We start from the raw sequence: 72,089 nt of genomic DNA on the forward strand, positions 1-72,089 counted from the left end.
ACTTTTTTACTATTAGCTGTAATGTTTTTTGTTTTTTGTTTTTTTGTTTTTTGGGTTTTTTTTTTTTTTTTGGTCACAGAACATGTTTACACCCTATTTGTTGATGTTATCAGCAATGATTGGTATTAGTTGTACAATTACATTTATTGTAGTCATCGTTTTACAATTGAAATGCTGAAACTTGCCCTGAATTCGTGGTGTTGGGCTTCTCCATTTTAAATTCTTAGGAATAGATCTGGTGATCAGTGTTCTCTGTGCTCTTGCAAATTTATAACAGTATGATTGAAAATCAATTTGACTTAATTTAAAATCCTGAGCTCACACTTCTCCCTTAAGTATTTATATCTCAATTGTCTTATGTTATGAAATGTTTCTGTTGATGCCTACTTCCAATGCAATTATCTACCTGATTTCGTCTTTTGCCTTAGATGCTCAAGAATTCTTTCTTTAATTTTAAACCCAATAGTTTTACTTGAAGTTGTTGGAATGTTGGCCATTCTTCAGTAATTTCTTCCAACTGTATGAGTACCTTTGCAAATACTGCCTTTTATTTTCCAGGATTATATGAATTATATTATTTATGATGATTCTTTTCCTTGGGATCATGTATTATATCTATGTTATACTTGTTTTCTATGTCTATCTAACCATCCATATATACATACATAAACATTATTGGTCAGTTTTACTCCTTTTTATCTTTTGCTTTCCTTCCTTTAACTTCCTGTAAGGTATCCCTTCATTCAAGTTTATTCTACATGAGCTTTCCATACTGACAACATGGTTTTGTTTTTTGTTGTGCTTTGTTGTTTTGTTTTTTTGTGTGTGTTTTTTTTTTTATTATTTGGTACTTCTAAAATTCTATTTGCAAAAGCTCCTCTTGTTTTTTAATCTTATTTTTAAGAATTTTCTATTTATGATTTATATATTTCATGAAGCACTTTAGAGTTTTCTTGATTAACATTTTTTCCCCCTCTGTTTACATGCTGTGGTACTGTTTAATTCTGATTTGTAGGCAGGCTTTTTAGTGGACTTCCGTTTTTATATTTACCTTAAATTTCCTTTTCTTTTTTTTCTTTTAATAAATGGTTTTCTTGTATTTTTAAAGGAATGCTTTTGTGATAAGTGGATCAGACTGGCTTCACTTCTTGATAGCCCTCTTCCATTTTAACTGTAATGTATTAAAAATAGGATTTCCTTGTGGAATCATGTCCACAATTCTAAGCAGCACCTCCTTAGGATCTCCCTCCATATATTACCTAGAATCTGAAACTTCTTTTTCCTTTATTCCTTGGGTTTTTGCCTTACTCAGCTTGCCTTCTATACACCGAATTTTTAAAAATCCTCTTGAGTCTCTGTCCTTCTGTCCTTCCATAGAAGAGTTTTTGTTCTGGGGAGCTTGGGTGACTCAGTCTGTTAAGTGTTTGACTTCAGCTCAGGTCATGATCTCAGGGTTCTTGGTTTTGAGCCCCATGTTGGGCTCTGTGCTGACAGCTCAGAGCCTGGAGACTGCTTCGGATTCTGTCTCCATTTCTGGCCCTCCCCTTCTTGTGCTGTCTCTCTCTGTCTCTCAAAAATGAATAAACATTAAATTTTTTCTTTTAAGAAAGAGTTTTTGTTCAATAACTCAAAACCCTTCTTTGGTGGACTTGACTAATGTCCTTGCCTAGTTCCTTATGTTGGAACTCACTCTCAAATGGGAGCCAGTGTAGTCTTTTTCAACTTTCACTATTCTTAGATCTGCATGGCTGAGAATTCCAGAAAGAGACTACTCTCTTCTTGCATGTAAGTTTTTTTTGGGGGGAAAAGGTGGGACTACTTACTGTTTCTGAGCTCTTAGTACCACTGGAGCTACCCTTTCTCTGTCTTAAACTACTTTTGTCCTATACAGGTCATGCTACTTGTGGTTTGACACCACCAGCCTATATTCTAAGAAATTGATAGCAATATTTTGTCAGTAGATTTTTCCCAAATGTCCATGGTTTTTTTTTTTATTTCCTTTTCACTGTCCTGGTTGTTTGACTTTATGAAAAGATTGGGAAGATTTGAAGAGTACATTTATAAAGCCCTTTATTACATACTATCTATGCTGTCTCGATGTTCTATCCTCTCCATTTTCATAATTTGCTTTGAATACTAACACAGTACTAACTGAGTATTCATTTGGCTTTTAAAATAAGTGGAGAAGTAGACATATACTTTTGTTGTCATTATAAAGAAGAACAAATTTTTCAGTATAAATTTTAAACAGAAAAGATAGTATTCTCATGAGAACCATGCTGTTTTTTGACATCAATATTTTATAAAGTGCTTGTCAATCAAACATGTGAAAACAGTAGATGTAAATATTTAAATGACTCTTTGGAGATACCGTTTAAGTGGGGTCAACATATTAGCATTAATTTCTTTTTTTGGAGTTAAAAACATTGTTTGTGATTAAAAAATAAACTTAGTGGAGTCTGTACTAAAGGCTAAAGGTGGGCAGTGTGGGTAAATTGGGCTAGTGATCTTTGAAAAGGAATTGTTAACCAAAGTATAATCATACAGTGTGGACACACCCTAAATTGACTCCCAGTGTGTCATATCTTTGGATTAGATTAGATTATATTGCAAAGGTGATGGGATGTTGCTCTTATGATTAAGTTAATGTTGTATATGACTCTGTAGTGCAGAATGGAGTCAGAGATTCTTCTGCCGACCTTGAATAAGCAAACACCCTGTTTATGGAGAGGGCCACCTGGCAGGGAGCTCTGGGCTGCCTTTAGCACATGAGGGTGTCTTCCAACAGCCACAAGTAAGTGCATTCTTTTGACAACCTGATGCAGATTCTTACCTAGTTGAGCCCTCAGATTAGCACCTGTGAGAGCCTGAGCAGAAAACATATCTAAGCTGTTATGCCTGGACTCCTGACCCGCAGAAACAGTGAGATAAATAGATGTGTGTTGTTTTAAGGCGCTATGTTTTTGGTAATTTGTTGGGCATCTATAGACAACATATGCCCAGAACATTACACAAAGAAAAAGTGAAGCGTGAGGAGAAGGGAAAGGGAAGCAAAGGAAGGATCACAAGGAGGTAAATGCTTGACTATGTGATCTCTATAAGTGCTGGAAACTCTTAAATCCAGAGGCTTTTCTCCAAATACATCGGGAAATGATAATAGGCGTTCTAAATGAACATTAATGGGTGGATATTTTTCCTTCATTGTTAGCAAATCTTGTGTGTAATGTCATTTGCTTCCAGATTAGTTTTAAACGAACTTGAGGGGACTTAAAATTGGGTGTGTATGTATAGATAAAAGCATATATTTATATCTCCATAACATATATATTATATATTTTGTACATAAATATTTTAAATATATATTAATGTTTATAAATAATATATATTATTATATAAAAATGTATTATATATTATATACATTATAAATTATTATATGTACATTATATAATATTTACTGTCATAATTGTCATATATTACTTGTCATATAATATTGTCAAATATATACTATTATGTATTACATACATTATATACTATTATCTCTAATGTATATTTTATGCATACCTAAGTGTGTACATACACAAATGTACATACACATGCATACATATGTGCCTCTCTATATATGCACACAGATTATTTAATCTGAAGTTATTTCACATTTAATTTTCTGTGACTTATAATGAAAATTTCCCTCTATAAGGTTTGTTAATTATGTTAGGCAAAAATAAAAGATAAATTCCAAATAAAGATTGGTAAGTAAAAAATGCAAAGGGAGACACCTGCAACTTCATGTACCATACTGATGCTTTTTAATGTAGTTGTATTTCTGCCTTCTTTATGTCTCTTAATTATATGATATCAAAGGTAATAAAAGTCTTTACTAATAAAATCTCTTTTGCTGTTTTATTTAAATGTTTGTTTATTTTGAGAGAGAGTGTTTGAGCAGAGGAGGGGCAAAGAGAGAGAGGGAGAGAGAAAATCGAAAGCAGGCTCCACACTGCGAACACAGAGCCCAATGTGGAGCTTGAACTCACAAACCATGAGATCACGACCTAAGCTGAAATCAAGAGTCAGACGCTTAACCGACTGAGCCACCCGGGATTAATGATATTTTTGAACTCATGTGGTTAGGGGTAAGGCTAAGTTAAGTTCTAGTGTGGCCAAAGCTTGCTCTTTATAGTTAAAAAAATGGAAAAAAAAATAAAGCAAAGATGAATGAATATACATTGACTGATAAATAGGGCAAGGCCAGAATGAGCAAATAGTGGAGAGGTGGCTATAGAGGTAATGTGATCTACAAAGGAGACTTAATAATAGCAGATGAATGAGAAACAGCAGTCCACAAACTGCTCTAACATATTCCTCCATTTATCTCATACTCTTCTTTCTTGCCTCTTCTTTTGCTTTTCTCAGTCTTTCCTTTTAGTTCCATCTCAGTGTCCTAATGCATGCTCAAATGGGACAGGATTTGGTAAACATTGCCAGGGATGGGGAATTCTAGGCCAGTTCTTATCTTGTTGCATCTCGAGCCTGATTGAGGAAAAAATAAATGTATTTTGCTCTGATTTCTGCTGCCTTCTCACTGGAGTTTTCAGAGGAACTGGCTTGTACTGGTTGGGAGTCAGAGATGTGAAGAAACCACTGGATTTGGAATGCACCCCAGAAAACAGCATTTTGAGATTCTAGAGAGGCAGATGCATAACGCATGCCAGAATGTGGCTCCTAAGGGTGTCTTTCCAGGTGAGGTGAGGCGGTTGGAAAAGAAGTCTGAAATCTAGTATTTGTGGTAGTTCAGGCAAGGCTATGCAGGTTGGTGAAGAGTGAGTGCCACGTGAATGTCTTGGCTTGTAGGCAGAGCATGATTTTGGAAAAGCTTGGAAATAGGCATAGGTCACTGTCCAAGGACATGCTGGCTATCAGCACCAAGCAAATCCAGTGAGAATCTCACAGAAGGCAGGTCATGAGAAAAATGAGAAGCAGCACAGTGGGACTTCCATTCAGGAAGTATTGAAATGTGAAGCAAGGCACCATCAGGATATTCCTGGACAGATCACTCAAAACAGAAACCAAGTAATGGGAACCAGGTTACTAGGCAAAATTGCTTAACAAAGAAGAGACAAGAGCTAGTTATAAAAATAGGTTATATATCCAAAAAGCTGGTGATAAATAATGCTAGCCTAGGGAAATATCAAGAACAGTAGGATTTAACATTATCAAACTACTGAATTCCTGGATAGAATTCTTTAAAAGTATTCCTAGTTATTTGACCCCAGGATCTGTGACTAGGCTGAGCATGTAAGGTCATGGAGTTTAATTAGCATTAGGTTTGGGTATCTGAGGAATGCAGGACAGAGGAATACTTTAGCTTCCTCATGCTTCCATTAAATTGTTTCCTCTTATTTTGACCAGGTGATTTCTGTTATTTCTTCTGTTTACATCTCTAACTCTACTGAAGGAGATTCTCAAATGGTAGATTGAGCCTGAAACTCTAATTTTGGATTCTGTCTCATAGAGGGAAAGTTTGTTTAACTTTAAACTTCACATGTTAAGCATAGATTGACTTGTATCATGAGGCCAAAATATCATTAGTTCTTTGAATCTGCTATTTTGTGTATTAAAATTTAAATATTTTATCAAGGTTTCTATTAACATCAGAATCTGAAACTGTTACTTGGATACATGGCCATCAAGTAGTACTAGATTCCTAGACTATCAAAGAATGTTTTTTTAAAAAATTCACTCATCTCCATAGCGGTGAATTTTTATGCTTTGTTGAATAAAAGTACAGTTTTTTTAAATACTCAGTTTTGAGATGACATTATTCTGATTGTATTGTGATACACATGCCTGAAGGTGCATCTATTACAAATGTACAGCTCAATACATTTCCAAAAAGGTGAACGTACCCATGAAACCAGAGCTCAAGTGGGGGAGAGGGGAAAAATACTAAACAATACTAGCCCCTAGCCAGTATGTAGTTCCTCCAACGGGATCACCAATTGACCTTGTAGCCTCACAGATTAATTAGGTTAAGGATGAGTTTTTTTTTTTTTTAATTGTTGTTGCTGTTCTGAGATAAATCTCACAATTTCACAATCTAATACAGTAATATATAATATAGTCACGATTAACTACTAAGAATGAATGTTATTAATACATATATAATCATTCTTTATGTTTATTGTATATTAATAGAATAAATATTCCTTATTAGCATATTCCTTGAGTCTAAATTTTTCTTTCAACATGTCTTGCAATTCATCTGTAATATTGAAAGAAGTTTATAGCTCATTTATTCTCATTGTTGTATTTCATTTGGTGAATATGCCGCAATTCATTTATCCTGATGAACATTTGGGTAATTTCTGACTTAGGGCTGTTGTGAGTAGTAGTGCTGTAAACATTTTAGTACATGTCTTTTGGAAAATATATGTATGTTATTCCTGTTGGGTGGAGGGGAATTCTAGTCCATAGGTTATACTTACGTTCAATTTTAGTGGAAGCTGCCAAATAAGTAGTACTTGAGGTTTTGACTTTTTTCTATATCTTTGTCAACACTTATTTTTGGTTTTTCTCATTTTAGCCACTCTGAAGTCTGTGTGCTGATGTTTCTTTGGGTTTTAGCTTTCATTTCTCTGATAACTGAAGAAGTACCCAGCTTTTTGTATGTTTGAATAGTTGCATATACACTTTTCAAAATTGTTCAAGCCTTTTGTGCATCTTTTCATTTGATTGCCTTTTTTAGTTGATTTTGAGTTTTCTAATGTAATTTTACATGAATCCTTTGTTGGATATATAGCATAAATGTCTTCTTCCACTCATTGGGCTTGCCTTTTTATTCTTTTTTATAATTTTATTTATTTTGAGAGAGTGCATGTGTGTGACAGCAGGTGGGAAGGGCACAGAGAGGGGGAGAGGGAATCCCAAGCAGGCTCCATGCTGTCAGCACAGAGCCCAATGCAGAGGCTCTATCTCATGAACTGTGAGATCACGACCTGAGCTGAAATCAAGAGTTGAACGCTTAACAGACTGAGCCACCCAGCTGCTTTGGGTGGCTTGCTTTTTTGTTCTTAATGGTCTCTTTTGATAAGCAGAGTAATTAATTTTAACATAGTGAAAATTATCAATTTTTTTGGTGATTGCTGGTGTTTTTAACGTGCTGTTTAAGAAACCTTTATTTGCTTTCCACATTACATCTGAAAATCATTTAGAATGGACTTTTTGTGTGTTTGGTATGAGGTAGAAGGCCCAAGATACTTCTGCACCCCTCATATGTGTATTAGTTACCCCAGAACTACTTACTAAAGACACCATCTTTGATGTATTTTGACATGGAATTATTCGAGGAATTTTCACAAGAAAAGAATATTCATGGCATGTGCCATTACCTTTCTTATGATACTTAACCTTTTCTTTGATTTATCCTAAATTTTAGATTACAATGAAAAAAAAAAAAAAACACCTCTTAGCAAGGTCTTAAAATTTCAAAGCTACAGTGTCGAAGCATTGCTGGATTGCTTATCATTTACAAGCCAAACATGCTTTCTTTGGCAGACACATTTCCTTAACACTGCTCTTCCAGTAAATTAAAGGAATACCTGTGGTTTTCTTTTCTTTCTTTCTTTCTTTTATTTTTTTAAAGTTATTTATTTTTGAAAAAGGGAGACAGAGAGTGAGCAGGAGAGGGGCAGAGAGAGAGGGAGACACAGAATCCAAAGGAGGCTCCAGGTTCTGAGCTGTTAGCACAGAGCCTGATGCGGGTCTCAAACCTAAGAACTGTGAGCTCATGACCTGAGCCCATGTCAGACACTTAACCAACTGAGCTACCCAGGTGCCCCCTTGATTTGCTCTTCTAACTCACAGAATAGCTTCTTCCTTTACCTGAAGCAGAAAAAGAAATTAGTATATAGTATTTCTCAAAAAGAGAAAGACTTGCTTTTCTTTTTTTTTTTTTGTTTTTTTTTGTATTTTTGTAAGTACCTTCTCCCTGAGTTGTCTTTATTGGGTACTACAGCCTAAGAGTGTATGTGTGCATAGTAAACACACACACACACACACACACACACACACACACAAGATACTCTTAATTTTGTAACAGTCTTAGACAAAATTGGATCGATGGCTCTATGCTACTCACTATTGTTCAGACACATTTCTTTTGTAAAAGACTGCATTGTTGGACAAAATACTGTGGAAAAAAATTCAAAATGTTTTAAAGATGAATATAAAGTCTTTTGTTTCCATGTCTGAAAATTTTACTTAATTATTTTCAACAAATGTATGTTGTCTAAAATTTATACTCTAAACATGACAATCCATCTCTGTATACATATTTATAATTGTACATATACATATATATCCAAAAGCACATATAAAAGACCTTTTTATTCAAGGAGCTTGTAATCAAAATGTTTATTTGTATATACATTTCTGTATAATTTTATACACACATTATTTTGTAATTGATGTATCCTTAGAATCATTTTAAACATTTTAAACTCTAAATTCTTAAAGAAATATAACTTTAAAATAGTTCTCTTTGCACATTTACCATCAGTTTTAACATAGTCCAATATATGGCACCAATATATGTGATGATTTTTTATGTCACTTCTTGAGTTTAAGCGTCAAGGGTAAATCTGTAACTGAGTCAATAAAACAGTTTTTCTTTCATGCTGGATTGTAATAATTTAATCTTGAGGAAAATAGCATATATAAAACTAATTTTAATCTTAAGTCTTATTCCAGTATAAGATCTAAAATCTAAATTCATAAGCTGTAATATCAACTCGAAGACAACGTATTTGGTACAGAGTCATTGTAATAGCCTCCTAGGACAGTTGATATCATTAGATCATAGGGAAGTCAAATTACCCTAGTAAAAGATAATGTGCCATTTGTTAAGTCAAACCTCCTCTCTGTGCTGAAAATTCACAAAACTGTATGAAGAAGCCTGATTGGCAGTGACCTTGACTGTCAGTGGAAATAAAGACCTTAAGATTCTGAAGGCACAAATCCAATAGCTTTAGCTGTTTAAATCTAGAAAGAGCACAAAATGAGAAAGTTGACTGTGATTTTGTCTCAGAGAATGAGAACCATTTCACCTCTGGGATAGTAGAGATCCAGGGACTCTAGGTCAGTTGAGCAGAATGAATGTTGTGTGACTTTAGGAATGGTCAGTAAGCAATATTTTATGGCATTATTCTCACAAAACTAAGACTGCTCAAGTGTGTGAAACACATTGGTGTTACTCCTGGAATTGTTAACAGTCCTTTGCAATTTACAATGGATTTATACAGGAGAATATAAAAAAGACATAAATGCTATGAGCACTTACATAATTCAGCTTTCATTGCTAACATGACAATTAAATCAGACAATGAATAAAAGTCTTTTCGTCTTGGGCTAGTTTTCTGTCTAATATATTCTGGTCGATCTCAAGTAGCAACCTTAAACTTACAAAGGGTCTATTATCTCCTAGGTTCTCCTAGGAATATTGTTTAATATTTAAATGTTTTATTTTTGACAGAGGGAGAGAATGAGTGGGGGGAGGGGCAGAGAGAGAGAGAGAGAGGTGGACAAGGAAATTAAACAGGCTCTGTACAGACAGCAACAAGCCCGATGCAGGGCTTGAACTCATGAACCAGGAGATCATGACCTGAGCTGAGGTCAGATACTCAACTGACGGAGCCACCCACGTGCCCTAGCATATTAGTTTTTATTGAGTAGGGAGCAGGGAAACTCCAGCTTTCCCAGAGTATAACCTCCTAGCCTGGGAAAACCTAAAATCCCTCTTGTCAGGTGATACAGATTTTTGTGCTACTCTCCGGTTTAGGAATTAAGATTGATCCTAGGTGTTGTCAATCCCAGATTTACTGGAAGATCTTACCAAGGCATCAGAGGGGCTTTGCCCAAGAGTCATGGGGCTAAAAGAAAAAGAAAAAAAAAAAAGGAAGATATTTAGTATAGTATCCCAAAGTTTTATTTGCTTGCAAAGTTTTATGGCTTTCTATTTATGTTTAAGGTGATTATAAAATGTGTTGTTAAGCCATCAATAGAAGTGAGTTCAATCAGAGAAAGTCATTGGTCTTCAGAGAAACCTTTTGGGAAAGGAATATGCTATTGTTCTATTTGTAATGGTATTTTGAATCATTTAAAAATTTTTAATTTATAAAGTCACCTACATGATAAAAATGATATGTAAGCATAATACAAAGATAATTGATAATAATTTAAGACCAGGAGTAGAATTGCATGAATGTTTCCCTGTTCATTCCTTATGGACTTTTACATAATCCATTGGCTTGAGTATGGTGAATTATAATCTGCTTTCTTCTTTGTGACTTCATGAGATAGAGAAAGCGTGCCATCAAGAGCACCCAGGAAAAGCACCCATGAGTTTCAATTTAGCTCAGACACTCAAATTTAATTTTTAGTATTTCTTATCTCCTCAGGGAAATGGTGTCATAGTCACATAAGACACAGAATGGGAGGGAAAATGAATCATATATGTGGACCCTATAGTTTTCTGCAAAGTAAGGCATCTTTCATACACTTGAGTCCTTTGTACATTATTTCATTCTATAGAAAATTTCATGGATACAACAATTTCTAGATCAGCTAATTTGAACAGATGCTTTCCAACAGCACAAAAATCCATTTGACCAAAAAAAAAAAAAAAAAAAAAAAAAAAAGTGCTGACAGAGATAGACCACACCATCATGTTTCCAGCTGTCTTTAGAGAACTGATAGAATAATCAGTAGGCCCACCTGGAACTCAGTTTTAGCTGAGGAACTCCAGTACATCTGCTTATACAGCAGGTGAGAGAACCAAGAAAAGCATTATGGGAAGTAAGTTTTTTGCCAGAAAAATCTACACCTAAGTGAACAACTGATGTGAGGGGACATAAGAAATTGTGGTTTTATAAAAACAATACAGGCATGTCTGGGTGGCTCAGTTGGTTAAGTGTCCTGATTCTTGACTTATGTTCAGGCCATGATCTCATGGTTTGTGAGTTCAAGCCCCACATTGGGCTCTGTGCTGACAGTGAGGAGTCTGTGTGGGATTCTCTCTCCCTACCTCCCTCTCTCTGCCCCTCCCCACTCCCTCTCTTTCTCTCTCTCAAAGTAAATAAATAAATAAACTTAAAAAAAAGACTGTACAGACAAGAAGGGAATGAAATTTATTTGTTTCCATTTTATTGAGATATAATTGACATAATTTCCTGTTGACAATATTGTCAATGTATTGGTGTATATCTCCTATATCACACTGATTGATTTGCAGATGTTAAACTAATCTTGCATCCCTTGAATAAATCCCAGTTGGTCACGGTATGTGATGTGCTGTTGAATTCAGTTTTTGTTGAGGATTTTGCATTTATGTTTATCAGGGATATTGACCTGCAATTTCTTTTCTTGTAGCATCCTTATGTTGGTATCAGGGTAATGCTGGTTTCATAACATGGATTTGGAAACATTCCCTCCTCTTCTGCTTTTTGGAAGAGTTTGAGAAGAGTTGGAATCCATTCTTTTTAAAATGTTTGGTAGAAGCCATCTGGTCCTGGACTTTTCTTTGTGAAAGGTTTTAATTACTGATTCTGTTTCCTTGCTAGTAATTGGTCTTTTTGGATTTTGCATTATAACTTCGTAATTCAGTGTTGGTGGGCTTTATATTCCCAGGAATTTATCCATTTCTTCTAGGTTGTCTAATTTCTTGGTACATAATTGTCATACTAGTGTCTTATGATTCTTTGTATTTTTATGGTATCAGATGTAATGTCTCCTTTTCCATTTTTAATTTTGTTTTAGTGTTCTGTCTCTCTTCGGTGAGACTAGCTAAAGGTTTGTCTATCTTTTAAATTTTTTTTTTTCAACGTTTATTTATTTTTTTTTGGGACAGAGAGAGACAGAGCATGAACGGGGGAGGGGCAGAGAGAGAGGGAGACACAGAATAGGAAACAGGCTCCAGGCTCTGAGCCATCAGCCCAGAGCCTGACGCGGGGCTCGAACTCAACGGACCGCGAGATCGTGACCTGGCTGAAGTCGGACGCTTAACCGACTGCGCCACCCAGGCGCCCCTAAAGGTTTGTCTATCTTAAAAAAAACACAAGCCACCTGTTTCATTAATCTTTTCTATTGTCTTTTCAGTCTCTATTTCATTTATTTTTGCTCTGATCTTTGTTATTGTCTCATACTAGGTTTGGGTTTTTTAAAATTATTTTTCTAGTCCTTGAGGAGAAAAGTTAGGTTCTTTGACGTCTTTTCTTTCTTTCTTTCTTTCTTTCTTTCTTTCTTTCTTTCTTTCTTTCTTTCTTTCTTTCTCTCTCTCTCTCTCTCTCTCTCTCTCTCTCTCTCTCTCTTTCTTTCTTTCTTTCGCAATGTAGGCATTTATTATTGTAAACTTTCCTCTTAGAACTTTATGGTGAATCCTATAATTTTTGGTGTGTTGTGTTTCCACTTTCAGTTGTATAAATACTTTTTTAAATTTCTCTTTTGATTTCCTTTTTGACATATTGATTTTTCAGTAGCATGTTATTTAGTCCCATGTATTTGTGAATTTTCCAGTTATCTTCTTGTAATTGGTTTTTAGTTTCATACTATTGTGGTTGTTGCAAGATGCTTGACATGAATGCAATCCTTTCAAATTTTTTAAGACTGTTTTGTGGCCTAATGTATGATCTATCATGGAGATTGTTCCAAATGTTTTTTTTTCTTTTTTTTTTAATTTTTTTTTTCAACATTTATTTATTTTTGGGACAGAGAGAGACAGAGCATGAACGGGGGAGGGGCAGAGAGAGAGGGAGACACAGAATCGGAAACAGGCTCCAGGCTCTGAGCCATCAGCCCAGAGCCTGACGCGGGGCTCGAACTCACGGACCGCGAGATCGTGACCTGGCTGAAGTCGGACGCTTAACCGACTACGCCACCCAGGCGCCCCTGTTCCAAATGTTTTTGAGAAAAAAGTGTATATTGTTGTTGTTGGATGGAATGTTTTATAACTGTGTGTTAAGTCCATCTGTTCTAACATGTAGTTTATGTCTGACACCTTCTTATTGTTTCCTTCTGGATTTTCTATCCATCATTGAAAGTGGGGTTTTGAACTTCCCTACTATTATTGTATTACTGTCTATCTCTCCCTTTAGGTCTGTTAGTATTTGCTTTATATATTTAGGTACTCCTATATTGGGTGCATAAATCTTTATAAATGTTATATGCTCTGGTTGGATTGATCTCTTTAATATTATACAATGACTTTTTTTTTGGGTCTCCTATTAGTCTGTGGTTTAAACTCTATTTTGTTGGATAGAAGTATAGCTACACCTGATTTCTTTTGGTTTCCATATGGAGGAATGTATTTTTCTAAATCCTTTCTAAATCGCAAATTTCAGTCTGGGTGTATCCTTAGAGTGAAGTGACTCACTTGTAGGTAATATGCAGTTGGATATTTTTTAAATCCATTTGACAAATCTGTGTCTTTTGATTGGAAAATACAGTTCATTTACATTTAAAGTAAGTATTGATAAAGTAAGTATTGATAGGTATGTACTTATTGCCATTTTGTTCATTATTTTCTGGATGGTTTTTTTCCCCCCCTTTGTTCCTTCCTTTTTCTCTTGTTCTCTTCCTTTGTGATTTGAGGATTTTCTGTAGTGGTATGCCTAGATTGATTTTTTCTCTTATGTGTCTCTACTATAGGTTTTTGCTTTGTGGTTACTATGTGGCTTATAGTAAACATATTTATAAATGTCTGTTTTAAGCTGCTAACAATTTTGAACACATACACAAGGTCTACATCTTTACTCTCCCCCTGCACATTTCATGATTTTTATTTGTTTAATGAAGTGTTTGTTTTCACCTCAATTACAAAACGCCACTCTAATAGCAGAGTGCCAAATATCAACAAGCCAAGACATTGATATTGAATCTCAGATTTTACACCAATAAATAAATCAGGAACTTGACTCTCTACATTAGTCCAAAACATCGAAGTTGAGAACTTATAAGGATCTGATAAGCTAGCAGATTTCTTCTCAATTTTGGCTTAATTCTTTAAAAAATTTTTTTTAATTTTATTTTTTATTTTTTTAAAATTTACATCCAAATGAGTTAGCATATAGTGCAACAATGATTTCAGGAGTAGATTCCTTAGTACCTCTTAACCATTTAGCCCATCCCCCCTCCCACAACCCCTCCAGTAACCCTCAGTTTGTTCTCCATATTTATGAGTCTCTTCTGTTTTGTCCCCTCCCTGTTTTTATATTATTTTTGTTTCCCTTCCCTTATGTTTATCTGTTTTGTCTCTTAAAGTCCTCATATGAGTGAAGTCATATGATTTTTGTCTTTCTCTGACTAATTTATCTTATCATAATACCCTGCAGTTCCATCCACATAGTTGCGAATGGCAAGGTTTCATTCTTGTTGATTGCTGAGTAATACTCCATTGTATATGTATACCACATCTTCTTTATCCATTCATCCATCGATGGACATTGGGCTCTTTCCATACTTTGGCTATTGTTGATAGTGCTGCTATAAACATGGGGACGCATGTGTCCCTTCGAAACAGCACGCCTGTATCCCTTGGATAAATGCCCAATAGTGCAATTGCTGGGCCGTAGGGTAGTTCTATTTTTAGTTTTTTGAGGGACCTCCATACTGTTTTCCAGAGTGGTTGCACCAGCTTGCATTCCCATAAAAATTTTTTTTAATGTTTATTATTTTTGAGAGAGAGAGAGAGAGACAGAGAGACAGAGAACAAGCAGGGGATGGGTAGAGAGAGAGGGAGACACAGAATCTGAAGCAGACTACAGGCTCTGACCTGTCAGCACAGAGCCCAACTAGAGGCTCAAACTCACAAACTGTGATATTATGACCTGAGTTGAAGTCAGCCGCTTAACTGACTCAGCCACCCAGGCGCCCCTTGGCTTAATTCTTAAACACATTTCTTGTTTTAATGTCACAATTTACATCTTTTTAGCTTGTGAATCCATTAACAAGTTATTGTAGGTATAGTTATTTGTAATACTTTATCTTTTAACCTTTTACTAGATTTATAATTGATTTAGCCACCACCATTACAACATTAGAGTTATTTTAAGTCAACTACAAATTTACCTGTACCCAAGATTTATACTTTTATATATCTTCCTGTTACTACTTACCCTCCTTTTGTTTCAGCTTAAAGAAGTTCCTTTAGCCTTTCTCATAAAGCTGGTCCAGTGGTGATGAACTCCTTCACCTTTTGCTTGTCCTGACAACCTTTTATTTCTCTTTCAATTCTGTAGGACAGTTTTGCTGGGTAGAATCTTCTTGGTTGCCAGATTTTTTCTTTCTTCTTTTTGAATATATCGTGCTGTTCACTTTTCACCTGCAAAAATCTGCCAATTATCATGTATATGAACAAATTGCTTTTCCTTTTCTCTTGCTGCTTTTAAGATTCTCTCCTCTTTAACGTTTGTCAATTGTAATGTCTTTGGTGTGGTTCTTTTTGGATTCTTCTTGTTTGGAATTTTGGATTCCTGTCTCTGAATGTCTGTTTCTCCAGGTTAGGGAAGTTTTCAGCCATTATATCTTTGAAAAAGCTACCTGCCCCTTTCTCTCTTCTCCTTCTGTGACCCCAATGATGCAAATATTGGTCCACTTGATGTTGTACCATATGTCTTGTAAGATAACACTTCCCCCCCCCTCCCCTTTTCTGGATAAATTCCACTGCCCTGTTTGCATCCACTAATCCTTTATTTCTACTTGGTCTAGTCTATAGTTGAACTCCTCTATTGAATCTTTCAATTCAGTTGTTTTCTTCAGCTATGTTGTTTTTGTTTGCTACATTCTTATATTTTCTATCAGCTGAAATGCTCTTTTTTTCATGCATTGTTTTTCTGACTTCAGTGAGCATATTTTATGACCATTATTTGGAACTCTTTATCAAGTAAATTACTTATACATTTAATTAAGGTATGTTTCTGGAACTTTAACTTGTTCTTTTGTTTGGAACATATACCTCTGTTTCTTCATCTTATTTGATTCTATGTGACGGTTTCTGCACATTAGAAAAAAAATAGTCACCTCTCCCAGTGTTGACAGGGTGTTTTTTTTTAATGTTTATTATTTATTTTGGAGAGTAAGAGACAGATCATGAGTGGGCAACGGGCAGAGAGAGGGAGACACAGAATCTGAAGCAGTCTCCAGGCTCTGGGCTGTCAGCACAAAGCCTGACGTGAGGCTCAAACTCACAAACTGTGAGATCATGACCTGAGCCAAAGTCGGATGTTAACTAACTGAGCCACCTGGGTGCCCCTTGACAGTGGTTTTGTGTAGGAGATGAAACTTCTACCCTGGTTCAAGCTCTTGGTTGTCTCTCAAACCTTTGTGATTGTCTGAGCTGCCTTTGTTCTTAATAGCTCTCAGTAGTTGGGGTGTGTCAAGAACTTGTTCATGTACCAGTGGGCAGTATCTTGGTGAGCACCTAGATGTAGACTAACTGGAAGCTGGACCCTCAGGCAGCATCTTTTAAACTACGCAAATAGGTATGTTTCAGGGAAAGACTGGAAGATGGGCCTTCCTGTCTGCCCTCTGTGTACTGAGCCCTGGGAAAATGGATTGTTAAGAACTCTCATTTGCTACAATTGTGTGGGACCTGTGAATGCAAGCCCTGCTGGTTACCAGAACCAGGCAATCAAGGGTGTGTTCCCTTGTGGCAGCTGCAAAGACTGGTGTGTCAGATGTGTGCAGAAGCTCTCTCTAGGGAGACACTAGTATCCTGTTGTGGGCCAGAGAGACAACATGGAAGTGACACCCTCTGGGCTTCCCAGTTCCTAGAGAGGATCACAGTCTCTCGAAAAGGTTAGAGTCTCTAGATGTGTGCTAAATGAGATGCCTGAACTTTAGGCAGCAACTTTTAAAGTTTGCAAATAGGGCTTTTTCAGAGAAAGATAGGGAGATGGATGTTTCTATCTGTTCTGTCTATGCTATACCCTGGGTGATAGACTGACTGAGCTCTTGTGAACTCACCAAGAATTGTGTCTTTGTTTGCTATGCTCTTGTGGGTCTCATTGATGCATGCCCAGCTGGCTTTCAGAGCTTAGTGTTTTGGGAACCCATCCTTCAGGTAGAAATTTTAAAAGTTGGGGCCCCAGATGTTGTGTCCAAACTCTTTATTCCTCTGGGAGAGGTTGGAGAGTTTCTTCCTGATTGCATGTTGCTGTGTGAGGATGGGGTTTATGGTGAGAATTTGTTTCAGCCTCTTTTTCCCTTTTCCATGTGGGTTCATCCAACATGTATAAATCTCTTAGCCAGTTTCTGGATTTTTTTCAGAGGGAATGGTTCCATGTGTAGATTTGGTGTGTCCATGGGCTAAGTTCAGGACCTTCTAATGGCACCATCTGGGACTAGAACTCTGAAAATTTATGAAAATCAAAGTAGTTTTGCTGGATCTATAAAAAAAATAAAAATGGAAATATAACCTTTCAATAAAAATCCTTTTAAAATTAAATCCATTGTATAGACTTTTTGTGGCAAATGATTAAAAAGGAACAACTATGGGCACAAAATTGTTATTAATAGAAGGACCAACAGTAAAATGTACATTGTAGTAGTGATATTGGTTACAGCAATATGATATACTCCAGTCAGTAAATCGTTGTGTGTAAAGGAATTGTTTTATCTTTTTTTTCTCTATAAGTATTAGATATTGGTGTTCATATTTAAAATTCCTATCCATCCTCCAAGGCAATCTCCAAATGAAACTTCCTCTCTTGCCTTCATTTATCTAATGCATATCCTTCTCCCTTAAAGATCTTTACACATTCTTTATTATAGTGTTTGACTTTCTGTGTTGTAGATCATTGTTCATATGTCTTTGTCTTTGTATCTTATGTCACGTTTATGACCTGTTATGAGATGTCCTTATGCTTTGTTGGGATCTTCAATATTTGGACATTGTATAGGACATTGAATTGCCCAATAAATGTTGATTGTATTACTAAATATTTTGAGAAAGTACTCTTTTCTAGAGTGGCACTTGATTTTTAAAATAATTCTTGTTTTGAGCCAGTCATTTAACCAATGAATAAATACAAAGTACCTAGAATTTTGAGGCAGTCTTCTACTCTAGTGTGTTTACCATCAGTAACTTTGATTTTTTTCTCATTTCTTTCATTTATTTATTTTTTCTCCATTCTTTTATTGGTAAATGCTGAATTGTTAATGTTAACCTTGTCTTTTTTCATATTCTTTCTACAAGTGTGCATAAAATAGGTATCTCCAAAAGGATAATAAAAGTTGATATTTCTATTCAAAAATAAAAGTACCTAAAACTTTCTTATTATCTTCTGTGTGTGTGTGTGTGTATGGGTATGTGATTGGTTATTTTATCCTGCACTATTCATTAGGACTGAAACTGTAATAATTAGATGTAAGATTCTGGATGTTCTTTTGATAAGAGAGAAGCCTGGTGTGTAAGAATAAGAAAAGATAAATAGCCATTAATTCATTTATTAATTCATTGACTTAACAAAGATATGTTGATGCCTTGCTGATTTGTGAGAGATGGTAAGCCTACAAAAGACCTGGGTTGTGCCCTCAGAAATTACTTTGATTTCCTACCTCTCCCCCGCCCCACCCATTTTTTTTTTTTTTTTTGCCATAGTGGAATAAAGAATAATTATTGTTACTTTTATTTCTTTTCTCTCTCCTTTGGCCTTGATCTCTTCATAAACAGTAAATATTTAGATTTTATTGTTTCTAAAAGTGAGTTGTGGAAGGAATTTTTAGTCTTCTTTTCCGCTGTCACTTACAAGGCAAGGCTGCCAATTTCTGTAAGAAGACAGAAGTTTATATTCTATGTACCTTTTAGTATTTGTAGTCTATTTGGAGTGAACAGCTAGAACATCTGGGAAAGTAGTCAAAGTTTCCTGGGTATTTGCCAAAATATTTTCAATTTCTTTGCTTGCTTATCATGCAATACAGAATCAGCCATTTTTCAGTTTAGTCAAGAGAATATTTGTAGTTCCTAAGCCATTAATTGCATTCAATTTTCACTTGGCTTGATTAATGTTCTACATTGATGACCATCTCCGGAGTAAATACTGATTTGCCTAGTCTGGCATATAGTGGTTTCTAAGGGACTTTATTTATCCACGTAAATAATTATGCTGTTATATATGTTATTGGCTTCTGAATTATTTGAGTACCTGAGCAGAGTGTTTATAAATTAGTCTACTAGAATTGATTATAAATTAGTAATAGTAAAACTCTGGTTATATAGACATTCAGTAACTTCAGGTACCAAAAACCATTTAAAGTTTTTGGCCAAAAGAAATATATTTATCCAATTTACAAGAAATAAAAATCTTTCTTTAAGAACTAAAATTCTATTACAATATTCTTAGGGATCACTTTTTACCATTTAGTTACTTTAAAATTTATAAGAATATGGTTACATCAATAGAAATGGTATCTTTGATAACAGGATCTATAATTCACTATCTATAATTCACTCACTGTTCATTAATGAGTCAGATTAGCTCTACATATTCTTGAAATAATGAATAAACAGATGGGAAAAATAAACATCCATTTTCGAAGTACTAAGATTTTTGAGTATATAAGATGCTTTTAGCTTTTTAGATGCTATGTTTTAACTTTACTGGGTATAAATTTTAAGTGCAGAGTACCCTTAGAGTACCCTTATTGAATAAGGGTACAAAAGGGTACAAAATAAATATTGTATTTTTAAGATTATTCATTTCTTCCACCTTTCAGTTATTTGACACACACTATATGCCAGGCATAGTACTAGGTACTGGAGACAAAATGGGTAAAACAAACATGGTTTCTATGTTCATGTTGCTTAAAGTCTGATAAGCAGAAGAGGCATTGATTAAATAATCACAATTATAAATGTAAAATTTCAGCTGTGAAGCCTCTTATAAAGGAAGTGTACATGAGTGTCCATGGGGGAGAGAGGTAACTTAGTACGGAGGTTGCCATGGTCTGAATATTTGTGTCCCCCCAAAATTCATATGTTGAAAAGTAATCCCCAGTATAATTTTGACGTGGGGCCTTTAGGAGGTGATTAGGCCATGAGTTTGTAGCCCTCATAAATAGGATTAGTGCCCTTACAAAAGAAGCCCCAAAGAGCTCCCCTGCCCTTTTGCTTTGTGAGGACACAGGGAGAAGGTAGGTGTTACCGAGGCAGCAGGCTCTCACAGGTGCTGAATGTTCTGGTTCCATGAAGTTGGACTTCCCAGCCTCCAGAACTGTGAGAAAGAAATGTTGGCTATGTATGAGCCACCTAGTTTACGGTAGTTTGTTTATAGCAGCCTGAATGGATTAAGAGGTCAAGGAAGACTTCTAAAAGGAAGCGTCACTTACACTGAGATCCCAATAAGCAATTGGTCTTACATGATGGAAGAAGGGAGAAGGGGAGCTGCTGACTGAGGGGCAGATGCAGTGGAGTGTGTGAGCAGATTCATGGAAATAAAATTATCGTTGTTTATGCATGAAGCACATGAAATTACCGGGATTTGACCGTTTGTGACATATAACATGGCAATTTCGTATTTCACCTAATGTTAATGTAACAAATGTGGAAGAATTAACAATACAAAATATCAAATTTAGGAAAACAGTTGCTCTGTTGTTCTTAGGCCTCTTGATTATTTTCTCTGTATAAGGTAGAAAAAAACAAGGCAAGGTGGTTAAGTAATCAGTATAACTGCACAGGTGTTATTATAACAAGGTAAATGGCCAGTTTTAGATTTGCTCTTTGAATTCTAGAACCACCCAGCCAAAAGTTGCCTAAACTACTCAAGGTAGACATAGTTCAGCTATAAGCAAAAGTGCCTTTAAGAACCTTGCAAAGTTTTAACTACAAAATACATAGAAGTTGTAAACTAAAAGTAGAAAGATAAATGTTTCTTTTTCTTTTTTAATTTTTTTTTAAGTTTATTTATTTTTGAGACAGAGAGAGACAGAGCACGAATGGGGGGAGGGTCAGAGAGAGGGAGACACAGAATCCGAAGCAGGCTCCAGGCTCCGAGCTGTCAGCACAGAGCCCCACGCGAGGCTCGAACCCACGGACCGCAAGATCATGACCCCAGCCGAAGTCGGCTGCTTAACCGACTGAGCCACCCAGGCGCACTGAAAGATAAATGTTTCAATTAGATTAAAAGAAGTCACTTAGAGGGCACCGGGTGTCTCAGTCGGTTAAGCCCTCTGACTTTGGCTCAGGCCATGATCTCGTGGTTGGTGAGTTCCAGCCCTGCAATGGGCTGTTTGCCATCAGAACAGAGCCTGCTTTGGATCCTGTCTCCCCCTCTCTCTGCCTCTCCTCCACTGGTGCTCTCGCTCACTCTGTCTCAAAAATAAACAAAACAACAACAAAAAACCTCAAGATGCTGGGGAAATGGATCCTATGAGCACGTGATTAGGTAATCCTTTCTGCCTATTGTGTCAACAGTGTCCTTTTCTCAAAATCTTTCATGACCCTGTTGTTTTTGTTTAGGTTCTTTGCCAGGTGTTTCCTGTCTCAACAAAATGTTTATTTGCCATCCTCGTGAACAATTTCTGCCTGGTGGAGTGAAATGGGGAATAAGTGTGAGGGTAGAGGAGATGGTGGCAGGGTGGTGGAGAAGACACGAGAGGGCTTATACCCTTTTTCCCTAACAGCACGGATTCCTAGAAAAATTGTTTCCATGATTTAATATGCAATGTTCCCCACTCAATGTTACACTAGAATGTAACATAAAATACAATCACTGGGTTTGATAAGTCACTGACCCATTCTCTCCTGCAGTAAGAACTCTCCCAGGAGCTAGTGGCCTTTCCATTTCTCTAAAATCACATACAGAGTAATGTTCTACAAGCCCATGAACGCTGAAGTTTCGTGAAATGGGGTTAGTTTTAGCTAAATAACTCTCCACAAAATAATCTGACCCATATTGACAATACATATCATAGATATTCTGTACTTGGTAATTACCTGTCCATGGTAGGCAATTTACATCAATGAGGGTAACTAATAATCCATACAGCCAGACCAGATTTCTAGTTTACCTTTACTTTGCTGATTATTTGAAATCTAAAAGTCAAATGAATGTGGCAAACGTTTTCCTTGATGTTTACATATTTCAGTTTTCTTGCACTCTCCCTTGGTTTCTCACATACAGTTTACTAGATATTAATTCCAATTACAGTGCCCATGACAATCAGAATTTTGCCCACAGCACTCTACTAAAACTGTTGTAATAAAGGTTACCAATGACTAAAGGCACACGATGAAGGTTTAATTTTTTTATTAAAAATACTAGAACTTACTGTCTGACTTACAATATGTGCTCTGGGTGATCATACCTTGCTTTGGGAAACATCTTCTTCTGCTTCCGCAACACTGATTTCTCCTGGATTTCTTCCTACCTCTGACTGTTTTCGAATCTCCTCACGTAAATTATTTCTTTTCTATTTCCTTTTTAAGTGATCACATTACACAAAAATCTATCAGTTATCTATGTTTAGTTTTGGTGATCCTCTCTTTTCCAATAAGTTCAACTACTCCATGTATGGTAATAACTCTAATACCTTTCTTTACCTTCTGAATCTGATCTTTCTGCTGAACTACAGATCTATATTTCCTATTGAAAGTATCAACAGAGTGCTCTAGGTAAAAACGTTTGTTCAAAACATATTTTTTCCCTAAACCTTCCTCCTGACCATTTTGCTAAGTATAAATTTTAAACACAGCAGAATTTTTTTTTTTTTGAAGTACAATTGACACACAGTATTACATCAGTTTCAGGTGTACAACATAGTGATTCCACAAGTCTATACATTACCCTATGCTGATCACAAATGTAGCTACCATCTGTCACCATACAGTGCTTTTAAGTACTATTAACTATATTCCCCACCCTACACCTTTTATCCCCATAATCTATTCGTTCTATAACTGAAGCCTCTGTCTCCCACTTTCTTTTACCCATTTTGCCCCTCCTCATACCTCTCTCCTCTGGCAACCATTAGTGCTGTGTATTTATGGAGTTTTTCCTGCTGTTTGTTTATTCATTTGTTTTTTAGATTCCACATATAAGTGAAATCATACAGCATTGGTCTGTCTCTGACTTCTTTCATTTAGCATAATATGCTTGAGGTCCATCTACATTGTCACTGTGGCTATTGTAAACAATGCTGCAATGAACATTGTTGGGGGGCATGTATTTTTTTAAATTAATGTTTTTATTTTCTTTGGGTAAATACTCAGTAGTGGAATTACTGGATCATATGGTTTTTATTTTTAATTTTTTGAAGAACCTCCATACTGGCTGCACCAGTTTGCATTCCCACCAACAGTGCACAAGTGTTCCCTTTTCTCCACATTGTCACCAACACTTATTATTTCTTGTCTTGTTGATTCTAGCTGTTCTGACAGGCGTAAGGTAATTTCTCATCAGAGTTTTGATTGCCATTTCCTGATGATTAGTGATGTTGAGCATCTTTTCATGCAAACACAATAGTTTCATAAGCTAGAAGCAATAGGGAATCTGTGATTAACCCTTTTACTAATTACCCCTTTCGCCCTCATCCAGCTTAGAACAAATTTATTCCCAAACATGCAAAACCTCACATTTATAGCACCCATGAGTACTTGGGGTAACTACTTGATTACAATCAAGAAGCAAATCAAAATCAGAGTGTAGAATGATAAAGCTATAAGAAAGAATACTAAAATACTATCTAAGAGTAAATAATAACATAAATAAATTTCAGATCCATAAGAAATATAAAATGACATAAGTCTAGATAAAATATCAAATGCTAGTTCGTATGACATACTGGGGGATGGAGAGAGTATGAGAAAGTCAAGAAAATATAAATGCATATTTTTATTTATATATATTTACATTAAAATTTTTCTTTATGTTTTTATTTTATTTTTAAGAGAGAGAGAGAGAGCACAAGTGGAGAAGGGACACACAGAGAGAGAGACACAGAATCCGAAGCAAGATCCAGGTTCTGAGCTGTCAGAACAGAGCCTCACACGGGGCTCGAACTCCTGAATGGTGAGATCATGGCCTGAGCCAAAGTAGGATGCTTAACCGACCGAGGCACCCAGGTGCCCCAGTATAGTTTTATGTTTAAAGAATTTTTTAGAGTTGATGAATTAAGAAATGTTTAATTATATAATTTGAGGTGTTAATAGTACTTACTAGAAAATTAAGCATAGTCTGTAAATCTTCTGGGTACTTTGATAGGAAAAAAAAAAAAAAAACACTCACTCAAAAGGGATAATATAGACCAGGTACCAAATATTAGGAAAAACAAGATTAAAAACATAAAACATAAAATTATTAAACTCGACCATTTTTATGGCATTAAATGTAAATAAGAGAAATCATCTTAAGAAAAAGGCTCTCAGATTGTGTAACAAAACAAATCCAATTATATGTTACAGAAAATAATAATTCATCAGAAATATTATTCCAGAATGACTGAGCAAGATGCTTTGAAAATTTGATAAACCTGAATAGCTATTCATGATATTTTAAAAAGCTATTTAAAAACTCTTAGTAAAGTAAAAATACAGGGAACTTTCTTTACAGTGGTTTTGTTTAAATCCAGGTAAGATATCTAGAAGGATTTTCGTTGACATTAGCAATAAAACAGGAGACCTATATTGCCACTGTATTTTCACCTTGTTCTAGATGTGGCCAATAGAATTAGACACGCAAATAAAATAAGTAGTATAAAAATAGGTTGCAAATGGTATTTGAATTCATGTATGAGAAACCTAAAAAGTAACTTAAAATCAATTAAAAATAATATGGGGGTGCCTGGGTGGCTCAGTTGGTTGAATATCTGACTCTTGATTTCAGCTCAGGTCATGATTTCAAGGTTGTGAGATCAAACCCCATGTCAGGCTCTGTGCTAAACATTGAACCTGCTTAAGATTCTCCCCCCACTCTCTCCCCCTTTCCCTTCCTCCCTATGCCCCTCTCCTCCCCTAGTGTGTGCACGCTCTCTCTCTAAAAAGAAAAAAAAAAAAAAAGAAAGAAAATTCAACATAATGGGTTCTTAAAATTTTAATTTATAAAATAAATGATATATAAATAATGTACAAAAATGGTCTTCTTGTATGAACAAGTGAGCAAATAACAAGATAGGAAAAAGGGAAAATTTTCTGTTTACACTAGCCATGAAAACACAAATACTTAGTGTTCCAGTTATTCACTGCTTCCTACTAAAGCACCTCAAACTTAGTGGACTAAGACAACATATTTTTTATCTTTCACGATTTTACTTCTGACGAGGCTCAGCCAGGTAGTTCTCATTTATTTGCTTCTAAATGACTTCTTAAGTAGCACTTTCAGTAGCTCTTAGGAAGTCAGTCTTCTGTGGTCTTAGTATTTAACATTGAGATAGGAGTCAATAAGACTTTATTAGCAATTTTAAGAAATCGCAGTTGATGTTGGAAATGTGCCAGGCACTGTGTTAAGCCTCTCACATTTAAAATCTTACTGAGTCGTTTTGTATCAGGAAAGTGCTATCTTCTCCATTGTACTAATTGACCCAAGGGTACACTTCTAGTTAATAGTAGAGCTGGGATTTGCACCTAAAGCCAGACCTCTTCACTACTGCTCTCTGAGGCCTCATGACTGTTTTACCATATGCATTATCACATTTTGAGAAGTGAAAGATCAAGATGTGAAACCCCTCAGGAGATGCCCGAATATAATTAGGGGAGGCTCTGAGGGTGGCTGGACGCTGTAGTACGAAGGTTGGATTTTCATTATTACGACTCTGCTCTTTTTAGTTCCTAAACTGGTATGACTAAGAAAGGATAATTTATACATGTCTCCCGATTTTATTCTCATTTCACAAAATCACTTGTAAACAGGTTCTTGAATGGATCACTTTGTCCTGCTTCTCAGAGCTGTCACTAAAGCATCGCAGCTGTAGCAACAACTTTGGATGATATCCGCGGCTACAGGGCTGATGGACACGTCTTAATGAGGTGGCACAGCTGAACTTCTGTAAACACTCACCCACTCCCACCTCCACATCACTACCATCCCAACGCCTTCAGGCACAGAGGACTAGATAAATTCTGTCCCAGCCATGAGGAAACATGTTTCTCCTTCTCTGGTGTGAACAAGAGAAGCCAGAATCAAAGAGAGGGGGCAAAGTGAGGTGTTTTATGCATTTGTTTAGTTTATGCTATAAACGCACAGCCTGTGTTTCTCTTTCCCACTTTCTTCTTGTCTCTTTCTGATAGACTGTGGAGTGGAACATTTTTCTGTTTCACACTATCTAAAAGTAACACTTTATAATGAAATATAAAACACAATTTGATTTTCTTCCAAAGTCCCACTGAAACATATAAATATATCAATCAGGACTTCTGCTGCAAGTATGAGAAAATCTATCTCAAATGGGCGTAAACTAGAAGGAAGGGTTTGGTTTGTGTAACTATTATGGGCGTGGTGCTAGTTGCAGTATGATGTGATCTCTGCGTTCCCGCAATGTTTCCACCCCCTGGTTCTGCACTTCGTGTGTGCTTCCTCCTCGAGCTCTACGGGCACCTAGGAGCTCCAGCTTTTCATTCTTCCAATCTCACACTCCCCAGTAAGGGAGACTTTCCTGACTGGAGTTTAAATCCGAGAGATTTAAATTCTGCCTTAATACACTCACTGTTTCAAGACAATGGATGCATCACACACGAACAATTCACTTTTTTTCCTCGGCATTTTGCATGTTAATAGTGAGGTGCTGTCTCTGGGATAATTGAGAATGCAGTCATGAAACCATTTGCCGTGTTGTGATCCAGGTGAGGAACCCCAGCTGAGAAAGGCTGAGGGAATTCTAAAAAAAATATCTGGATCTCACTCTTAATGGTTTGAGTTATGCCACATAATCCCCCATGATTCAGTTAGTATGGTCAGAAGGATGAAATACACAGATGGGCCAGGCCTAACTCATAAATACACACGAAGGTCATAGACCGAGTGGCTTAAAGTACAGAAATTTATTTCCTCACATTTCTGGAGGCTTAAAGCCTGACATCTGGGTACCAGCATGGTTGGGTTCTGGTGGGAGCTCAGACACCCAGGGTACAGACAGCCCCCCTTTCTCTGTGTCATTACATGGTAGAGAGAGATTTTTTTTCCTCTCCTCCCTCCTCTTGTAAGGGCAAAATCCCACATGGAAGACCCCTCCTGGGGTGCCCAGGTAGCTCAGTTGGTTGAACATCTGCCTCCTGATTTCACCTCAGGTCACAATCCCAGGATCATGGGATTGAGCACTGTGTCAGGCTCCATGCTCAGTGTGTATTCTCTCTCACTTCTCTCTCTTCCCCTTTGCCCCTCTCCTCCACTCATGCTCTCTCTCTTCAAACTAAAAAAAAAAAAAAAAAAAAAGAAATTAAAAAGATCCCACCCTCATGACCTCATCTAAGCCTAATTATGTCCCAGATGCTTGTCTTCCAAATAGCATTTTAATAGGGTTTAGGTCTTTAGGTCTTTAACATGTGAATGTTGGGAGCACAAACCTACAGACTATAAGAGTCATGAAAGGAGTCAAATCACATACAGATTGTGAAAGGGGAAATCATGGTACTGGGAAAGAAATAGAAGGCATTGTTAACCAAAGAAGAAGAGGCTAAACAGAACAGTAAGTCTCAACCACACCATGTTTAGACACACTTACTATCTTTAAGTTTACTTCTTTTGTAAGCTTTTTTGTTCTTCCAATTTATAGTGCAGTATTGGTTAGAAATTTATTTCTAAATCGAGAGCTATGTTAAGTGCCTTAGCCACTGATGAGTTTTCCTGCCATGATTTTAATATTACATGTTCCTGAAGCAGTTTATAGCAGTAATGATGGGAAAATATTGTCTTTAGTGATGTGAGACTATACAATGTAATAAACCTAAACTCTATTAAGTAAACTATAAGAAATAACTTGCAAAGGATGCTGACACTTTTAATTGTTAAAAAACATGATATATATTTTTTTCCTTGAGGAGAGGAGTATAAAGAATGACATTTTTCTTCCTGTGACAGATTTCACTGTTTTTCTTTTCTGGTTTCAACATTCCCACATATTTCCTTTCACTTCGTGTCAGATGCAATTTCTCAAGCTGAACAGGAGTAAACTCTTTTCATTTCCACATTGTCACTCCTGTTCAGTTTGGTTATAGATGAAATGAAAGTGTGTTGTACAATAGACCTTATGTGTGTTATAATGCTAGAAAATGATTTCAGCGCACGCACAGAAGCAAATGTTGTGTGTATTTAGGCCTCATATAATGTTTTAATCTCATATGGGCGCACAAAAGATGCACCTCTTGGGAAAAATGAAAAAAAAAAGGGCTCCACCAAATGGAAGATGGAGTGCAAATTGAAAGAGAATATACACCAAATAATATTAAATATGTAGGCAAGGAAGAGTGCTAGAAAGCTGCATTATTCCTATGTAATCAAAAGGGACTTAACCATGGTGAATCATTTGATTCATTCAGCCATGTGTAATAGGTCAATTAAAATGCGTACATTGGCAAATTCTCAGAAGAGCAAATGTTTAGTCTGATGTGGATCTGTATCCAGCTGATCTGTTGCTATTGCATAAATAAAACAAAAATAAAGAAAGGCAAAGAGCAAACCATGAGGATTTATAGATCAGCAAATTTCCATTAACTATGGATCTGGCTTAGCAAACAGAACAGTAGATATGAGGAGTTCACACAGGTCATGTTTTATGCTTTTTATGCAAAGATACAACATTAGTTTCTTTGGCAAACACATTATGCATTTTCTATATTATAAATACTGGTCTAGGTACTCAAGATGTAGTGAACAGAAGCCTGAAACCCCTGCTTTCATGGTGCTTAATTTTGGTTTGGGGAGACTGACAATAAACCGAATATGTCAATAGAAGTTGGTGAAAAGAGCTTAGGAGAAAAATACGTGTGTGTGTGTGTACACATGCCAATGAGCGAAAACTATGACCAGGAGAGTAGAAAGTCGTGGAAAACAAGTGAGGAATGTTCTTGGAAAAAATAATCAACTCTGCAAAATACTGCTGATATACCATACTATGATAGAACTTGACACCTATTGCCCTTTTGAATGTAACGGACTCATTCTTTGTTAGAAGAGTATTAATTTTGAAATGGTTGGCTTTGTGGTTGTGCTAAATTTGAAATTCTGACCTGGTTTACTTTATGATTAATGGAATGCATTTATAAGATGGATTTTGGGGAATGTTTTCTTTTATAAGCAGAACCAAAGACACTGACCTTTCAAGAGGCATGATGTCTGGGATTTAATGTCATCAATACCACCCTCCAGTCAAGGAACTTAAGAATGGCTTCAAATGTTCATCATTAAAAGATAGGTCTGTATTCAGCACAACTTGGTTGCCATATGAGGTTATTATGTCTTGGGTAGATATGAGGTTATTATGTCTTGGGTAGCTTTAATAACAGGATATATTGATCATTCATCTAAAAAATAAAAGTGTTATTCCAGTTTTCTTCTTTATTCTACATATCTACAAGTACATATGGCTGCTTACAGTAAGACTGACTGCTGTCAGGTGTAATCTTACCATTAAGTTCTGGCCTGTGGAACATAGGAAGTATTTATAAGTACTGGGAAGTATCTTCTAGGAGGGAACATATCCTTCTCTTTTCATTCCATACAGATATAATGACTAAGCAAAAGAAGCTATTTTGGAACATCAGGTAAACTTAGGAGTGACAGCTACTCATGATCTAGAAACAAGAGGAGAAATGCTGGGATCTTGAGGAATTTATGAATCGGAGCAGCCATATGCTGACAGCCTACATCAGGACTAATTCTAATTGAATTAGATCCATTCTAGAGTGGATACCCAAATGTCACATGTTTATGTATATAATGTGTTTAAAGAAAAAAAAAGACACAGTGAAGAGGCACCTGGGTGGCTCAGTTAGTTGAATGTCCAACTTCAGCTCAGGTCATGATCTCATGGTTTGTGGGTTTGAGCCCCATGTCAGACTCTGTGCTGACAGCTCAGAGCCTGGAGCCTGATTGAGATTCTGTGTCTCTCTCTGTCCCTCCCCTGCTTGTGCTCTCTCTTTCTCTCTAAAAAATAAATAAACAAACTTTTTTTAAAAAATAGTTATTTGACTCAAGGTGATCATAACCCTATTCTTTTTATGTTGGTATACATGGGGCATAGTATTATTTTATAGACTAAAAAATTTCAGTATTTCTTTCATTTTCAGACTCTTTTGGTAAACTCTACTGTAATATTTGCTGTGAAAATAATTACTCCTCAACATCTTTTATGAGCAAAGAGAGAAGGATGTCCTGTGTTTTATTTCACTGAATATTTGCAAATAAATTTCCCCTTAGGCTGATTTAATATTTTAAAAACAAAAGGCTGGAGGTGAGATTATACATGATGTAGAAATGGTAAAACTCCATGTAAAATGGTCTCAGGCTTAGGTGTGAAGAAAGGAACCATGTTATTTTAGAGTTTTGTTTCAGCTTGTAGACACACATTAATTTTTTTTTAATGTTTGTCCATTGTTGAGAGAAAGACAGAATGTGAGTGGGAGAGGGGCAGAGAGAGGGGGAGACCCGAATCTGAAGCAGGCTCCAGGCTCTGAGCTGTCAGCACAGAGCCCAAAGTGGGGCTCGAATTCACAAATCGTGAGATCATGACCTGAGCCAAAATCGGATGCTTAACTGACTGAGCCGCCCTGGGACCCCTACACCCACATTTAAAACTCTGGATATAGGAAAATTTAATGTGTATACATCATTATCTGTGTTATCATTGTTAGGAGAGCTTCCCCTTCCCCACAGATACCTTTTACATTTATCTTTAATAATCTCTTTCATGGATGGCCAGAAGTCAACATACTACTAACTAGAGAAAGTAGTTAGAGAAGCTGTAGCATTTCCAAAGGTTTTCCCTTTCCTTCTGTCGTTGTCTCCCCCTGCCAAGTTGTGTTCTGACTGCCTTGGGGGCCATCACCCTATGTCCTTAGCCCTTTGATTGTCCTTAGCCCTTTGATTGTAGTGAGTGTCACAAAGGACTTAGCCCCATACCACATCTCTTTCAAAGGGGCATCAGTGTAACCTGAGAGTGGCATGTAGAGATTTTATGCAAATGTTGTGTTTACCGATCACTCTCTCAATCTCTCTCCTATTCACATAGGACTTTCAGAATAAAAAGAATTGCAATTAGACTTCACTGCAGCCAATGATTTGGTTTCATTCTTCAGTTTTTTGTCTTTGACCATTTTTATCATTACAATCTCAGTAGAAACAAGTATCCCCTCCTGAACAAGATCACTACTGTAACTGGTATCCATAAAAATATGTTAGAAAGTATTGGTCATACTTATTAGTTGCATTCTACGTCAAAGTGCCATCTCTATGAAACTCTTAATATTTATTTCAAATTATGTGTGGTTTCCTTAGTTATGTAATTTGTTATTCTAATCAATGTACATTGTCAATATGTATCTTTTATGAATTATTTTAACCTCTAAGTATATACATGTATGATGTTTTTCTATCAAGAGAAATGTAACATAGTTTTTTTTTTTTATTAGCACAAGGAGCACTTATTAGATGCCTACTGTGTACCAGGATCATTACTGAGGCAAAGAAGAAACAAAGTTTTTATTTTCCTGAAGCTCATAGACTAGAGCTCAGAGAGTATCTAATTCAGTTGTTCATTTTTATGTGTGAGGAATATAGGGCTCAGGTAAGTTAAGTGACTTTCTTAGGATCATGCAGTTAGAATCCAAGCCAAGGCCAGAGGTCAGGTCCTCTCACATTCTGTCTGCACAGGATGATTTCTACTATAATTTTCTGCCTCCCTTTGTCCACCCTGGGTGCGGTAAGGCACAGGAAAAGAAAAACTCAATGTGCTCGGTCCATTTTCCTCCATTCTTGAAATTCCAAAGAGCTTTCTGGCAGCCTTCTATTCTGCTTGGTCTAGACCCCATTCTTTTTGCTCTCAGGTAGCAGTAATAGATAGGCTTTTTTTTTTTTTTTTTTTCCTTAACACAGAGCTGGTAATCACTTCTTGACTCCAGACCAAAATTAAACTCTTGCTAAGCAAGCTCATCTGACTTTATGGATAGAGGCTTTTCAATTATCTAAGGCCATCATATATGCTCCTAAATTGTCTTGTTTTCTTTATTATTATACACTACTTCAGCATACTGCAGTGAGCTATTAGCTCTCATGGAAAAAAAAAATGATTTTTTAACTTCTTAAATATAAGGATGTTCTTTGAGAGAGCATGGCGTATTTGATGAAAGTTTTTTGGTAGAACTTTTTCCCTTGACTGATCCAGATTTAAACAGTCTAAAATCAATTCCTCTGGAGCCACTTGTCATTTCTTGTCTTCATTTTAGCAATGTGGGTGAACGTGTGTCAGACTTTACTTTTACCCAGAGTTAAAAAAAAACTGGTTATCAGTTCTTGGCCTTGCTTCTACTTCTGTATAAAAATAAACTGGCTTTTCCCCACACATTTAAGCAAAACTGTCTGCAAGAAAGGCTGGTCAGAGTTTTGAGGATAAGGTAAGCAAATATTATTGCTACGTTTGACAAATTGTTCTGAGTCCAATCACTTTGAAAGATTAGGCTCAGAGGAAAAAAGGGAGCCAAATTTGCACTCGTGCTGAGATTTCATGCAGTACCCTCATATTCATGGACTTCATAAATTCTGGCACTAGAGTCTCTTGGGTTGATATGAGGACCCTTATAATTAGAGCAATAGTGAGGAGGAGGTCAGAGGCCAAGTTCTAAACAAGGTGATATTCAACACCCTGCCCCCCCTATTTGCACTCTCATATCCATCTGTAAAAGCAGTAATAGTGAGGGAGTGTCATGCAAGATAGTGAGCACCCATTAGATCCAAAGCAAGAGTGGGTTAACAAATATATATACTGCCCTGCATGCAGTTGAAGCCTTGGGAATCTGTGGAAGATATTCTTTCTATAGGTTATTTCTGACTAGTAGAAGTAAAGGCTTTAAGAGAGCTCTCTGCAGAATTATCCAATACACCCTAATCTAACACTGTGTTTTGGAGACCAAGAAGACATAACCTTGAACTCTCAAGACAAACCAAATGTTCCTAGTAAGTGACCCATTGTGAAACCCGGATTAGTGACCAACACAGTAGCATGACTAGTAGCCACATGGCCCAGAGCCAGGTATTCTATTTCTTCCTAAAGTTGGAGATGTTTACCTCTGTTTACCTCTGCTGTCTCTCGTCTCACTTCTGTCCTCTTCACGTTCTATTCTCCAGACTTACTGAGCTTCTTACAGTTTTCTAAAAATTCCAAGTGATGTCTTTCTCTGGATTTTTTTTTTTTTCACACACTGTATCTTTTGTCTGATGTGTTCTATCTCCATGCCTTCCATCAACAACTTCTATTCTCCATCTCCCTTTGCCTGAGTAATAACTACTTATGCTTCATATTTCAGTATATATATCCATTTTCTCTTAGGAGCTTGTGTGAGATGCCTCTCAGCAGCCCCTGTAGCACTCAGTACCATCTCTGTATTAGCAGTTATTGTGGTGGCTTGTCAAATTTTCATCCACTAGGACCCTATGTTCCGTGACTTATTTGCCATTAAATTCTCAAAATTAACTCATGGTAGGTGTCCAGTACTTACCTGATGAGTGACACCAAAGGTTAGGCATACTCTTCGGAATAAAGGGTGGCTCCATTCCTGCATCACTGAGTAATATTTATTGCTACCTTCTACATGCAAAGAACCATGCTAAGAACTGGGGAAACAAAACAATGATGAATAAAAGATAACATCAGACAGTAAAGCAGACTTCCTTCATGGTTTGTATAGTCTTGTTTTCTAAATATGTTATCAGAGAAAATTCACATTAAATGGATTATTCTATGGTTTAAGCCTATGATAAGAAAAAATTGCTGCAAATGTTCAAGTATGACTAAAGGCAGAAAGTATCCAATTAAGTATCTTTTGTATTCAGAACTCTTAGCACCACCAAAGGAAGACTAACAAAATTATCATTATCTTTCATTTCAACTGAAATATATAAAACATCACATACATTTTTATAAGAACATATTTTCCTAGGAAGTACAAAATTGGACACAGAGCCTAAGTTGAATGTAAGTATGTATTTGCTTAGAAATAGACAAGGCTCTGTTTTCTCTTTGTTTCTTTTAATTTGACAAACTCAGCTATAAGGTAATTTTAGTAGGAAAAGGTGGTGGTATTTGCTATTAATAAAACTGTCAAATAGCTATTTGTAACTTTGGTAGCTATGGTCTCCATAGTTCTTAAACATATCCAAAAATTTCCTTGGAAATGTTTGTAGAAATTTTCATCACAATTTAGAAAATGATAGTGCAGACTGAGAAACAAGCATATGAAACAGATGCACATATGAGGGTCTTCCAGAAATAAGTATGAAAATGAAAGGGGATAGTGCTATTATCTAATTTTAATGAGGCTAAACAGATTTTTTCCCCAACTCCTACATATAGAGTTCTTGTTTAAGATGCTAAGAACTTCCCTGGAACAAATAGCGAGAGGTACTTTAAAGCATAGCTGATATTTAAAGGAATAGCCACATATATTTAGCTAGATTTCCTAAAATTTTTGTTGGTATCCAACATATATGTATGTTTTTCCTCCCTTGAAACTATTTTCCTTCCGTAGCCCACCATCAACTTTCTTTCTGTTCTTGAACTAGAGAGGCAGCCTCCAGGAGAATTAAGGACTTCTTTGAACCAGCTGGAGGGACTTTAATCTGAAATGTTTACAGCAGAGGTGTTAGATTCTGAAAGCCTTCTAGATTGTTCCCTGTTTGGTGACAACATGCTGCAGAGGAGGTCAAGAGGTTAATAGCAGATGAATCACATTTTAAGTATCTTCTAACAAATTGTATTTAAGATTGTATCTGGTTCTATAACCTATTTAAAGATGTTTCATTTCTCTGAGGGCTTAACAAAAGTCCTAAGGACAAGTGTTCTATCTTACATCCACAGCTTTTCTGTCCTGTATCCCACCCATGGTGGGATACAGTACTGAGTATAGATTGAAAAAGAAGGAACATTATGTGGCAATTTTGAAGCAGGTAGAAGATGAAAGGAAAATACTTTGTTTTCCTTTTAAAAGCATATTCACACACATGCCTTGTTTAATTGCTTCTGAAACTCTAAAATGGTACCTGAGTACCCATCACAATGATAGTGCTTTATGCTTTAACAGCAACAATGGTTTGATAAGATTGAAGGGACTTAAAGACTATTATTTTAGTACTTAAAATATGAAGGTATATATAATATATAGTATATATATACACACATATAAATATATATACCTCTGAGAATCCCAGAGGTAGTCACACATTTATACATATATAAATTATATGTAAAATATACTCAAATATAAATAAATTTAAATTATAAATATAAATATATGAATAAATATAAAATATACAAATATAAATATAATGTAATTATATATATACTTGAATATATAATAAATATAATTTTTATATATAATAAGCTATGTATATATAACATACATAAAATCTGAGAATCCCAGAGGTAACTACAGGTGCAATAAAATGTTCTTTAAGCCATACTAATTTCTGGCTCTTGGGTCACTCTTCCTAACTAGGGACAAGTGCTAGGGTGAAGGAGGTGATGATTTAACTACTAATCAGAGATACTGCCTGTACTTTGAAAGCTGTTCTGAGCTACAGTTTGGGAACAGAGCCAAACTTCTGGTCTGCTGTCTGTTGTTGACTGCTGGGAGTGAGGTGAAAGTCCCAGAGAATATGCTCCTATCTCATTATTTTTAGTGAAAGTTGTTAATATTACCAAAGTAGATGAATAAATAAATAGGATTTTTAACATATTATAGAAAGTTAGCAATATAGTGAAGGCAGAAGGAAACCATCCAAAGTATCATACTAAAACATTCACATACAAACACGCACAGAAAAGAAAAAAAATATACTAAGGGAAAGAAAGTAAAGGATTAGGAATGCAGAACACGACATCAAAGAAAACATTTTAATTTAACATTTGCAAACAGATTGGGTCAAAAACTAAAACCCAGCTGTAGGCCGTTTACCATAAATGTAGCTAAATGAAATGTTTCAGACATAGGAAAAGTAAATTAAAGTGAAAACAAACTAGGAAGATGTCAACAGTAAGAAAATATGAATTGTGTTATTAATATTAGAAGATGTTGATGCCAAGACAAACCTTTCCAATGAGAAAAGAGGAAAAGGAAATTTATAAGAGATTACAGTTCACAGTGAGGCTCAAGAATTTTTTTTGTACCAAGAAGCACAGTATTAAAATACAGAAAAAATATAGTAAATACAAAGAAATGTAACAAAATAGTCCAGTAATGCATAAATTAGATAAGGAATGTAGTTCTGATAAAGATCAAATGTCAAATAAGAAAAAGAATTATTATTTTAATTAAGTGGTTTTTCAGACAACTGGTTAACCATTAAAAATATAAAGTTAACTCCCTAAATTGTACTATATACCAAATTAAATCCAAAACAATTAAAACTTCACCTATAAAATACATAATAAAAATACTAAAAGAATAGCCAAGTATTGTAGGTTCTAAATGACTTCTTTTTGACCTAATATTTATGATTTAATTGCACAAAGTAGCATACCTAAAATGTAGCTGACTGGGACTTGAACCTCAATAAACGAGCTCCAGGGTCAAAGCATTTAATGTATGCCATGGGTAAAAAAACAGAAACAAAGAAATTGTATATAACTCTAGGGTGGGGAGTGCATGTTAAGAGTAACATGGAAAACTAGGTCTTCACAGAAAAAACTTGATGGATTTGACTACCTGAAAATTATAATCCTTTCAAAGTGAAAAAATACAAACATAAAAAATCAAAAGTCAATTGAGAAAGTAGTTGCAATATATATGATAAAAATTAATATTTGTAATATATTAGAGGTCTTATATAAATAAGAAAACATAGTATAGCAGAGGGAATATAGTCAATAACATAATACATTTATCATGGTAAGCATTTCATAATATATATAATTGTTGAATCACTGTTGTATACCTAAAGCTAATTTACCATGTGAATAATAGTTCAATTAATTTTTTAAATATTAAAAATGAAATGTAATATAATTACAAATATTGTGGAAATAGTAAGTGAAGAAAAACAGGCAAAGAACACTCACAAGAATACACAAATGGTTAATGATTTGGGCAGTCACAAAATTAATTGCCGATCCAGTCAATAAAAATGATCTTGTAAGAGTCTATTCATTTCCACAGAAAGATGAATAATCTATTGCTTAAAAAAATGACAACATAATATTTGTACATTAATATTTTCCATGATGTATATGTATATGTGGCATAGAAAATTTAATGTATAGTTATTTGTAACTTTAGCTTTCCTTATTTTTTTATGGATGATTTTGTAGGGCCGTACGGGAATAATGCTAATATGTATTGCAAGAGCGAGAGAAGATAAATAGAAAGGGCACATAATAACTACTGTTGGTTTCCTACTCAAAATTATGCCTCTTCTTTCTAAACAGATCAGCATTTTGTCAGATACTTCATAGGCTCCTCTCCAACCTCATGATTTGAGTCTTGATTATATCAGCTAATTATAGTCCGTCTTGCAGATGTATAGGTACATGACAAAATGCTAACCAATGGGACATTAAAATATCAGTTGGTGGGGGCGCCTGGGTGGCTCAATTGGTTAAGCGGCCGACTTCGGCTGGGGTCAGGATCTCGCAGTCCGTGAGTTCAAGCCCCGCGTCAGGCTCTGTGCTGACAGAGCCTGGAGCCTGTTTCAGATTCTGTGTCTCCCTCTCTCTGACCCTCCCCCGTTCATGCTCTGTCTCTCTCTGTCTCAAAAATAAATAAATGTTAAAAAAAAAAATTAAAAAAAAAATATCAGTTGGTGGTTCTGAGAAAATGTTCTTCATTGTTAAAATGGAACATGCGTAAGGGTCTTTTTTTTTTTTTTTTCCTGCTTTGGATGTTTTAGGGTTAGAATGTGATATTTGGAGTTGTTGCAACCATCTTATTGCCATAAAAAGAGAACAAAAATTGAAGAACAACCAAACTGAAGGCCTCCCATTGTTGAGCCTCTAAGTAACTGCCCTGAACTCACCTTGCCTCTATTCTTATTTAGGAAGATATGTTTTGCATTATCCATGTGACTTTTGTTTGACTTTGTATTTGTTTACTTGTGGCTGAAAGTATTCTGATACAAAGAGGGAGATACTTACGGAAGGAATTAATTTGGAAGCTGACAGGAAGGAGAAGTAGAAGAGGGATATACAATCAGTGCAGATTTCAACTTTTTCTATAGCACTTTGAAGGCAAGAAAGCCATAGATTTTTTAGCAGATAGTATAAGGATTTGGCAGAGTATACAGCAGGGCATGAGGGTTTTATAGAAGCTGTGCTCTATGTCGATACAATGAAATTATCTCTGTGCTGTCTACTTGAGTGCGTTCCATAAAGATGTGCATTACTTTCTGAATATTAAGTTTGCATTGGTCTTTCTGTTGGATGTATCACCACATGTAGAGTGGCATGAGCTTTACTAGGGCTTTTGATTAGATGAGAAAGTCTTTCCTTTTGAATAATAAGCCTAAAATATATTCTACGGAGACAGATTTTATGATCAAATTAGTTCAGGAAAACCTTAAAACATTCTTATTTTATAAAAAAATATTAAATCTTCATACAAGAAAAGTGTGTAACCAAGAATTTCCCACCTTGAGACATGGTTAAATCACTGAAGGAATTCCAGGAATTATCTGAGTGGCTTCTCCATGGGGGTGAAGGTTGAATGAAAGGATGATTATTCCTTGACAGTGAATCTTAAATGTAAATACTCAGACCACTCGACAGATGACCAATGCTAAATCAATAATAGCATTTGAGTGAAGTCTCATTTTATCTTTGAAGACATTACATGTAAAATGGAACTCATACAATATTTACTTGATAGGACTGTTCTGAGAATTAAATTAGATTATTGTGAAGTTTAAGGAAGTATTACATTTAGAAAGTACTTAGCCCATTGAAAATATGCATTGTTATTATTTAAAAAAAAATTTTAATGTTTATTTATTTCTGAGACAGAATGTGTGAGTGGGGGAGAGGCAGAGAGAGGGAGACACAGAATCTGAAGCAGGCTCCAGACTCTGAGCTGTCAGCACAGAGCCCAATGCGGGGCTCAAACTCACAAACCATGAGATCATGACCTGAGCTGAAGTTGGTCGCTCAACCCACTGTGCCACCCGGCACCCGCGTTGTTATTATTATTGAGATGATTACCACTGTTATAATCATCATGTCATGGAGAAAATAGTAGCATGTAAGTTTCTCCAGAACATTGGGAGAAGTAGGTTAGAATCCTCAAGCAGAATAGAGTTGATGTTTTGGGTTGGGGTCACCTCTAACCTCTAGCTGACACAGGCACAATGACTTGAATGATGACTAGTGTGCCAAGGACTATTTGGGACTTTATGTCTACTTTTATACTAATTTTATATTGTTATTTTCTCAAAATATTTTTTTGACTTTCTATTTTGGAATCCCTGTCAATTCTTGAACACTTTGATTTTGGGTCATAATAAAGTGAAATGTGCAGGGTAACATTTAATTTTTGGGCAAAAACATCAGTTAGAAGTTAGTTTGGCAATGTGAGTAATACATTGGATCACAACATTTTTTATTATAAGTAAGGTATAACTCTAAAGGAAGGCCACACTGGGGAATATTTACACTGATATCTGCGGCGTTTTTGAAATAGGTAGCATCATTGGAATTCACTTAAGGTGTTCAAGGGGACAACTTTGAAGAATAGCATTTCATGAATATGTAAGTCCTAGTATGTTAATTATAAATAAATATTACTATTTTATAGTTCTCTTCCCCACCGCCCATGAGCAAACTGTGGATTTTCTACTGATATTAGGTATAAAAAGTGATTCAAATTTCACAGAGATCAAAAGGTCTTATTTACTAAGATCTTAAGTGATTTTGACAGGGAAGTGAGTCATATAAATTTATACCTAAGAGGTAAGAATAAGGTCATATTTTAAGGTATTCCTGATATCTGCTAAAGTAGTTGCTTGAATCCTGAGGCATTGGAATAGCCACAAAAGCACATTTTATGGCATTTCTTCAAAAATTGAGTGTGCATGCTATCTCAAGGTTGAGGTAAAACAGAGATGATTTGTGTATTTAATTTATGGTCTAGCCGGAGGGTCAAGGCGCTATGATTATTGGTGCCAGAGATACACATAATAGATATGGTAATGGACATTCCATAAATTTTCCTAGAAAAGGAGTCCAAATGTCTCAGGAAAATGCAAGCACAGTGTCCCATATCACCCTGCTGATAATTGTATTTGCTATTTATTATGTGTGCTCAGAATTTTTCACAAAATAAAAAAGATCTTATTAATGAAATTTCTATCTTTAATAGGTAGTGCCTGGAGGTCTCATCCTTTACAATTTTTCACAATGACCTTGTGGCAAACTATATTCTGCTCTGATCTTTATCCCAAATGTTAAAATTGCATTAAATGGCAGACAAGTGGCAATAGAATTTTTAACCATATATATAAAAGTAATACATATGTACTCTGGATTAAGAATGATTTTTTGGTGAATAAATGAATGATGTGGTCACCCCTGTTGAAAATAGAAGAGCTTAGGGAAGTCCTGTAAGTTCTATGATAATACAAATTTTCTAGTTTTTTTTTAATGTTTATTTTATTTTAGAGAGAGAGAGAGCGAGTTGGGGAGGGGCAGAGGGAGATGGAGACACAGAACCGGAAGGCTGCAGTCTCTGAACTATCAGCATAGAGCTCGACATGGGGCTTGAACTCGAGAGCTGTGAGATCATGACCTGAGCCAAAGTTGGATACTTAACCGACTGAGCCACCCAGGTGATCCCAAATTTTCTAGTTTTTATGTTTAATATATATCTTGAAATATATAGGTAATATGATTATTCTTTATTAATTTTGATGTTCAGCTATTTAAATACACATTCCCCATTGAAATAGGTTCCTATGATGGGAGGCTATTTATTCCTGCAGCAGAAATGCTGTAATATGAGTGAGTAGTTTGTAATTTCTAGAATCTTCCTTTTCGCTATAACCTGCTAGGGCCCTAGTCCAAGATCAGCTGACTACTTTGACATTGGGCAAATTACTTCATACTTTCCTCAACCTTGCTTTTCCTCAACGTAGAATAAGAATACTTAGCTGTACTTATCTCAACGGTAAATGTGCTTTATTAAAGACCTATTAGCTTTTTGAAGTATAAATTTATAGTGTTGGTGAAGTTTGCTATACTATGGCACTTGGCATCAAATCTTTTCAAATCTTTATAAATGCCACTCTGTTTAAATGTGCTTTCCAAGGACAAGTGAAAAGGAGTTTACTGTGCTACAAAGGAGGACACTGCCTTTATTCTAACAATAGCTGAACCTAAGTAGGTTCCTTCTAAATAATGGCAAATATTCTTTAGGTCTTTAAAGTAAAATAAAAATGGCATAATTATATAAGGAGAAGAGGACTAAATATAATTATTATGAAAATATATGGCTATGATAAAGAATAATATGCTTCAGTTTATTTAAAATGTTGTTTGACTTGGAGAAATCCTATAAAAGAGAAGCACTTGAATTTCTAGGACAAGATAAATACAAGAGATGATTTAAAGATCAGAGATAAAATTTTATACATCATTAAAAATTAATTTCCTGCCTGCCTTTTAAAACATTTTTACCAGTGTAATTTTTATTTAGGATCCATTGAGCCAGGTATTTGTTTTACAACTGAGGAATGATAGGAAGTTTTTAGAGATGGTACACTCTGAGGAGCCAATAAACAGATTGGCTTAAACATAACACCTGCCAGTATTGTGTGACAGTCATTTGGAAAAACTCTTGCCTATCACAGGCCCCAAAATTTGTTTTAAACATGAAAATGTTTTTACCTCGTCTGATAAGGACGGTGTAGAAAGGTTGGGCAAGGGGGTTTGTTCGGAGATTGGAAGAAGGAAACGAGATACCTAACTTATTCCAGACTCTATGTTGACTCTTTGAACACATTATCCCTAAGGATTCCAAAGTTAAATGGAAAAAAAATGTAAGGACTTATTATGATTCTTTCTCTCCTATTTAAGAGCTTTTATTGTGATCCAAGGAGTAACTCATTCAGGAAACATAATCTTAGAAGGAGCCTCCTGCTGTAGAGCATTTGTCTTAGACTATATTTCTGGTATATACTGCCTTCCTCCCTTTCCTCTCCACTGATTCCCTGTGACCTGGTGCCCCCCTCTGGTGGGAAATACTTCCCTGCCCTTTTATTTTGACCAATGGATATGAACAAATGGGATGTATGCTTTGAAAGAGATTTTGTAATTCATCTCACTTGCTTTTGCTCTCTTCCATAAAAACCACATGTCCCAGACAGGGACTGCACCTCCACACTGAATGAGAAGACTCACAGCAGAGCCAAGCAGAGTTGAACACTGACATAGTAGTCATTGCCAAACCACAGTTTGCATGTAATGTGAGAGAAATAAAATGCTTTCTGAGGTAATCCACTGAGCTAAGGGGTTATTTGTTACAGCAGCAAGAAGAATGTCCAATTGAGAAATAGCTGTTAAATCTTGTGGGCTGCTGTAACAAAAATGTCAAATATATGTGACAGAGATTTCGTGGGACACCAGGAGGAAGAGAAACGGTTATTGGAAACTAGGAAAGTAAAGTATTACATGGTGGCAAAATATTTTGTAACATTTTTGTTTGAGACAGTTTGGAAGGCAGTTGATATATAATAAAGGGTCATGGCTTTGGGCAGAAAGGTTTCAAAACTGTACATTACTAGCATGAGTTGCTTGTTGTTAGGTGCATTTGAGAAGGCACCATAAGAAAGCTGAGATCAGAAAAGAAATGGTGTGTCTGAAAGTAGAGGTGAAAGGAGATGGAGAGCCCAGTAGTCCTAGAACTGGCAGAATTGGAAAAAGGAATGGTTTCTCAATTCTCATCATCAGACATAAAATTAGGAAATCTTTTGTCTACAGTCTCAGGGTAAATACTAAACATGGCCATGCCACATTCCACGTTAAGATTTCTGGGTGGATTCAGATGTTCTTTCCATTGGACAAAATGTGGTAAAGAGAAGGGCATAGTTCCACAAAAATCTGACTCAAAGAACCTGAAATTAAGTCAGGAGAAAAATCTGCTTTCAACAGGAATTGTGGGGCTAGTGATTGCTTATGGAGCTGACTGTCATAAAACTGAGTTTGAAATAATGTTGTTTTTGAGAAATTTGTGTTGACAAAAGTAACAGGAGCCTGAAACAAAGACATTGTGACTGTTCAAGGTATTACAAAACCCTTGATCCTCCAACTTTTGTTTTCACGTTGGGAAGCAGGCTGAGAAAGTGGCTTCATCCAAGAGAATTTAAAGCTCAGAGAAGTCACACAGTCACAGCACTTTTGAATTTTGAGAAAACATTGTGAAAAGTCCTTGTGCTGGAGTGGGCAATGATCTTTAACTGGGCCGCTGCTCTGCAACCCTGTTCACTGTTCTGCATGGATTTTGGCTCCGTGGTCTGGGAAGTTCTCCCTTTCCTATTATCCTTCTTGGTTACTCCCCCCCCCCCCCCCCCCGGAAGAGACCAATGGAGAATCTTTAAATATGATTGCTTGGTTCATCTTGGTCTTTTCTCATGCCTCTGCCATAAAAACAAAATGTCCTCCGTAGGAGTTTATTCTCCACAATGGGTTCTAGAATGAGACTATGTTGGAGAGCTGATGAGTTCCAGTGCATCCGCAGCCTCCCTGCAGGATACATGTTACATGAGGGGAACTAAATGAAGGTGGATGGAAGCCACCCACTGAACTTTTGGAGTTGTTTGTTGTTCAAAACTGTTTTAGGGCATCGTTAATCTTTCCTGTTTACGCACCAACGTCTTACTAGTTTCTGTGTACTCCTTCCATTTTGCAAATTGAAGAGGATGTTCTGAAGGGAAAACATTTCTCAAGAGCGTGAAACCTATACCCTCATAAAGGTGTATTCCATGGAGATACCATCCCAACTGCCCCAATAATAATCAATCACCAGTTACCAAATTCTCACATAAGGATTTGGTTCCCAGCTGCAGATATGGGAATTCTTCCAACTCAAAGAAGGATAAACTTATTCATGGGACACATAGAAGGTGAAAAGTGAAAAGAGGAAGACACTAACACAAAGATACATGTTATTGTAATAGGAGCATAGAACTCTTTGAGTAGTTTTGTACATAAAATAATCAACACAGAATAATTCAAAGGGAGAGAGAAATAAAACATATTTTTTTCTGAATATGGGCTTTAAAAATAACACTTCTGGATGCTATGTTCTTTTCATAAGGGATCTTCTGGACTCTAAGGATTTGCTATATTCAGTGATTTCCTCTGATTCTACAATTTTTTCCTCAGTTAAATACCTATTGTTTGAATAGGAACCTGCCTCACTTTTAACATGGTGGCATTTTCTATGTCTGGCACACAAACAATGCCCAGTAATATTTATTCAGTTGAACTGTGTTCATGATAAAACATGAAATATTGTATCGTTTTGCATCATTATTGTTGAAAGCTAGTTTTTGCACAGCCCTTAAGCTAAGAATGGTTGTACAGTTTTAAAGAGTTGTGAGTAAAACCAAAATACAACAGGCAATAGGGATTCCATGTGGCCCTCTTCAAAGAAACATTTGCGTACTCCTGGTCTAAATTGAAAAAAAATATTTCCTGGACCTAGTGCCAGACATAGGGAACTTAGTTGGGGACACACATAATGATAATTCAGATTGAGGAACAACATGACAAATAGAGGAAGATGCATATGGGAAAAAGAAGTTGCTGGAAAGTTATTCTCAGTCATAAAAAGCAACAAAGGAAGAAGTGCAGTCTTTTTCTCCTTTAAAGTCTTTGAGTGTTGTGTGGGGATATCATACTTGAAGGTTCTCATAGTCCTCTTTTGACCGCAAGGGGACAAGCCAAATGATAAAAAACAGCACACTTGATGAAACTTAAGCCAGACTTATCAAAAGGAGAAAGGACCCAAATAAATAAAATTACAAATGAGAAAGGAGATAGAAAAATCAACCCCACAGAAATACAAATAATTAGAATATCATGAAAAACTATATGCCAACAGTGAACAACCTAGAAGAAATGGATAAATTCCCAGAAACCTACCTTACCAAACCTGAAACATAAAGAAATAGAAAACTTGAACAGATCGATAACCAGCAAAGAAATTGAATCAGTAATCAAAAAACTCTCAATAAAAAGTCCAGGACCAGATGGCTTCACGGATGGATTCTACCAAACACTTAAAGAAGAGTTAATACCTATTCTTCTTAAACCATTCTGAAAAATAGAAATGGAAGGAATGCTTCCAAATTAATTTTTATGAAGCCAACATTACCCTGATATTAAAACCAGATAAAGACACTACAAAAAAAGAACTATAGGCCAATATTTCTGATGAACATAGATGCAAAAATCCTCAACAAAATACAAGCAAACTGAATCCAGCAATACATTAGAAAAAATTATTCACCATGGGGTGCCTGGACGGCTCAGTCAGTTAAATGTCTGACTTCAACTCAGGTCATGATCTTGAGGTTTGTGAGTTTGAACTCCACATCAGGCTCTCTGCTGTTAGCACAGAGCCCACTTTGGATCCTCTTTCCCCTTCTCTGCCCTTCCCTCACTCTGTGTCTGTCTGTCTGTCTGTCTCTCTCTCTCAAAAAAATAAATATTAAAATTATTTTTAAAATTATTCATCACAATCAAGTGGGATTTGTTCCTGGGTTGCAAGGATGGTTCAGTATTCACAAATCAAAGTGAAACATCAGATTAATAAAAGAAATGATAAGAACTCTATGATCATTTCAATAGATAAAGACAAAGCTTTTGACAAAAGTACATTATCCATTCATGATAAAAACCCTCAACAAAGCAAGTTTAGAGGTAACGAATCTCAACAACGTAAAGGCTGTATATGAAAAACCCACAACTAATATCCTCAATGGGGAAAAACTGAGAGCTATTCCTCTACAATCTGAAACAAGACAGGGATGTCCACTCTCACCACTGTTATTTAATGTAGTGCTGGAATGTAGTCCTAACCTATCTAATGTAGTCCTAACCACAGCAATTAGATAACAAAAAGAAATAATAGGCATCCAGATCAGCAAGGAAGAAGTAAAGCTTTCACTATTTGCGGATGACATGATACTCTACATAGAAAACCTGAAAGAATCCACCAGAAAACTGCTAAAGCTGACAAATTCGGTAGTCTCAGGGTTTAACCCTAAAATATGTAAAGAACTTATAAGGTGGCCAACATACCGATGAAAAGATACTCAGCATCACGTATCAGGGAAATACAAATCAAATCTACAAGGAGATATTACCTCATACCTGTCAGATTAGGTAAAGTCATCAACACAAGAAACAAAAGGTGCTTGGTGAAGCTGTGGAGAAAGAGGGAACCCTCTTGTGCTGTTGGTAGGAATGCGAACTGCTGCAGCCACTCTGAAAACAGTATGGAGGTTCCTCAAGAAGTTAACTAGAACTACCCTACAATCCAGCAATCACGCTACTAAGTATTTATCCAAAGAATACAAAAATACTAATTCACAGGGATATATGCACCCCAATGTTTATAGTAGCATTATCAACAATAGCCTAATTATGGAAATAGCCCAAATATCCATTGATTGATAAATGAATAAAGATCTGGTATATACACACATATAAAAAGAAGCTGTGGTTTATGTATCCATATACATATCCACATGTGTGTGTGGGTGTGTGTGTGTGTGTGTGTATATATATATATATATACACACACATATATGTACATACATATATATGAAAATGTGTATACACACACATGCATAATGGCATATTACTCAGCCATAAAAAAGAATGAAAATTTGCCACTTGCAATGACACGGATAGAGTTAGAGTGTGCTATGCTAAGCAAAATAAGTCAAAGAAAAATACCATATGATTTCACTCATGTGGAATTTAAGAAACAAGTGAGCAACGGGAAAAAAAGAAAGATAAATCAAGATAAATCAAGACACTCTAACAGACTCTTAACTGTAGTAGCAACTGATGGTTACCAGAGGGAGGTAGATGGGGGGGGATGGGTAAAATAGGTGTTATGGAGTGAACTTGTGATGAGCACCTGTGATGTATGGAAGTGTTGAATCACTATGTTTATATACCTGAAACTTATACTGTATGTTAACTGGATTTAAATAAAAACTTAAAAACAAAATTGAAAGATAGGGAAAAAAACCCAACACACTGAGTATTATAGAATGAAAAGATGAGAAGAATCTGGGTCCTATATCATGTTGTGAAACCTCACAGTTACCAAACCTAAAATATCATAAGTATGTATCTTGCTATGAGTGGTAATTTCTTCCTACTGTTTAAGTCTATTCGTGCAAATTTTAAATTGCTTGCATCCAAAAGGATTTTGAATGATACTGTAATTAAATCTGGTTGGGATACAAACACCATGCCTTTTTGTAACCACCAAAATGACTTAACCCCCTTCTCTGACTAACATCAGTAACTACTGCTTCTTTAGCAATGGTAAAGTAAGGTTTAATCCCTCACTTCTTAAAGATTATTAAGATACCCATTGTTCTTGCCTCTGATGACATTCAAGCCAGAACTGGCCCAACTCTTTCCTAGAACCTCTTTGAAATTATCAAGCTCCAAGTGTGTGGGTGGCTCAGTCATTAAGCAGCTGATTCTTGATTTTGGCTCAAGCCACGGTTTAATGGTTTGTAAGTTCGTGCCCCGCACCACACTGTGCTGACAGCTCAGAGCCTGAAGCCTGCTTCAGATTTTGTCTTAGTCTCTTGCTGCCCTTCCCCGACTTGCACTCTGTCTCTGTTTCTCTCTCTCTCAAGAATAAATAAATATTTTTAAAAAATGAAAAAAATTACCAAGCTCAAATCAAAATGCTATTAAAAGCCTTCCTGAGTCCTTGTAATAGAGAATTTCCCAGAGTTCTCTAGTTTATGTTTTTCTTGCTGTAAAAAACATAGTAATTCTATTATTTTTTACTTCAAGTATTTTCCTGGTGGTCTTTTAACTTTTTGTTTTTAATTAATAGACATTTTTTTTTAGAGCAGTTTCAGGTTTACAGAAAAACTGAGCAGAAAATACAGAGTTCCCATATACTCTCTCCACTCAGTTTTCCCATTACTAGCATCTGGCATTGGTGTGGGATATTTATTATAATTGATGAACCAATATAGATGGATATTATTATTGACTAAAGTCCATAGTTACACTAGGATTCACTGTTTCCATTGCACCTTCTGTGGATTTTGCCAAATGCATAATGTCTTGTATCCACCATTAATTATCATATAGAATAGTTCCACTGCCCTAAAAATCACCTATGCTCCACCTGTTTTTCCTTTCTATCCCATGCTGTGAAAAGCATTGATCTTTTTACTGTTTCTGTCTTTGCCTTTTCCAAAAGGTCATGCAGTTGATCATACAGCATGTAGCCTTTCAGACTGATTTCTTTCACTTAATAATATACATGTTGGGATTATCAAGCCTTTTCATGACTTGATAACTTATTTTTATCAGTGAATAATATTCCATTGTTTGGGTATATCAGTTTATATATCCATTAATCTACTAAAGGATATTTTTATTGCTTCTAGTTTTGTAAATTATGAATAAATAATTACTTTTGTGAGGGTTTTTGTGTGGGCATAATCTCTCAGCTTATTTGGGTAAATACCACAGAATGTGATTGCTGAATAGTATGGTACAAGGATATTTAGCTTTGTAAACAACAACAACAACAACAACAACAAAAGCACACACACAAAGAAACCCCAAACTGCCAAACTCTTCCAAGGTACCATTTAATTTGCAGTCACAACAACAATACACGTGAGTTCCTGTTGCTCCACTCTCTTGTCAGCACGTAGTGTTGTCATTGTTTGGGAATTTAGCCAGTGTAGTAGATGTGGAGTGGTATATTATTGTTGTTTTAATTCACAGTTCCCTACTGGTGGTATGTGATATTGAGCACCTTTCCTATGTTTGTTATCTATACATCTTATTGTGAGGTATCTGTTCAGGTATTTTGCTCAGTTTTTAATTGGGTTTTTATTTTCATTGTGCGGTTTTAAGAGTTCGTTGTATATTTTAAATGAAAGTCCTCTATCACATATGTGCTTTGCACCTGGCAGTCTTTTGTTGTTGGGCTTTAACAACAGAGAGGAGACTTACTTTCTGAACAAGGCAGATGTCTCAGCTGCAACAAAAATTGAGAAATTATGAAAGAGGATTAGAATTGGTGGTGTAGGAGGGAGGATGTTTTCGAACACTAAATTGGATTAAGGTTTGTTACAAATCTTAATATCTAAACAAGTCTAAAAATGTTTCATTATTTCCACATTTCTAATGGGGATGGCTGAGTTCTTCCCAGGTGTTAGTTTCATGCTTAATGAAACTTCTTTCAAAGCTTTTGATTTTATCATTAATAGCACTTTTCACTCGTATTTATTACAGAGTTGCAAGAAATCAGCAGGACATAGAATAGCTATGTAGATTTGAGAGTGGTTATGCCTTTTGCTTCTCATCAACTTGTCCAGTCAAATTTCAAGGAAATTGCTAAATACACTTTTAATTTCTAAAATAGATAAACAAAAAGAAAATTTAAGCTATGTCTTCCCCACAAATTGCATGTAGTTCAATTCATATTTGTAAATTGTATAGCTGATAATATAAAATTTTCTTCTTAGGAGAAATGTGCTTAAGCCAGAAGAAAATGAGACATTTTCTCAAAAAGTGTCAAAAAATTCAATTTACTTCCTTTCATCATTGCAGATAATAATAAACTTGAGTAGATATTAAGTCTTTTCCCCTTCAAGATTTTAACAATGTTTCAATTATAGAGAGACTAGAAATATGTTTGGATACTTTATGTTATTTTTAGATACTCTAAAACCATAGTCTCTTCCAAAAAATGTTTTCTCTTTGCCTACTTCAGTAGTCCTTTCTTAGCCACCTTGCCAGGAAATATTCATCATCGGGTGGTGAATAACCTGATTCATTTTCTTAAGTTGGTCCTCTTTGCCATATTTTTAAGAAGTGGTTGACTAATGGGTCCAGTGCATAATCTATTTGTAAGTATGGTGTTCGTAGCTTATTTTCAGAACACTCTAATCTTTGAAATTTTGATGGTGTAGTTCCATAAAAACCTTTAATATTTCTTTGGCATCCTATATAAAACCCTCTGGATTTTTCATAGAAAAATATTTTGGTACTTTTTTTTCTCTAATGTTGTGGTTTTACAAATATCATTTTGTAATCAATAAAGTCTGTGGACAGAACTGTCAATCTCTTTCCTTTTAATAATTCCCGATGTCTGACTTTTAAATCTTAAGATTTGAAAATCTAATTAGCTACTTTTTCAGTGCTGTTGACTTAAAGATCATGATTTTCCATCATCTCATGGAAACATGTCAGATGCAGTGTAGAAGAATTTCCATAACTTTGTGTGGTATATTGACAAATTGTCAGGAAAATAAACAGAAGTTATACAGGGACTCAGTAGTCCAGAACCACTGGGAAAATTCTTCAATAAAAGAGTCATACATAATTTTGAGTTTTTGCTTTCACCCAGAAGACACACATGTTGAGCATAAATAAGTAAATAATCATAAATAAGTGATCAAACTCAAATTGTTAACTTGTATGCTACCTATATTCAGGTTTTTAAAATTTATTTATATTCAATATTTTTATTTTATTCTATTTTATTTTATTTTATTTTTTTAATTTATTTTTTAATTTAGAGGAGAGAGAGAGAGAGAGAGAGAGAGAGAGAGAGAGAGAGAGAGGTAAGAAACCAATGAACAAGTGGGAGAGAGGGGCAGAGGGGGAGAGAGACTCCTAAGCGGGACCCAATGCTCAGCATGGAGCCTGATGCAGGGCTTAATCCCATGACCTTGGGATCATGACCTGAGCCGAAATCAAGAGTCAGATGCCCAACCAACTGAGCCATCCAAGGCACCCCGAAAGAGCATTTTTGTTGGAAATAATATAAATGTGTTGAAAGTAATAGAAATTTATGGCTGTCCATTCAGCTCATACTATCCTCTGATAATACATTGTTGGGATATTTTTATACTTGTTCTTTATGATTTTTCACTCCAAGAGGTGGATACATGAAACCACTACTCCTAGAGAATCTCTTCTTCATCTCTACATCCTTGGGAGAAGTGACAAATTATGTCATTAACATATGATTTAATGATTGAAAACATATGACTTAATGATTGAAAAACAAAAATAAAGATCTTTATTGAGTATAAGTTACACACTAAGCACTATGATAGATTTTTTTTTTTCCTCATGTATTGCCTCATTTTGGTTCTCTGTCTTACTTCTGGAAGGCAGGCATCTTTAGGTCCAGTTTGGAAATGTGAAAACTGAAGTTGGGAAATACCAGGTGGTAAAAAAGAGTGATTTTGCAAAGCAGATTGCCTAGGAAGCAGGAGACAATTACTTTGGAGGAAAGTGTATGTTCAAAGAGAGGAAAAAGAACTTTCCAAGAAAAGGTAAAGGGGCGAGCCTCTTGGAATAAAACACGTGCTTTATTATTTTCCCTTGTCTAGTTCTTTTAGTAGATGCATTTCTGGGCATCTGCTCAGCCAAAACTTGTTCTTTCTTGAGAACTGTTACTGCTCCTCATGTGGTAGTCATAACAGCACAATATCTATCACAATACACCTCTTTTACTTCAGGTAGTTTGAAGGGAGTACCTGGCATTTGCAACCAAAGAAACATATACGGAGGAATTTTTTCTATAACCGCCTACCCACAGCGTAGTAGAATTTTTTTGTGGTTGTTTTCAATTTACCTTTTCAGCGTTCAAGATTAAAGGAAACTGTTATTTAGTTGACTAGAAGAAATTCCATGACGCTAAAAGTAAGCTAGGGCAGGAAGTTGGAAATGTAGATATTTAAAAATGTATACCAAGGTATTTGGCCAAAGGATGAAGTTTGCAGAGTTGGAGAGGTGCCTCTCCCTTTCCCTCCCATGGAAAGATTTTGTGGTTCTATGTCTGTGTCTGTTCTGCCCCGGATTCTACTAATTTTGTGTACTGACTAGAGATATGTGTAGACTGCTTTTGTAGTTTCTGTATTGCATAAGTCAGTAAGCTTCAAAGGCCTTGCAAATCATTCTGGGGCTTTGTTTCTAGTATCATATTTTATGTTTTAGAAAATGGGTTTTTAAATTTCAGGTGTCTTAAGTCAGGGAGAAAAAGGAAACGAGAATATGCTTCATTTGAATAACATTGATCAGAAACTGAATGTGTGAACATGAGGTGCGTGTGTGTGTGTGCGCGCACGCGTGTGTGTGTGGAGGTGTGTTGATGTGTGATGGGGAAGACTATGAAGAGGAAATCCCAGACTCCATGCATTTCTGTATCACATTTGGTGATTACATATTTAGCATGCTGTGAAGGAAATCAGGCACAAAACACTCATTATGTGAGAAGATTTTTTTCTGTCCAATACCCCATGCACCCTGCTGAATACATACCCGTTTATGTTTAATTTTACACAGTCAAAATGTAGTCACATTTTGAATGAAAAAAGAGTTTAAACAAAGACAGGCAGTTACCTAGTTATTTTCTTATGTCATCCTCTGCTCCCTATTACGTTATCTAATAAAGACATGAAGAGCACAATATGCATTTTAAAAACATTAAATATGCCTTTCTAAACAGGCTCAAAAAAGTCATATTTAATAGTTTTAAACCCTCCTAAGAAAGAGAAATTTGATCTTCTCCAATGACATTAGTGTGTAAAAAATTCCTCCTGTAGCTTTTCTTTCATGGAGAAAATTTCCTCGTACACTGTGGTTGGCAGGAAATGCATAGTTACAAAATGCTTTCTATTTCATGACACATTCTCCTACCCCAATCAAAGACCCCCTTAGATAAAATGGGGTATTTCTCTGGTTTTTAAAATTTGGATACATTAAGACTCAGGGTGGTAAGTCCTTTGTCCAAGGCAACTATAAAGAATAATTAAAATAACTCTAGAATCTAGGCTTTTCACTTCCTAGGTCAGGGTTCTTACTGCTTCTCTATCCTATTGCACACCATTTAAGCCCTCTGAAATAATGTGTCCAGCTATTGGTCCCTAAATTTCTAGGCATTTAAGAAAGAAAGAAATAATAGAGAGGACTGACAGAAATGATTACAGTCAGAAAGCAGAATCTATGAAGGAAAGAGCGGTTGACATAGTTTAGCCTGGAGAAGAGAAGTGGAAAGGTGACTTGATACGTGTCCTTGAGTAAAATGTTCCTGTGAAGAGGTATTCTATATCTCTGTCAAGGAGATAGTGTAAGTTATAGTGATGAACTACCGGGTCAGATATAAGGTAACACTTATGGGCAAGGAGTGCATTAAATTCAAGAGTAGGCAACAAAATGGGTGAAACTTCTTTTCACATTGAAGTACATAAAATAAACTCTTAGGATCCTTCTTACCTTTGTATATTATAACATTGTTTGTGGTTATTCAAGCTTGTAATATTATTTCTCTGGTCATATACCAAATTGCTGAATTTCTAAAATGCTTGTATCTTATGTATAATCTATATGATGTGTTAATTCCCTTTGAAGTCCTCATTGCCTCATCCCTACTGAATTAAGTATTCTAACTAGAAGGAAGCTCAAGATATTGCTTTCTATTACATGGTGTGTAATTAAACAACAATACCTGAGGGTAAATCTAAAAGATCTGCTCAGGCAGGAGGAAGTCCAATTCTGGCTTCCCCTCTCCTGCCTTTCTTTCTCCTTTTGCTTCACTTTTCTTTTGCATAGACACAGTAGAACTGAGAATTCAAGATTTCCTAATGTGATCACTTTTTACTGGACAATGTTTAAAATAGCAGAGGTAAGAGAGGGAAATATCAGCAAATTGGTTACATTCTCCTTCCTGGAGCTTTTAGATCCATGTTATCAAAAAGTATTTTAATCTATATGCAAGATTTTATGAGCACCTGACAGTAATTGAGAAATAATTAAAGTACAGTGGCAAATGTAATATAAATTTAAAATATGGTCTTTACATATGAGTTGAAACTGGTAACTATTGACAGAAAAAAACCTTTATAATTAGGTGTTAACTGACATGATATAGGCTTTAAGTGTTATAGAAGCTTACAAGAGAACAGGATCGATTGTGCCATTTGATAATAATTGGTCATATACTATGTTTATTCATTTATTCATGAATTCAATAATCTTTCACAGAGTGCCTAAGTGTCATATACAGAAGACAGAGCCATGAATTCTTGCTGTCATAGAGCTACAGTTTCACTGAAGGCTGGAATGAGAAGGCATATGATAAATATGAAATAAGCAGATATTGGTGAGTGTCATAAAGGACACTAACATGAATTAAGGGGGCTAGGGAGTGTGAGGCATGGAGGAAGGGTGCCGTATTATGTAGATAGCCAGGGAGACCTAAGTGATTCCTTGAAGAAGCTAGGTACCTTGGCAGGGTCATTCCAAGAAGAAGGAGGTCGAAAGAAAGGCTGGAGATTTGGGAAGTGATTGAAATGGAGCGAAATAGGGTCATAGCAATAGAGAAGATAAGAGGGGTAGACTGATAGGCAGATCATTTGGGGCTTTGTAGATCACTGTAAAGACATTGGCTTGCTCTCTGTGATAGGGAATCATTGGAGGGATTTGAACAGAGGAGTGAAATGATCTGAGTTATTTGGATGTTGCACAGTCATTCTGGGTGGTCCACTGAGAATGGGCAGTAGGAGGGCAAGAGAGGAGGCAAAGCAGGGACACACGTAAATAGTTATCAAATAATCAGGCTAGATAAAAATGTTTGCCTGGGCATCAGGAGTAGCCGTAGCAAGAATGAAAAGTGGTTAGATTATGGATATATTTTGGAGTATGTAGCAATGCTGTTGGTTGGCGTAAAGTGGGAGAGAAGCAAAGAAATAAACTTAATAACTTTAAACATGGTTAAATAAAAAAATGAAGTTTAAATTTGTTGCTATTGGGATAGTGGTACAAAGATCAAATTTGTAGTGGGTGGAAAGATCAGAAATTTTATTTTGGGACATATATAGTTTAAGGTACCTGCTAGCTACTCCAAGGAGGATACTGAATAAACATTTGCACGTACAAGTCTTGAACACAGATCCAGGCTGGAAACATAACTTTAAAAGCTGTTGGCTTAAAAATAGCTTGTAAAATGTGATACATGACATTATCAAGGGCTTGTGTGTAGAAAGAGAAGAGGTCCATAGATGGATATATTGGGGAATCTGTCAGCAATGGAGACTGAAAAGGAGAACCCAATGAGGTAAGATGAAAACCAAGAGAGTGTGTCACACAAGTGGAGAAAGTATTTTGGGAATAATACAGTAATTGATTATGTCAAATGTTGCTGATAACTATATAAGATGAAGACTGATCGTTGGATTTAGCACCATTAAATGCATTGGTTATTTTAAAAATAGATATTTCAGTGAATTGGTAGAAGTAGTTTGAGAGAATTTGAGTTGAGAAAGAATAATGAGAGACATTTTAAACATTAAATATGAGTAATGTTTGAGGAACTTTGATAAAAGGGGAACAGATAAATGAGATGCTAGCTGGAGGAGGATTGAGATTGTGGTATTTTTTGTTTGTTGATGAGAATAATCACAGAGAATGAGCAAATGATGAAGTAGAGAAAGGAAGACAAATTGCTGGAATAATAGATCTTTGCATAGGAGAGGACAAAGTCTAGTACACAGGTGAAGGGTTGGTTGTGGACAGGGAAATGACAGTTATTCTATACTAAGAGCAAATGTAGAGTATGTGGAATAACTCTAATCTTAACCTTAAACCTAATTTATGTGACCACAGTAATAGGTAGTAATGAAAAAATAGTGATGGAAGCTTCTGGAAGTTGTCTTTTGATGTCTGTTTTCTCAATGGGATAAGAATAAATGTCACTGGCCAAGAGTATATATGGGCTAGAGATTCTGGTGATTTGAAGAAAATTTAAAAAGTCTGAATTTTCCCTTAAAGAGAGTGGGTGAATAAAACAACTGTACAATAAGGCTGGATTGCTGAGCAATATTAAAAGTCCATTCGAGGTTATTGGTCATGGAGTTAATGTAAACTGGAGGACACATTTGTGTGTTTTTTCCAGTCATGATAATTGCATAGGCCTAGATAAAGAGTACTTGAAGAGTTAATGATAACTGTGTTTTTGTCAGGCACTGTTGTAAAAAGAGGAATGGTGAAGGCAGTGATAAACACAAGAAGATGATTGTAATGATTGTACATGGTTTTCAGTGGGTGAAAGGAAGACCATGATCGGTGTTAGAGCCAACGAAAAGGAGTTGGGATGGCAGTGCCTGGCTGGCTCAGTTGGAAGAGCATGTGACTCTTGATCTCAAGGTTGTAAGTTTGAGCCCCATGTTGGGTGTGGAGATTACTTAAATAAATACATAAATATTTAAAAGAAAAAGAAGTTAGGATCCATAGATCTATATCTTGGTTTAATTAAAGTTTTACTGGAGTTGAACAACAAATGGAATGAGCTGGAAAGCAAGGAATTAGTATGTGGAAGAATTCAAGATGCAAGGAATCACAGTTTTGGAGGGAACATAGTAATTGATAATGCCAAGGTTTCTAAGAATATGATTGAGTGTTTGATGTGGGGGAGGGGGGACATCTCAATATATAGAAGAAAAGAATTCAAAGAATGGGATGGCTGAGAGTTTGAATGACCATGCACATGAACATTGGAACCACCAAAAATAAAACAGAGGAGTTGTGGGAAAGAGTGACAGCAGGGTACAAGGGACTAAAATTATTAAGGAGTGAGGGGAAGTGGCCATGACTGCTCTGGCAGAAGATGCAAAGGTAGGAGAGTATAGGGAAGAGAAAGAATGCTCTGAAAGTGATAGTGAAGAACAATCCACTCTATCTCAAGGACTTGTGATAAAAGAGGTGGATGAGGGTAAACATTTCCAACTTGTGAGGATTAGGCTTAAATGGATTTTGGTTAAAACAAGAAATGGAAAGTTCAGAAAGGAGTTTGAGGATGTGGGGGAATTTGCTGATTACTGACCACCAGTTCAGAGTACAGGTTTAGAAGAAGGAGTCAGAAGAGTTGATATACAAGGCAATCTGAGGATTAGAGTCTTGAGGAAAAAGGATGACCTGGGAATTATCAGCTTCTTGTAGTAATGATATATGCAGGGATAAATTTCACAATGAGATTTGTCCTGATGGTTTCAAGGCAGAAAATGATGAAGAAGTTTGAGAGCTTATAAGGGGTAAGATGAGGTAGTTGCTAACTTATACCGTGTTCTGGAGGCCTGATTACCTAGTGATGGTGATACAGAGGTTGAGAGAAGGATATTGGTCTTAAAGGGAGCATCAGGATCTCTATGGCTTCCTCTTATCTTTAGTTCTTGAAGATGAGGAAGCTGGAGAAAGGCAGTCTTAACCAAACCTTGGAGAACACCAGCATTCCCTGATGGCTCCTTCCAGTGGATACCTGGTGGTCAAATTGGTATTACCACATTCTCAGACACTGGACTACTCCCAAGTTCAGGAATAAAAGGTGGTATGAGAAACACCCAAGAGGGCATGGTGTTCTGCCCTGTTTTTATAAAGAGTTAATTGTAGAATTACTTTCTACTGAGCTTAAATGTTGACTATATTTGAGGATAAAAAGTCAGTATAACTTGTATGGTATTTCCATTTTTAATTTTGTGAAGAACCTCCATCTTTTCTACCAACTTACATTCCTGGGCATTAACACATAGAAAACAAAGCCTACTTTGAAAAGATAGATGCACCCGACGTATACTGCAGCAGTATTTATAATAGCCAAGGTATGGATGTAAGTGTTCACTGATAGATGAATGGATAAAGATGACACACACACACACACACACACACACACACACACACACACACACGGAGCCATAAAAAGAATGACATCTTTGCATTTGTGATAACATGGATGGGTAGTATGCTAAATGAAGTAAGTCAGACAGAGAAAGGCAAATACCATATGATTTCACTTATATATGAAAGCTAAAAAACAAGGAACAAAGCAGAAACATACCTATACATACAGAGAGCAAACTCGTGGTTGCTGGAGGGGAGGGGAGTGGGGGATGGACAAAATGGGCGAAGGGGAGTGGGAGATATAGGCCTCCGGTAATGGAATGAGTAGGTCTCAGAGATGAAAGGTGCAGGATGCGGAATATAGTCAATGGTAATATTGTTCGGTGGTGACAGATGGTAGCTATGCTTGTGATGAGCACAGCATAACGTATAGACTTGTGGCATCACTGTGTTGTACACCTGAAAGTATTGTGACATTACTAATGTAACATAGTATGTCAACTATAAAAAAAACTATTACTATAATGCTAACTTTGACATTCATATATGCATGGTTTCCTAATTCTCACCCATTCTCTCCACCCTCTTTGGAATTGCCCAAACCAGGAAGGAAGAGTTACAGTTGTTTTTTTTTTTTTTAATTCAGTGTTAATGCTTGCTCTGTGTTTACTCGTGACAGGGGCCACAGTGCGTTAAAAGAATATACTTACTGGTGTAGCTCTCAGAGCAAGCCTGATAGTTTATGTGAGTTTCCTTTATGATTGTCTGCTTCATTTTTTTTTAATGTTTATTTATTTATTTTGAGAGAGGCTCAAATCTCATGACTCTGGGATCATGATCTGAGCCTGAGAGTTGGACACTTAATCAACTGAGCCACCCAGGTGCCTCTGTTGCAGGATTTTTTTTTTTTTTTTAACCTCAATACCTGGGATATGTTGTCAAGCTGCTTCGAAGAATGAAGAGGTGGACACAAAAGAAAAAGAGCCGCAGGCAAAAGTTTATCAGAGTATAACATCAGAAAGTAAGAATAGTAAGAAAGCTCTCTTTACAGAGAGGGGGCATTCAAAAGTGAATACCCACAACAATAGGCAAGGGACTGTTTTACAGGGTTTTGGGGGTCCCCTTTCCTTTTCCCTCGTTTCTTAGGTTCTACACTTATTGGCTAGGTAGCTCTAAATGGCTGGTCACTCCTTTTTGATTGGCTTGTTTCCATATAAGGGGTAGTTTATGGCCATACCATTCGTTGTGGGTCATGCGTTTTATGGTATACTATACCACTTATTTTTAGTTAAGTCTTTTGTCTAATTGCTTAGAGGAAATGGAAAAGGAATAGGTATCTGTTAACATTCTTTTTTTAAATGTTTACTATTTTACTTTTTAGACCGAGTGTTAGTGGGAGATGGGCAGAGAGAGAGGGGGAGAGACAGAAGCTGCAGCAGGCTCCAGGCTCTGAGCTGTCAGCACAGAGCCTGACACAGGACTGGAACTCACAAACTGTAAGATCATGACCTGAGCCTTAACAGACTGAGCCACCCAAGCGCCCCAGGTGTCTGTTAACATTCTTAAGAGGAACCTTAAGCCTGAGGGAGTATGCTTGTGGTCAGCCATTCCCAGCATTGTCCTAAAACATGTGCTTTTCCCAACCAGGGACCTCAGGTCCTAACATCTTCCTCTCCGCTGATTTTATCCTATCTTTCCCTATCATACCCTATGATTTTCTGCTTTTGTTGTCATGCTTAGAAAATACTCACATTTTCCTTGACTTCTATTATTTTCTTAATGATTACTTTTGGCACTCTAATCTAAAATCTTTGGGGGGGGCGGTGCCTGGGTGGCTCAGTTGGCTAAGCATCGGACTTTGGATCAGGTCGTGATCTCACGGTTCATGGGTTAGAGCCCCGCATTGGGTTCTGTGCTGACAGGTCGGAACGTGGAGCCTGCTTCAGATTCTGGGTCCCTCTCTCGCTCTGCTCCTCCCCCACTTATGCTCTGTCTCTCTCTGTCTCTCTCTCAACAATAAATATATAAAAAAATAAAAATAAAAAAGCAAAATCTTTTTGGGAACATAGCATGAGAAAAAGTACAAATCAGACTGTGTATTTCTTGTCTTATTATTTAACCACTTATTTATCTTAGTATATTCTAACTATTGTTTATAATATCCCACTAATAAAATTCCTATCATAAAATTCTACTTAATATTTTCAAAGGGCTTAACATTTCACTTCAATCACATATTAATTTTTTATACTTATTTAGATCTTTTTTAGATATACTTATTCGGATTTTTCTGTTTTCTTCAGTTAATTATATGTTTATTCTGGTGGGGGTACTAAGTTATTTAAATTATTTTATCTTCACGCTATACTTTAAAACCTGGATTTTCAAGCGCTGACTCTGTTATTCCAGCAGTCCCCTTCATCTGCAGTCTTGCTTTCTGTGGTTTCACTTATTCCCAGTCAACCAAGGAAGCAGATGATCCTCATCCTGAGTATTGTCAGGTCAGTAGTAGCCTAACACTATGTCACTATGTTTGCATCAGTCGCCTCACTTCATCTTGTCACATAGGTATTTTATCATCTCATAGCATCACAAGAAGGGTCAATACAGTTCAATAAGATATTTTGAGCAAGACCACATTCACATAAATTTTATTATGGTACATTGTTATAATTGTTCTATTATGTTATTACTTATTGTCGTTAATGTCTTATTTGCCTAACTTATAAATTAAACTTTATCATGGATATTTATATATAGGAAAAACATAGTGTATGTAGAGTGTGGGACTATCTGTAGTTTCAGGCATCCATGAAGGGTCTTGGAATGTATCTTTCTCAGATAAAGAGCGAGTACTCTATTTTCTAATATTTTCTTGGCTATTCTAGGAGACATTCCTAGGCTTGTTGCCTTTTAATAACTTTTGATCTTCAGTGGTTTTCAAGTTTTTTATTAAGTTCTGGTGGTCTTATTTTGTGTTTGTATGTATATATATGTTAATTGTGATAAAACACATTTTATTCTGATTTTATAAGTTGTTTACAATAAACATTTAATGTACAAGAACATGGAAATGTATGAAGGAAAGAATGAAAATATATGTAGCAGGCAAATACTATCTAAACAAAAAGTAGCTATTTTAATCAGACAAAATAAATGCCAACAACAAAAGTCATTTCTAAAAAACAAAAGTAATTGTCACTACAAAATGATGAAAGTTTTCATTCTCCAGAAAGATAAAGCAATTCTAAAATTGTATGTACCTAATAACCTATCTTCAAAAACCTATAAGCAGAATTTTATAAGACTATGGGATGGAAAAGAAATTCACCATACAGGAGATTTCCACAACATTTGTCAGTTATTGATAGGACAGACACTCAACAATTATTGAGCAACACAACAATAAGTTTGCCTTAATTCAACCCACAATGAAAACACATATGATTTTAATGTATAAATGAAACCTTTAAAAAGTGTTCATGAACTTGATATAAAGTGCATTTCAACAAAATTCATACCAGTTCTACAATCAAATGCATTTATATTAGAACTTGATAAATTATATAAAACCGTATATTTGTTAAGGAGTACACATCTGTTGCTAGGCCAAGAAATTTAACAATAGAACATAAAAATTATTAGAATTTACTAGTAATTTAAATACTATTGTAATTTGTGGGGTGAAGGAAGCCTAAATTCTCAAACATTAAATTGTATGTTTAAAAAAAGTTTGAGTAAAAAATTTAGAAAAATGTAGGGAAAGAACCAATTAGAAGTAGAGATATGCACAGTTTAAGAGCAGGAATTAATAAAACAGAAAATAAAACATGAAAAGTAGACCCGGAAAGAAAAAAAAAATATTTCTCTGTAAATAAACAACACCAGTAGGAGGATCTCCAGATTTTTGTCTTTCTCCAGCAATTGTTGCTATCCAGGCTGCAGGAAAATTGTATGTAATGAATTATGTGTCCTGGCCTCCATTCCAGACATAAGGTGTAAAACTGACACCCCTTCCTCACAGCCCCATCACCACCACCACAACCACCACCAAAGCTAGGCCTACTTTGTGACTCACTGGCTATACCCTCAGTCTCCTTAGTCCTGTAGGTTCTCCCTACATTAAAATCCAACATGGACGTGCCTGGGGTGGCTTTTATTTAAGCATCGTACTCTCAATTTTGGCTCAGGTCATGATCTCATGGTTTGTGAGTTTGAGCCCCACGTTGGATTCTACACTGACAGTGTGAGATCTGCTTGGGATTTGTTCTCTCTCTACCTCTCCTCAAAATAAATGAATGAACATTAAAAACATTAAAATCCAACATGGTATTATAAGCGTGTTTTCAAGATCAGGCAAAGCATATGAAAATTCTACATTCAGATTGGGGCTAGGGCAATGATAGCACTAATTTGTACTATTAAGATCACTTCTTGAGCTTTTTATATTGTTCTTTCTGTCCACTTTGCTTCATGAGCAAATGTGTCCATAGGGCAAAATCTGTCAGCACAATATCCTACATATCCCTTCGCTGTGCTTATATTCCCATTTGTACTATTTTAACACTGCTCTGAAACATTTGTCATTGTGCTGCTGCTTTTAAAATTCATATAACAGAAAACTCTATCTGCATATGGCAAGTTCCTATATCCTCACTATAGTGAAAAATTTTCCCTAATTAAAAACATTTATAAAAATTAACTGTAAAGAGTTAGAGGCAAGGTTACTTTGGATTACATCCTATAAGAATATGAAGAAAAATGTGTGCTTCATGGTAGAATGGTCTCTGCTGAGCAAGAGACTGGATGTGTCTTTGCTCAAAGCTTGAGTTATATACTTAATTTTACACATTAAAATGTAATGGCCTTTTAAATGTAATATGCCTTTACAAAATAGACTTTTTCTTTTTTAATAGTGTAATTTCATAGTCTTATAATAATAATATTCGGGAGCATAGTTGACAGGTTTTTTTTCCCCAGTATACAATTAACTGGGTTTTTTTGTTGATTTTTAGAAGCTTTTTTCTTTAATAGCACTAAAATTCCAGTTAAGTTATGACAAAATTCTGAGATAAAATGATTTAAAACAGAATAGTGTGCTTCTTTTAATGTAGAGAAAGATTAAAATTGGGCAAGTACAATACTTTTCGTTGACTTGTAAAATCTATCATCATATGTACATATAGAGTTGTTTTTTACTCATCAGGATTTCTTAATTAAGATGATCTTAGTTTGGAGACCGCACATTTTGAAAAAAAAAAAAAAAAAGACTCCAGGGGTTGTCAGGGACAGCTAGACTAGGGAAAGCATTTTTATAGGTGGGATAAATGCTTGTTTCACAGTACACTTGTTTCCAAATGTTCTTTCCAAGACTTACACAGGATCTTAATTCTACATTCCTTTCTCATGTGTACTTTTTTATTTCCTACCCAAAAATGAGGTAGTGAAAAGACATTAAAGAGTGGCAGGGAGACCTGTTGTTACACTAGGTATCTAGGCAACCAGCACCCAGTTCAGCGTTTTTACACAAAATGCTACTAAAATCTTAAATTTGTGGAGAGAGTTTTACACTTTACAAAATGAGTTCACATTTATAGGATCACATTTGACTCCTGCCTCATGAGGTATGCAAGAAAAATATTATCATTGTCTCTGTTTTGTGGATAACAATACCAAATATGGAGTAGATTGAGGCTATTTTGGATATGATAATTAATGGTAAAGATAAAATGTGACTCCGGGGGCGCCTGGGTGGCGCAGTCGGTTAAGCGTCCGACTTCAGCCAGGTCACGATCTCGCGCTCTGTGAGTTCGAGCCCCGCGTCGGGCTCTGGGCTGATGGCTCAGAGCCTGGAGCCTGTTTCCAATTCTGTGTCTCCCTCTCTCTCTGCCCCTCCCCCGTTCATGCTCTGTCTCTCTCTGTCCCAAAAATAAATAAATGTTGAAAAAAAAAATTAAAAAAAAAAAAAAATGTGACTCGGGAATTCTGATGCCTTATCTGTTCTTCCTCTACTTCACTACACACAGTGAACTACCCAATAGGTGTTGGCTGACAGGCCGAATAAAAATAAAATAATACATTCTCACTGCTTTAAATAAGCATATATAAGTAATTTTAAGAAAAGTTTAATAGCTTGTGAAAAATATTATTCACTAGAAGGTTACAATTTAAGATTTTGGAGGCATCTGTATTTCTAATGAAATTACTATTTATTCCAATAACAAATGTTTAGCAACTAATGGAAAAAGATCTACAAAATGAAATAATTTAGAACTATGAATAATATTAGCATTACAAAGTTTCTTAACTGAGGCACTGTGTTTAAACTATTTTCAAAAAGTAGGTATCCCATCCAGGTTTAAGAATTATAAGATGGAAACTTGGGTGTGTTGCACATTCATATGTCCTAAAATCAAAATTGTACTGTTGAGACTGCTTTGAGCTCATGTCCAGAGTAAGAGTCTGATGTGAGATAACAAAGGATTCGAGGGAAGAAAAAAAGGGGGGTGGGGGAAGAAATGCTGTGGTATAAGAGGATGAAAGAGGAGTCTGGAGACTTGATGGGTACCAGAGGTGAGAATCAAATTTATAGGATAGAGTCTGTTTCCAGGATAAGAAAAAAATTTTAATGAACATGTGCAAGGACAAATTGTGTGAAAGAAGCCAGGGATCATACCGGATTAGATGGAAAAACTGTTGGCATTTGCAACAGGGCCATGGTGAGTGAATGAAAAAATCCTTTAATGGCTCAGGGCAGAATAGACAATACTTTGTCTAGCATTCCCCCAATATACCATTCTCTTTCCCTGGTCAAGAATATCCTGAGTTCACCTGCACACAGCCCTTAAATACTTTTATTCATTCTTAAGTTGACAAAAATCTTGAAATGGAAGCATTCTGTACATTGAAAGGACAATGATGACCGTAGTAATGAGCACTGGCACTGACCATGGTGCTGTTGAAATGTACTTTTCCTTTATGAGAACAGATTTGAGCAAGTGTTGAGAAATGGAGTGTGTGAGGAAGCTAGGATCCTGATAAGGTGAGCAGAATAGATAAATGCCATTAGGTTGATGGCATCCACTACCTAAAATGTACTAGGTGGTGATCACACAGTTTTTATCAAAGGAGAGGATATGGTATTTGCATGTCAGCTGTTTGTATGTTTGCTTCTGACTACCAACTTCAACGTAACATTTGCATATTTTTTTTGTACTAGTGGGTATCATTCTGCATGAATGACTTGTAATCTTCCCAGATATTATCTAGCTGATGAAGTTCCAAATGGTCAAAAAAAATACTGTTAGCACCAAAGATAGAAGCAGGTAGTCATCATTTCAAAATCCTTTTCTTCCTCTTTTTAGTCAATTCTATTCCAGTTTACATATAAATAAAATTTTTGTTGTATGTGTCTCATAGGTCATGTATAAAGTTAGATTTCCTGAATTTTTCATGTTAGTGATACTTCTGAGGGCTTAAACAAATATGTTTTATTATACTGTGGCACATTCAAATACCTGAACCCAGTATCACAGGTGTAAAAGCTTTTTACAGTTGACTTGAACTTGATAATAATTTTATAAAACAAATTTAAAGGCAAAAAGGCCAATACTTATGATTGATATACATTCCTTTGCATCCTTGCCATTAGTTTAAAAAAATGCAATAAGGTCACCAGTTTTTCCAAATGTAATTAGTCCCCTATGCATTTAGAAATTCCTTCTAATTTTTCACCATTTGAAGCAGAAATTCTGATGTCATTCTAAAATTTGGAAGAGCTATATTCAGATTAATACTATGTTATCAAAGAATTCATGATAATGCAGTAGAAATTCATATGTTAATTGATTTTTTTCCTTTTTAAAAATTTTAGGTGTAGCTATTGTTAATAAAAATAAGATAGTCTAAATTTTATCTATGAATTTATGGATCGGAAACACAATAGGTAGAATATAATTTTGAGAGATTATCCTTGCAATTGGGTCAGGTAGTCAAGTAATTTGAGGTCCAAATTCATGGAATATTTGTGCTGTGGGTTGGATTCCCTAGAAGAGGCTGCTAAAATAACAATTGAGCTGAAATATATTTATTAGTAATCAACACCATGCTCGCTTTGGCAGCACATATATTAGTAATCAACACACGTGCAGGGCAGGAGGAAGAAGCAGGACTAGACAGAAGAAAAACTGATTCAGGTTGCCATTAACCCACTGGGGAGTTTTGAAGACAGAATTTCCCTTTAAAAGGAGGGTCCCACACTGGGACAAAATGGCTGAACTTTTATAAACCTTTCTTATTTGGTCATCAGATGCTGGCTTCCTTGGGAAAGGCATGACCTTGGGTAAAAAATTATTGAGAAACTATTTGGCTCTAAATACTCTGCTTATGTTTGGAAAAGTATTTTAGAAGTTTTTGCTTATTGAAATACTTATGAATGTAATTATATGCTGTGTGAAATCAAGATAAAATTGAAAAAAAAAAACAAGAAAAGATCTGATTTCAAGTAGTTTCCAGTGGCTAAAGAGGAGACAATTTGAGCATGCCCCCCTCCCCAAGACCACAAGGTGTCAAAACACCTAAAATATATATACATATGTTCATAATAATAATTTTTTCGATAATATTTTAAAATAGTATCATATCAGGAGGTTGATTGGGCACCTACTCATTATTTTGAAAATACATAAGGAAAACAACCTAGCACTTTTTCTGACTTTTTTTTGTGCAACTATATTTCATAGTAACGAAGTTTTTGAGAAAAAGTTCTTTGTAAGAGATTTTCAGGTAATAAACACCTGAAAGAAGGATGACAGAGAAATTATTTAGCAACACTTAATAAGATAATGGATTTAGGCAATGGTCATCAAATACTGCTCAAACATTAGGCAAAAGATTGATGGAGAAACTAAAGGAATCAGGTTGAAACAGTTGAACCCACTGTCCAGGTGGACAATTTACATATTAAATGTTTTATATATTATACATTATATGCCTCCTGATAAGATGCACTAAGATCTTCTTGGCATCTCCTGTGCTGTATTCCCACTAATAGTTAAGCCTACTTCTGATTAAGTCTTTAGTTCAGAGTTTAGAGAAAATATGAGAGGTGGAGAAACAATATAAATAATAGTCAAATCCAAATCCTAAAGTGAGAATATGGGCAATATTATAAGACACAGTTTTTCAATAAATAATTGGTATGATAAAGAAAAGGAAGAAATATTATAAATTTTCAAAGACTTATAAGACTTATTAACCAGATGCAATTGTATGGATCTCGTTTGAATCCTGATTTGGAGAAAAAAAAAACAACTTTATATAGAAATTTTAGCATAGAATAAATGCTATATTAACAAAATATTGTTGTTAACTTCATATGTATAATAACGTCATCATGGTTATTTTGAAAAGGCCTTATTAGAAATGTCCACTGAGTGATTTTTCCAGTTTTATTGAAATATTATACAAATCATGCAAATATTATATGAGTTATTTATGGGTAGAATGGTTAATAGTGGTAGTGAGTAGGGGAAGAAGTGAAATGAAATTAGCAAAGGTTGAAAAGTGTTGAAACTGAGTTATATGTGGTAAGTGCATGGAAATTTATTATAGCATTCTCTTTTATCTATGGCTAAGAATTTCTCTAACTGTTAAGATATTAAATTATTTGCAGGGACACATAGAATACATTTTTATCAAACCAGCATACCCAAAAATATCATAAATGATATTTGAAAATATGTTGAATGGCAAATCTGGATTCAAAGGCACCTCGACAGTCCTCATTATAGGCTGAATCCCACAAGCTAAAATTAGACACAAATGCCATTGCAAATTGTCAGAATGAAGTAAGCTTACTTAACTGAAGTTTGTGAGGAAGAGCCCACAGAGTTTATATCAAATGAATAACACTGTATCTATGAAGATTTTTTAAACAGTGGAAGCATAGAAGTAATTTTTATTTTCTTATTTCATAATAATAGGCTACCTAGGAGGCTTAGTTCTGCAATTTTTGTTATGTAATTAATGGGCTTGAAAATTCTGTTGCCTTCCTCTCATCTTAAGTAGGGTATATTGAGTATATTTTGTGCATTGTCTTGATGTCTTACATCACTTTTGCTCATCAAAAGTACTTGTCTTAGTATACTTGATCTCTGTGGATGCTGAGTTGGGATGAAGAGTTTGCTTTACAATGGTAGTTCTGCTATCCTTACTACCTCCGTAGCTCATTGCTAAGTTCTCACTTCTCAATATTTCAGCTATCCAGAGCCTGCTCAGAGCATGCTTCCTTTCCAAATGCCCTAATAATGGAGCTATGCTGCTCTGCTCTACCAAGCGATAGTACAGTTTGAGGATATATCTGTTTCATGAGGGTAGTTAGACTAGGTGCTCTTGGGAGGTGTCTATTTTTTTAGGTTTTCCCATTATTGAAATAACTGCCTTCTACCCCAAATTCTTTGAATTCTATATTGGCCAGCACAGCTCTGATTTCTCTTGAGGAATAGCACAGATTTAGATTGTAGAATTGAATTATTTATCATATGTAATTCACTATTCCCCAAATATTTGAGATATTAAACATTTTTGTGTTTGTTAGTTGATGAATTTAAGAGGCAGAGAGCAGATATTTTTCTCATTCTTGAAAGTATTCAATTGATTTTTAACTAAAATAGTTTCCACAGATGCATTTTCCATTTATATTTTTAAATTTTGGTATTCTGTAACAGTCACTTTTGATCCTTTGATTCAAGAGATTGTCATGCTTTTTTTTTTTTTTTTTGCTGTCAAAATGATGTTGCAATGCTCTAAAATGAGAGATTTTTTATGACTAATAATAAATACATCAAGATCATGAACATAAGAATTGTGGCTAGGTATTTGAAAACTGCTACCCTAAATATCAGGAAAAATGGCCGAAGTGAAGGTAGGACAGGGCACACAAAGCCATTTAGAATTACCGGTGCTTTGAAGATCTGGGAATAGAATAGTTGTGTATTATGTCAGGAGGAAACTGAAATGTGACATTTTATAGAAGTTGGGACATGTAAAAGCTGGCAGCTTCTAAATCTTAGTTACTTTATATAAGAAAAAAAAATCTCACTCCTATTAATAAAATACTTCATGAATGCTCATTTACTTGTAGTATGATTTGTGTGATTGGGAGAGGGGGAAGGGTGGCTGAAAACCAGGAGGTGAGAGTAAGGTAGATATCACAAAGTGAGAAAATTTACAACCCAGGGTGTATAATTCAAGAGATATCTAGAATTAAGTCCTTTAGGTAACGTGTTTTCACATATAGAAATTTTCTATCTGTATTTCATTTAATCTTTATCAATAGAAGGCATTGCCTACTATGTTGAAAAAAATGTTAGCGATTAAGCCTTACCAATTAAATATTTTAATTAGGTTATGAATTAGATTTGAAATGTCTTAGTAATAAAGAACTCATTTTAAAATCCTGCCAACAGGTTTATTGATTCTGCATGTATTTATTTAGCACCTACTCTATAGAAGATGCATTGCCAGATCCTAGAGAATAAGATGAATACAATAACTAGACAGTGTGCACACATTTCAATTACAGCAACTGTCACAGTGCATTGTAATTGCTTTTTTACATGTTTGACCACCTGTGCTTCCATTATATATGGGTTTGTGTGTGTGTGTGTGTGTGTGTGTGTGTGTGTGTGTTCATCATGTAAAAAAGTATTCTAAATGGATATAATCAAAAAGGTCGGAAAATACTGCACTTAGGTATGAGTTGCTTAAAAACAGAGAACTGTGGGTAATGTGAGAACAGAGCCTGTTTAAACTGTTTTTCTTGTGACCCACACTATAGCTGGAATGTGGTAGACACTCAATGTTTGTTGAATCTTAGACAAGAGAAAGAAAACGAATTGTTGTTAGAATAGTGATAGAAGGTTCTTGAGGGTTCTTCTAACCATTAACCCTCAAGACAAATGATTCCATAAGCAATAAAGTTGTATTATTTTTGTTGTAAATGTCACCTAGGTAATTTTTTTTAAGTTTATCTATTTTTGAGAGCCCAAGAGGCTCCACGCCATCAGTGCAAAGCCTGATGAGGGGCTTAAACTCACTAACCATGAGATCATGACCTGAGACGACATCAAAAGTCAGGCACTTAACCGATGAGCCACTCAGATGCTCCATCATCTAGGTAATTTTAAAGCCACTAGTCAGAGGAAAAAAAAAAAGTCAGAGAAAAAAAAAACATTCTCCACCATGGTGGAGAATGTTTTTTGAATATGTTAATGCAACTTGCTAGGTAATCATGTCAGAGCTGAGAAAGAGAAGAGGTATGTCAAATCTTGGGTCAAAATTTCTTGAAATGGGCAACAATCAGACTTTGGAATGAAGTTGAAGATGTGAGGTCAAAGCCTGCCAATGGAATAGGAAGTGCTCCTCCAGCTTTAAGAAAGTAAGGGCTTGTTATCGTAGCAGTGCGAGAGAAAAACAAACAGTAAGGCAATGGCAAGAGCCCAGATCCTCCCTCAGCTGGATAATGACCAGGTAATGAGGAAGAAAATGGAGGAAGAAATGAAAAAGGGATGCATGAAACTTGCAGTAGGGTTGCAGGTAATAGTGACCCTTCAGATGTATCCCCATGAAGTTATCAGCTCTACCATAGCAAACACACAGCATATTGAGAAAATGTAAAATATGCTCGATTTGGTAATATGAGGATGTTCTAGAAAAATACACAGAAAAGACAGGTTTCAGGTGGAAAGTCCAAGGTAAAGAAAGGAGAATATTATTCTTAGGCATTATTACGTTTTTGAATGGAAGGGAATTATTATGCTTTTGAATGGAAAAGTTAGAAGATCAAAAGTGTGTGTTATGGCACTGTCCAGAATGAGCAGAAGAAGGAAGAGAATTCAGTATGGTAGGGAAATACTGAAATAGAAGTAAAAATAATAACCTTTCCTAGGTGGCATGCATGGTACTAAGCATCTTATATGCATTGCTCCTAGTTAATTCCATAATAATCTTATGAAGTAGACAACAATTTTGTCTGTTTCACAGTTGTCGAATGTGAATTACAGGGGTGCCGGGTGGCTCAGTTGGTTAAGCTTCTGACTCATGATTTTGGCTTAGGTCATGATCTCACGGTTTGTGAGATCAAGCTCTGCACTGACAGCACAGAACCTGTTTGGGATTCTCTCTCTCCCTCACTCTCTTCCCCTCCCCTGCTCTGCCGTGCGGGCTCGCTCTCTCTCTGTCTCTCTCAAAATAAGTAAACATTAAAAGTATATAAAGAAAAATATGAGGTACATGTGTGACATGCTAAATGTATGACATGCCAAGGTCAAAGTGCTAGAAGATGAGAGGATACAGCCAGGAAACAATGTCTCTGAGTATAAAGACTGAACTCTCAGTTACCAAGCCACATTACTTCCATAGATAGCATTCTACATCCGGAATACATTATATTCATTACACATTTTAGAATAAAATAGTTCTGTCAACCAAGTTTCTCAAGTTTAACTTCTTTTTTAATCTCCAATTAGAGTCTTATAGCATAAACCAATTAGGCATATGGTTGAGACCAACTTGGCAGATTTCACTATGGTATAACAAGCCTGGGCTCTTATTATCCCTTCCATGTGTACCCTTCAGAGCCTTACATACAGCCTCTGGCTGGCTTTGGGTATTGATTCCATTTTGCTGCCAACATCCTTCAATTGATGTAGAAAATCCAGGCTGATCTATTAATATACCCAAGTCTACCTTCTGCAGCCTAGGCTTGAAGTGAATTTTTAAAGAACATGCTTGCAGGCAGCTGTATTTCTAGGCTTTTCACATAAAATTATATATAAATTGACATAGACACTGTCTTATTCAAGACCTCCCAAAATATTGTCTTCTGGAACTTGTCTAGCCACATCTTTTCTGTTGTTTTATATAAACTTTTCATTCTGTCATCTGACCTAACTACCCTCTGTTCTTGAAAATGCATCCCTTTTAATACAGTTGTGTATCTGAATCCCACT

Source organism: Puma concolor, chromosome C1 (assembly GCF_028749965.1).
Source record: "Puma concolor isolate L17-30 chromosome C1, mPumCon1.1.hap2, whole genome shotgun sequence".
NCBI classification, from domain to species: Eukaryota; Metazoa; Chordata; class Mammalia; order Carnivora; family Felidae; genus Puma; species Puma concolor.